Source organism: Rosa chinensis, chromosome 7 (genome assembly GCF_002994745.2).
Source record: "Rosa chinensis cultivar Old Blush chromosome 7, RchiOBHm-V2, whole genome shotgun sequence".
Taxonomy (NCBI): Eukaryota; Viridiplantae; Streptophyta; class Magnoliopsida; order Rosales; family Rosaceae; genus Rosa; species Rosa chinensis.
The window spans coordinates 28,071,158-28,142,589 of record NC_037094.1 but is presented as its reverse complement, the minus strand read 5'-3'; the positions used below and the strand labels follow the sequence as shown (position 1 = coordinate 28,142,589).

General features: G+C 37.9%; 6 protein-coding genes and 2 long non-coding RNA genes across 18 annotated transcripts; 2 read left to right on the top strand and 6 right to left on the bottom strand.

The window, feature by feature from the left end:
* The first annotated feature begins 7,991 nt into the window (after window positions 1-7,991).
* LOC112179737 (auxin-induced protein 15A) lies at window positions 7,992-8,685 on the top strand. Its single transcript, XM_024318214.2, has one exon. It carries the CDS (start codon window positions 8,370-8,372, stop codon window positions 8,649-8,651), a length of 282 nt encoding a protein of 93 aa, XP_024173982.1. The 5' UTR covers window positions 7,992-8,369; the 3' UTR covers window positions 8,652-8,685.
* A 9,341-nt stretch (window positions 8,686-18,026) lies between these two features.
* LOC112177731 (probable LRR receptor-like serine/threonine-protein kinase At3g47570) lies at window positions 18,027-23,440 on the bottom strand. The gene is given in 4 exon segments (XM_040510400.1): window positions 18,027-18,640; window positions 18,752-19,117; window positions 19,120-21,371; window positions 21,585-23,440. Coding segments are annotated over 3 exon segments (2,994 nt in total). The 5' UTR covers window positions 21,368-21,371; window positions 21,585-23,440; the 3' UTR covers window positions 18,027-18,260.
* Window positions 23,441-24,752: 1,312 nt separating this feature from the next.
* LOC112176856 lies at window positions 24,753-27,142 on the bottom strand. The gene is made up of 4 exons (XR_002927175.2): window positions 26,912-27,142; window positions 26,780-26,826; window positions 25,691-25,732; window positions 24,753-25,579 (listed from the first exon to the last, which is right to left on the bottom strand). It is a non-coding gene; the product is annotated as an uncharacterized LOC112176856 (long non-coding RNA).
* A 955-nt stretch (window positions 27,143-28,097) lies between these two features.
* Window positions 28,098-29,698, bottom strand: LOC121050445. Its single transcript, XM_040510404.1, has 2 exons — window positions 28,953-29,698; window positions 28,098-28,795 (listed from the first exon to the last, which is right to left on the bottom strand). Exons 1-2 carry the CDS (start codon window positions 29,167-29,169, stop codon window positions 28,605-28,607), a joined length of 408 nt encoding a protein of 135 aa, XP_040366338.1. The 5' UTR covers window positions 29,170-29,698; the 3' UTR covers window positions 28,098-28,604.
* Window positions 29,699-33,665: 3,967 nt separating this feature from the next.
* Window positions 33,666-35,613, bottom strand: LOC112176855 (RNA polymerase II C-terminal domain phosphatase-like 4). 4 transcript variants are annotated; one of them, XR_005802998.1, is made up of 3 exons: window positions 34,738-35,612; window positions 34,188-34,446; window positions 33,666-34,112 (listed from the first exon to the last, which is right to left on the bottom strand). XR_005802998.1 is itself a non-coding variant. In XM_040510403.1 (3 exons), the coding sequence occupies exons 1-3, from the start codon at window positions 35,498-35,500 to the stop codon at window positions 34,397-34,399; spliced, it is 330 nt and encodes a 109-aa protein (XP_040366337.1). In that variant the 5' UTR covers window positions 35,501-35,613; the 3' UTR covers window positions 33,666-34,396. The 4 variants fall into 4 exon arrangements, 3 of the variants coding, with proteins under 3 accessions (XP_040366337.1, XP_040366336.1, XP_024170726.1); XM_040510403.1 differs by having other exon boundaries at window positions 33,666-34,446; window positions 34,738-34,989; window positions 35,473-35,613; XM_040510402.1 differs by having other exon boundaries at window positions 33,666-34,446.
* Window positions 35,614-43,430: 7,817 nt separating this feature from the next.
* LOC112176854 (serine/threonine-protein kinase rio2) lies at window positions 43,431-50,842 on the bottom strand. Of its 8 annotated transcripts, none has more exons than XM_040510401.1 (15): window positions 50,332-50,842; window positions 47,795-48,079; window positions 47,301-47,445; window positions 47,157-47,203; window positions 46,992-47,062; window positions 46,795-46,908; window positions 46,538-46,713; window positions 46,347-46,435; window positions 46,057-46,174; window positions 45,734-45,807; window positions 45,531-45,578; window positions 45,016-45,184; window positions 44,630-44,755; window positions 44,208-44,306; window positions 43,431-43,982 (listed from the first exon to the last, which is right to left on the bottom strand). In XM_040510401.1, exons 3-15 carry the CDS (start codon window positions 47,382-47,384, stop codon window positions 43,791-43,793), a joined length of 1,407 nt encoding a protein of 468 aa, XP_040366335.1. In that variant the 5' UTR covers window positions 47,385-47,445; window positions 47,795-48,079; window positions 50,332-50,842; the 3' UTR covers window positions 43,431-43,790. The 8 variants fall into 8 exon arrangements, 7 of the variants coding, with proteins under 7 accessions (XP_040366335.1, XP_024170719.1, XP_024170723.1 ...); XM_024314951.2 differs by lacking the exon at window positions 50,332-50,842 and having other exon boundaries at window positions 47,795-47,874; window positions 47,931-48,123; XM_024314955.2 differs by lacking the exon at window positions 50,332-50,842 and having other exon boundaries at window positions 47,301-47,426; window positions 47,795-47,874; window positions 47,931-48,123.
* Window positions 50,843-54,177: 3,335 nt separating this feature from the next.
* LOC112176857 lies at window positions 54,178-59,997 on the bottom strand. The gene is made up of 4 exons (XR_002927176.2): window positions 58,371-59,997; window positions 57,600-58,235; window positions 56,768-56,864; window positions 54,178-56,480 (listed from the first exon to the last, which is right to left on the bottom strand). It is a non-coding gene; the product is annotated as an uncharacterized LOC112176857 (long non-coding RNA).
* Window positions 59,998-60,557: 560 nt separating this feature from the next.
* LOC121050446 (auxin-induced protein 15A-like) lies at window positions 60,558-61,320 on the top strand. Its single transcript, XM_040510405.1, has one exon. The coding sequence runs from the start codon at window positions 60,624-60,626 to the stop codon at window positions 60,921-60,923; it is 300 nt and encodes a 99-aa protein (XP_040366339.1). The 5' UTR covers window positions 60,558-60,623; the 3' UTR covers window positions 60,924-61,320.
* The last annotated feature ends 10,112 nt before the right edge of the window (window positions 61,321-71,432 follow it).

Here is a 71,432-nt window from a genome sequence, read left to right as displayed (position 1 = left end):
ATTGATGAAACACTAACACAAAGGAATCTGGAATCTATAACCTCCCAATTTTTCCACCTTCACATGAAAAACCTTTAGTGACGCTAATGGCTCCCTGCTTCGGAAGTCGCCTCCCTTTCTCTTGCAGGTTATAGATAGGAGGAACAGAAGACTTTTGGATGTCTCTACAAAAGGATAGAGTTTCTTCAGTAGCATATTTGAAATCTCCTGGGGGGATAATTAGTTACGTGAATGGCAAGACAAAAACAAACCCATGTGATTTCATGATTTCCCACAAGCCGCCCAGTGTCCCTCATTGCTATCCATTTGACCACTCATTGCATGTACTATATGATAGTCCATTAGTCCTTCTTCAATCTTCACCACTACATGATTATTGCAGCCTCTATCTTTCAACATATATATGTAGTTTGTTACATATATTGAAACTTGTGGTAGCTAGTCTTCTTCTTGTTGGCTATATATCCAACGGCGGTAGGGAACGTATGTTTCTATCCAAGTATACAGTTTGGTGACATTTGCATGTGAAATCTAAGTGGGGCTTAAGTTCCCCATGTGATCTCTCACAAGCTACTGTTCCTAACTGGAGCCCAACTCGGTTCTTCTTCACCAAGCATTTTATCTACCAGATGATTTACCACATACCATCTCACCTATATATACACACATGATCAACTTCATAAGCTACTCAACTCCTCTCATTGCAAGCATCAAATAAAGCCTTGCTGTTTCCCAATTCCTTTCAATTCTTTCTTCCTCTTTTGATCACTTCAGTAATATAGAAATCATGGGTTTCCGATTGCCTCGAATTGCCAACACAAAGAAAGCAGATATCCCAAAAGGCCACTTTGTGGTATATGTTGGAGAGAGCCAGAAGAAACGATTTGTGGTTCCAATATCATATTTGAACCAACCTTTGTTTCAGAGTTTGCTGAGTCAAGCTGAAGAAGAATTCGGATACCATCATCCAATGGGTGGTATCACAATTCCTTGCAGTCAAGACACCTTCCTTGATGTCACTTTCCGCCTTAGTGTGTGAGTCAAGAACACTACTGAAGTGGAGTTGGCCGGATCCAAAACATCCTCATTTGGAAACTCGCAGCTGATCAGTCAAGATTGAAGAGGCTAACTCATCATCTCCTGAATCAAAACCCTCTTGGACCGAGGAGAAATCTGCTGTACTTCCTCAAGCTGCTTCTGACCTGAGAAGAAAGATGTCCAAAAGTTTGAAGAAGAATCAAATCATGATTTCTACATGACATCAACTCTTCAAAGCAATTTGTCTAAAGTTCTTGACTCCAATAATTTTGAACCCAAAGGCAGTCAAATTCTGTACAACTACGAGAATATAGTTTTGAACCCCATGTAAAACTGTCTTGTTCTCCTGAACTATGAGAATATATAATATATATTTCAAATCCTGCTAAACATTTTTTCCTTTTTTTACTTTATCATATGTAGAGTGAGCTCTAATCTTTATACTCTGATAGTTTCCAGCTCTAATAGAATAGAAACTGTCATTAAATTAACCAACATTTAAACACAGCGGCATAATTCTGAAGTAATAACTCTTAGATTTTGACCTAATTATTTTCTGTTTACATTATTTGCAGACTCACAGACGTCCATAAAATAAAATTCAATTGAAATGAAAGAAAAACGAAAAACAAAAAAGAACTGTTTTAGTTGCTGACACCAAATCTATGTCCGTCTGCATATTCCATACTTGCTCTTCTTAAAATTTGAAAATTGTTGGCCTATGCTAGTACCACGCATTCGATGCATATGCAGGCAGTGTGACAGTTTCCTAAGATCTAAATCAAACTCCATAGTTTCCACAAAGGGATTCTCATTGATACAGTGATAACAGTACCTACATACGATACTTCTTCTTTGTAGACAAGTCGCCAAGCAGCTTCACACACTCATGTGCTTGTCTAGTCAAGTTATTCACCTGGTCCCCATCATGCTCTTGTATCTGATGAATGATCCGTGGTACCGACAATTCCAGATCTCTCATCAAGTTGTAGTAGTCGAATTTGCATCTGGCATTTTTATGTTTCGCTGCTCGATCTAATATTATCATACAGTACTTCAAATGCTGATATTAGAGCAGCAGCAGCATTAGCCTCCCCTCTGAGTTTGGCAATGGCTCTCTGATCTTCTGTTCTAATAGTAGTGTGTCAGCACAAGCACTTATCAGTTGAGTATAAGAAGGCATGTGCTACGACACCTTCTAAGGCATAGATATTCTTCGAGCCATTTATTGGAATGTCCCACTTTTCTTCATTTGACTGCCTAGATTTTCTCAAACATTTTAAACTCGAATAACAGTACTACTACTGGTTACGCCAGCACAAAATCCACTAAAAAAATCAAAACCTATTATCCTTCCTTCTCGGTAAGGACTAACGACCAAAGCCACCCAAGAATCACATCCTAAACAAACCTAGCTTAATGAATTACAATGTCTTGGGAGCATAAGAAATACAATGTCAATATGTTGATCTTAATCTCATCACACAAGCAAAGCGAAAACCACTAATGCGGCATTAGACCCCACAAGCAAAGAAGAACAACCTAACTGTAACCCTATTTTAAGCCCACAAGAGATTGCAAAGAATCTAATTAACATAAATAACAAAGTAGACATTGAGTTCAATCTAATCAATAATGTACCAGGGTTCCTCATCTGGTACTTGAAACTGATGTCAAGTATATAAATTATAAATGAACTCCTGTACGGTTTTCTTGTCAAGCTTGACCAACAAGTGAATGTTATAGATTTGACCCAATACAATGATAGACCTCCAGCTTAGTGAGACTATAGATGAATGGATCATAAATGACACAGGAAGCAAATGCTCAGCCCTTTATTTCCCGGACCCATCATGAAACTATTATAGCAGCACCAGCAATTTCTGTCTGTGAAGCAACACTAGCTAATGAGCTTGTTGTTATGTAAAGGAGGTAGGGATAGATTTTCTACAAAACCATAGATTTCAGAACACTAGCATATGAAAAACCATTTATTCCTTGATTTCTCTCACGCTAGTGTCCCCAACTACTGCCATCTTCACCACTCGTTTCATCATTTTCATGTATCAAATAACTGGTGGAGGTTCTTAACTCATTTAATGTAGGGAATCCAAATCGCGGTAGGGAATCATGTATCCAAGAATACAGTTTGCTATCATTTGCATGTGATATGTCCATGAGGGATGAAGAACTTGAGTAGGAAGACAAATCCATGTGGTTTCTCACAAGCTAGTATCCCTACCTCAGCGCCTCTTCACCAATCATTCATGTACAAGATGAGTTTCCATACACCCTAACAGCTATATATCCACAGGCATAATCAGGTTCATGAGCAACTCAAGTCTTCTCCTTGCCAGGCATCACCAGCTTTCTCAAGTCCTTAAAATTCTTCCTCCTTCACTTGGGAATATAGAAATCATGGGTTTGCGGTTTCCTGGAATTGCTAAGACAGCTTCAATCCCGAAAGGCTTTTTTGCAGTATATGTGGGAGAGAGTCAGAAGAAACGATTCATGATTCCAATCTCTTTTCTGAACCAGCCTTTATTCCAGGATTTGTTGAGTCAAGCTGAAGAAGAATTTGGATACAATCACCCAATGGGCGGTATCACTATACCTTGCAGTGAAGACAGCTTCCTTGACCTCACCTCCCGCTTGAGTGTGTGAGTGAATGCATGTGATCTGAACCTGGCATCACAATGCATCCTTATGTCAGAACTTGCTGCTGAGTCAAGATGAAGAAGAGCGGCAAGTGTTGGTCATCAATGGAATAGACCACATCTTCTGTTGAGGGGAAACTTCTGCAATTCTGAAGCTGTCTGCAAGATGGGCAGAAAGATACAAAGTTTATGAAGCAGAGAGTGAAATGACGACATCATGACCTCTCACGTAAACCACATTCACCCCAACACCATGACTCCAGTTTATTAGAATTCAAAAACAGCCAAATTTTGTCTTACTTGACGTTTCTAACCCCATGTAAAATTCATTGTTGCCTCTCCAAAAAAATATGGTAATAAATATCATATTTAATTCCTCCTTAAGTGTTATATTATGTTCTTATTATGCAATCCCCTACAGAGTTATATTTAGTTATTTACTTTACCTAATTCACATTTGTGTCTTTGGTCATCAAGACACCTGGCACATTCATGTCCATTTCAACTCATATGTTCTAAAAAGTAAAAACAGTCACAATGCTAGTAGTTCCGGCATTTCAAACTAGTAATTAGGTCGGCACTCCATATAAACATCACAATTAATGTTTTTCTATGAAGATATATACCGTAAAGATAAAACTTATCATGCATAGATTACGGGGGGGGTGTATTGTATTTGGATTTGTGTAGACTTTTTTTAAATGACAGACTTTTTGAAAAGTCTACAGACTCTTTAAAAAGTTAATAGACTGTTATGGATTTCTTAAAACCATTGATTTTAGCAACAGACTTTTATTGATTCATGAAAATCTATATACTTTATAATGAATGACTTCTACAGATTTCCTAAGATGTACAACATATTTAAAAAAAAACAAAAACAAAAAACAAAAAAAAATAAAACAAATGCAGCCCAAACACAAAACAAAATTATAACTTGTTGTCTCTTCAATGCTCCAGTATCTTCTAATAGAAATTGACTCAAATAAATGATTGTTAGTCTGTCTAGCGAGTTTGTTCTCATTCCTAATCTCCCAACAACATAAATATACAATATAGATCACTTGATGTTTATGGTTAATTATTCTCATCATATTTGTTTTCGCCAATTAACATATATTGTAGCAATATTGGTCAATGTTTTGATCTATAATCAATCAATTGAAATTCAATTGTTCAACCTTTTTTTGAACCATAATATAAATTCAAATTAATGAGAATAATTAATTAATAAGATAAAATTTAGTATGGTTCAAGGTCTTAGGGTTAGACCACAATATTTGAGTTTTAGGGTTTCATAAATCATTTTTATTGCTATTAGGGTTCGAAGTATCACAATTGAAAAAAAAAAAAAAAAAAACAAAAATCACATTCAATAACTACAATGAACATGTTGGGTATCAAAAAAGGTTGATATTATAAAAGATTAGAGAAAAGACAAAAAATTAAGACAGAGAGATGATGAAGGACAAACTTCTTCGTGAGTAGAGAGAAGAACTTTGATAGACCTTTTTTTTTTTGTTTTTGAAGAGGAAACTTTGATAGACTTTTTGAAATCTTTGGTCTGGAGGCTGGAAAATTATTGGAGTTTGGTATGTATAGTTAACACTACAAAATCCATGATTATCCATGATTTTCTAATTCCATAAGTATGAATGATATTTTGAATACCTCTGTACTTTTATTCATTTTTAAAAGTCCTAATTGAATACCCCTAGATTTTGGTGGAATTCATGAAGTCTTTAAAAATCCTAATTGAATACCTCAAGACTTTCATGGACTGTTAAAAGTCTATATTGAATACACCCAGACTTTTAAATTCCATAGATTTCTCTTATATTAGCTACAATAATTATGATATTTTTGCACAAAACTATTGATATTTGAAAACTAACCGAGAGATAAAAATAAGGGCAAATTACTGTTTAGTTCCTGAAGTATGGCTTCATTCTCGTTTCAGTCCCTGCCTTTCTGATTTAATCCCAAAAGTCCCTGAACTCACAATTTTCAGTCCAACCAGTCCATCTCCTCCATTTCCTCCGGTTGCTCGATGACGTGTCAGTCATTCCTTGCCAGCTCAGCGTCACGTACGACACGGATTGTGTAAAGTGACGAGAATGCCCCTGCTTCAGTTTTTTTCCAAAATTTCCTCCAAAATCACGCATTTGGTTGTGTAGAGAGGGGAGAGAGCTCTGTGGTAGTGTGAAGCTTTGGAGATGATCATGGAGGTTTTTGAGGTGAGAAATGGGGGTCGGAGTGGGTGTTGGTACGAAGTGGGTGTAGAAATTTTCTCTGGGCACCCACAACCTCCTCCTTCACCGGCCGTCACTACAAGACCCCTCATCTGGCGACGACATGGCGGCGTACCGGTCACGTTCGACGAGTCTCCTTGTCGTGGTTCCTCCTGTGGTCACCGATCGTCCATGCATGGAGCGAGGAGAGAGATTCAAAGCCTGAAAGGTTTTGGGTTTCTAGCGGATTTTCGCCTTTTCCGGCGACTCGATTCGGCCATTACCGGTGACGATTGAGGTGAGGAAACCCTTCTCCTCTTCATTCTCTACAAGCTAGTATAACTTGTTCTTGGATTTGATTGAGTTTTGACAATTTGTGGTTTTGGGTTATTTCGGGTATTGTTGGAACCACAGTCCATGGCGGCAGTTCTCCGGTTTCTGGGTTCAATTCAACGTTTAAAGGCACGAATTGATGTCTGCTAGAGCTTAATTTCTTGAGAAAATTGAAATGGTGAGTTGGGTATATTTGACCACCGCTGCACCATAGCTGGTGGTGGCTGCTTTGGTTATTCCTCTTCTTAATTTGCATCATGAATTATAAGTGGATGTTGATTATGGTTAAATTTCCAAAAGCCGTGAATAGGGTGATATTGGATTTCGTCAAGTTCTTGGTGGAATGGTCGAGAATTGGAATTGGATTAGAGTGTTATGGTGAGCAGTATAGCTCCGGCTCCCCCATGTCGGGTCTGCTCTACCGAAAGAAGCAGCACAGCCACTACCAGCTAGTCGCGCAGCTTGGAGTCATGGGAGCTCTGCTCGGCCCCCCTCCACATCAGCATCTCTGACCCTCTGCCTCACCTCAGCATCAAGGACGCTCCCATTGTAAGCTTTCACAGCTCCTCTGGTTTTTTCTTCTTCTTTTTTTGTTCAAATTTTGATCGTCTTTTTTTTTTTTTTTTTTGGTTTTTTTTGTGTGGGTTGGGTTTGATTTGGCTGGTCTCGTTTGAATTGAGGAAATCCCTCTCATGTTTGATTTGCTTTGAGGGTTTGTAGTCAAATTTTGGAAAAAACTGAAGCGGGGGCAATCTAGTCACTTTACACAATCCGCGTCTTACGTGGCGCTGAGCTGGCAAGGAATGACTGACACGTCATCGAGCAACCGGAGGAAATGGAGGAGATGGACTGGTTGGACTGAAAATTGTGAGTTCAGGGAAAGGCAGGGACTGAAACGAGGATGAAACCATACTTTAGGGACTAAACAGTAATTTGCCCTAAAAATAAACAAACCGTCTCATGTGGTATTAACCTTTACATTTTGACAATCCACAGAAAAAAGTGTGTCCTGATGAGTAAAAGAAGAATGATCAGGTTTACAAATATCATTGCTATGTGATTGACAAGACATATTACACATATGGGACACAAGCTAGCTGGTCCCTATTTCTTAAGAGGGAGACTTAACTAATGCCATTTGTTTTTCCCGATCCGAAGACAGAGCCATGTGATTCTCAAATGCTCATGTCTCCCTTGTTTATATTGATACTCACAATAACTATTATTTTCAATACATATTGGAAGATTTCCTTGCAATTTCTTTCTTTCTTTCTTTCTCTTTTTATGTTTTTCTTTTGGTCATTTTCATTTCTACTATTTCCTGCCGGGAAGACTTATGCAGGTTTACAATTTCCAATCTTCTTAGGCAGTACAGGTTTCTCAATGGAAAACATAAATATTGAGATCGATCAATCAAATCATGAATATGCTCCTTGTCCTCCAATATTTAAATAAAAATGCTTCAAATATTTAAAATCTGTACCTGTTGGGTTTTCTGGTCATGGTTGGCAGTCTATTGAAATTTCTAGATTGCTCAGACAATTGAAACACCTCCTCAGCTTGTTGACACTCGAGACACAGATGAAACAACAAAGCCACATGCTAGCCTAGCTTTCTTCCTCCCAGTATATAACATCATTTATATCTGACCGCATATAGAACTGTTAATATAGTACCACAAATTTTTGTCTGTAGAGCAACGCCAATTATCAGTGCTGGGTAGAAATGAACATCTGAAGTCTTTTTATTAGATAGAAATTTCACTTATATATATGGTGGTCCACTTTGTGTCTCTCATGCAATGAGGTAGGGAAGTATGTTTCTACAATAGACTTCATCAATGGAAAGACATGCCCATGTGATCTCTTGATTTTTCACAATCTACTGTCCCTCACAGGTGCGCATCTTCGCCACTCATTTCATGTAGCAAACAGATAGTGTGTCTTCACCACTCATTTAAAGATTGTCCACAGATCCTTCTTTCTTCTATATATAAACCGATTATTTGAGATCAGGAAGTTAAGTTTTCTCCTTGCCTTGAATTCAAAACCTTCTCTGTTTCCCAAGTCCTTCGAACTCTTTTCCGCTTTCTTCAACTCATATAGAAACCATGGGATTCCGGTTGCCTGGAATTGTTAATGCCAAAAGTCTTATTCAATCTCTATCTGCTGCTAAGACCTTAGATGTCCCAAAAGGTTATCTTGCAGTCTATGTTGGGAAGAAACAGATGAAGAGATTTGTGATTCCAGTATCATATTTGAACCAACCTCTGTTCCTGGATTTGCTGAGTCAGTCTGAAGAAGAATTTGGATACGATCATCCAATGGGTGGTCTCACAATTCCTTGCAGTGAAGACACCTTCCTTTATCTCACTTCCCGCCTAAGTGTGTGAAGGAACACTAATGAAGTGGATCTTGGATCCAAAACCTCCTCATTTCGAAACTCACTGCTGACTCAAGATGAAGACGAGTCTATGCTTGATCATCCAACTGAATGGACTCACACCTGTTCAAGGAAAACTTCGGGAACACTGAAGCTGCAATAGAGCTGAGCAGGAAGACACAAAATTTTTGAAGCAGACAAATGATGACATTGGTCCAAAATCAGGACTCCAATTTTGAACGCACAGTATTCTGTGTTTCAATCCCTTGTAAACTTCTTTATTGCTATCAAGAAAAGTATGGGAATATATTTTAAGTCCTCTTCAGCTTTCTTATTTTTCATTATTTTCTAGCTCCTTGGCCTGATTGCCACTGCAGCACCCAAAAACCAAACTTGAGAATCTAATGGTTAAATGAAAACTCAATTATATGACATGGCTATACTACTGGCAAATAGAACTGATGATTTCATTGAAGTTATTTCTCAAAAGTTGTTCCAGAATCCAGACCTGCATTTTGAAAGTTCAATCCTCCTGTCATTCACATGAGTGACAGGACAAGTTGTTCCTCAATGCATAGCACACAGGTATCATTTGATTTCCATTACTGTTTCTGACATGTAACATATAATTTAACCACCGTATCTGTTAGTGAAAAACCAGGGTGTTCACGTTGGAGCCAGTGACAACTTATGTTAAGTCCATGACATACATCATACAACTTTAGTTATCTCAGCTAAGACCAGCCACCAGGCCTATCATTGTTTGAGAACAACTGCAAAATCCAAGTAAAGAGAACTTTCTTAAAAAAATATTTCATGCTAAGTGGAGATGCAAGAATAACAACAAAGTACGTAAATTTTGAAAAGTACATGACCAAAGTTGGAGGTGCAGCCGTCATTAGATTCATAGTTTGCAAAACCAAGTACAATCATCACTTAAGTAATTTTATTTTCAAAGGAACATCCCATTTATAATCATGATCAATTGGCAACTTGAAAGCTAGAGGCAGTGAATAAGGCATTAAAGAACAGCAACATCACAAAGAAAATAGAAATAAACGAAAAAGCAAAGGACTAAATGGTGATCTTTGAACTCAACTTTAACACAATAAGACAGAGACAAAACTGTTGCATATATTTCTCGCTTGTGTGAGTAAAAGGGTTTCAAAAACCATTTTAAATAACAGCTTAACATATAAAAAATTCAGAAAATACTCAATGCCTCTTTTAGGAATAAAACACCAAGAGAATACTAACAATAGACACGGGCATCTTGTTTCTCATGTGTAAACAATGGCAGGTCAACTTAAACTGTAAACAATTACCTCAAATATGCAGAGGGGAAAAGGAAGTTAACAAACAGTGTAGAAATGCAAAAGAAAATTTCTTGCAGTAAAAAAGGATAGAAAATCGAAAACTGGAGTGCATGAAAAGAGTTATTATCTTTCCCTAAGAATTAAGTTCCAGCAGGGAAATGGTACCACGAATTCCAGGATCAACAGCATGCTCTAACAAACATCGGAAATTGACTTTGGAGTTTTAGAATTGAATACACTGCTGGGAAATCCTGGGAGACAAGAAACCTTTTCTTAATTTCAGTAAAGATTCTCAACATCAATGCAAGTTTATGATACCTTATACTAGTTAGCATTTGGTCAAGACTGCTATTTTTCCTACAAAACAACACACGTGTGAGTAGGCTTATATGGGCATATCTAATGCATGCAAATAAAGAGGTACGATTGTAAGAGGGTTCCTTTGAGGCATACGACTAAGGTTTTGATGCATGAGGAAATATCTATGTTCTGTGGAAAGATAGAGAGACGGGGCATGCATACATCAAAAATGTCAACCATTTAATAGAGTTTGCAATCTTCTTATGTGGTTGGAACTAGTAGGTTAAGTTTAAATTATTAACTTCAGAGCTTTGTGCAAGTTTCTAACTGGCTCAACCTAATCATGAATACAATAATTTCTTATCACTGGGATCTCAATAGGTAGCTGGAACTGATATTCAAATATATAATCAATACCTGTGTTGTTAGCTTGTCATGCCTGATCATCAATTGACTTTCCTTGATTGACTAGACAAATGAAATACTTGGTCAGTTTGTTGGCATTGGAGATCATGGATATCATACATGAAGCAGCAAGACCACATGGTAGGCTGGCTTGGTGATCCACCAATTTATTAGACAGATAACTCACTTCTGATCCCTGTGACCCTCTATTGTCTGTCATCTCAAGGAAGTAGGGCAAGACGTTTGAAAAGAAGGACAGCAGCATATGCTTCTGTTGGGGGATGAGTTACGTGAATGGCAAGACAAACCCATGTGATTTCTTGATTTGAAACAAGCTAGTGTCCCTCATTGCTGCCAAGGTTAACCACTCATTTCATGTAGCCGATGATCTTCCACACACCCTTTCATCATCTATATCTACATACACAAATCAATAATCAGAAACTCAACTCCTCTCATTCATCAAACATCAAAGCTTTCTCTCTTTCCCAGATCCTTTCGAGTCTTTTTATTGTTTATCCACTTGGAAATATATAAGCCATGGGTTTCAAGCTGCCTGGAATTGTTAGCCCCAAAAGAAGTCTTACCCGATCTTCATCTAATGCAAACAAGACGGCTTCAAAGACCTTAGATATCCCAAAAGGCTATTTTGCAGTGTATGTCGGAGAGAGCCAGAAGAAGCGATTTGTGATTCCAATATCATACTTGAACCAACCTTCATTTATGGATTTGCTGAGTCAAGCTGAAGAAGAATTTGGATACGATCATCCAATGGGCGGTATCACAATCCCTTGCAGTGAAGACACCTTCCTTGATCTCACTTCCAGCTTGAGTGTGTGACTGAAAGATGAGAAGAAAATATGATCCAACTTCATATTCAAAAAGCAACCAAATTTCAGACATGCTGCTGAGTTAAGATGAAGAAGAGGCGAGGCCATGATTCATCATCAACTGAATCGGCATGTCTCTTTAGCTGAGGCGGAGCTTCTATGACTTTAAAGCTGCAATGGAGCTGAACTGAAAGATACAAAAGTAATGAATTAGCAGACAAATGGCGATATTGTATGAATCTTGTACAACAATTTCTGCAAAAATCTCGGTTCCAATTTTGAACTGAAAGAAAGTAAAATTCTGTACGCAGCCCATGTAAACTTAGGTCTCCCAGGATAACACTGGGAACAAACAATGAAGTCCAATTCTCATCAACTAACTTGTCTTGTTTTTTGCCACACAATTTCCATTAGTTACTATCTTGCAGCAAATAATGTATACAGCCTCCTACAGCTAGCCTATAGTATCAAATTATGGCTTAACATATATATCTGCATAAAGGGATGTCCAAACCATCCAAAATTAACAATGCGGAATACTTCGTTCTTAACATATATCTGCAGAAAGGGATTGCCTGCGCAGCATTCAGGTTATGAATGCAACAAGTTGAGCTAACCTTTTAAACCCCGGAATATATACACAAAATGTGAAAGGAATATTGAGAGTTCAAGTAAGCATAAGAAAGAGAAGAGGTTGCCAGACGCATTTCATAAAACAGGTGGGGAGCAACAGTTTCAGTTTGTCATTCGCATTCATTATAGAGTAAAGGACCGATATATTGTATAGGACCGGGTCACTGATAGTTCAACAACTCACAAAAAGCATACAGCAAGGAAGAAAAACGAGTCACTGGAATCAGAAGAGAAGGAGATGCATTAAGAGAAGGACCGAATCACTGATAGTGTTGAGAATATATACATCCCACATGGGAAAAATGGGACCTTGCCTATGGGTTTATAAGGGTTTGGGCCACTCTATCCATTGCCAATTGGTTTTAGATGTGAACCCCAGATTACTTTATCATGGTATTAGAGCAGGTTACCCACGTGTGCATGCCTAACGGCCACACGGGCTCCACGTCACCCATAAGTTGTTCACGTGTATGGCTTGAAAATTCGCCACACGTGCGGGGGCGTGTTGAGAATATATACATCCCACATGAGAAAAATGGGAAAAAAAAAACTAAAACCATATCTCGATTACCTTGAGGAGGGTCCAGTTCAAAACGAACAAATTTTGGCTGCTTATGGCATCTATCCATGTTAATATTTTGTGAATAATCTTTATACGAACTTGACCTGATATCAGATGTATTGAAAGCATACTTTTATGAATTCAAATTGTGCTTGAAGTGAGGCCGTTAAAGGGGATTTCCATATATGATAATATCATTTTAGAACAAACTGAAAAAACCAATAGCCAATTTTAGAGCTCCTATACTTTGATCTGATCTTTGGAGTGGCGCCTCTCATGTCTTGCACGTGCTTCTTATATACACTAGTATCCCAACATACTAGTTTTCGGTAAAGTTTTTCAATCAAAAAGCAATGTATGTGTTTTCTTATATCATCACTTTCTTTTAATATCATTGTGAATAACTAATTTTTCTAGTCTCCAATTGTGGTCAATTAATCGAAATTTCTAAATTGACTGTATGCATTGTTCTTTTAGCTTGTTGAGCCTAGAGACCATACATGAAACACACCAAAGCTGCACATTTCTCAAGCACCACCAAGTTTTGTTTGTAAACTGTAGAATAATCAATGATGAGATACTTCCATAGCACATTAATTAGTACTAGAAAACATTGAGCAATTTTCCTAGAAAACTTTTTTCAGGATTTGCTGAGTCAATGCAAGCTGAAGAAGAATTCAGATACCATCATCCCATGGGTGCATGGTATCACAATTCCTTGCAGTGAGGACACCTTCATTGATCTCACTTCTCACTTAAGTGTGTAAGTGAACACTAATGAAGCGGATCTTGGATACAAAACGTACTCATTTCAAAACTCGCTACTGAGTCAAGATGAAGAAGAGGCTTCAGTTGATAGTTTGATCATCCACTGAATCAAATCACTTGTGTGGAGGGGAAACTGGCCGGCTGTATTCCTGAAGCTGATTCTGAGGTGAAGAAAGATTTCCAAATTTTGCAGAAGTCAGATCAGGCAAATATGAACATTGTATAAGCAATTAGTCTAAAGGTTCATGAGACTCCAAATTTGTGAATTCAAGGCAGTCAAGTTGTGTCTTTTAATCCTATGTAAAACTTTCTTATTCTCCAAAAAATATGGGAATGCAAAACAATTACTTCATATCCTGAATTCCTGTTCAACTTTCATGTCTTTTCACTATATCATATTCTTCTTGTAGTTTTGTGATATATTATTATAATTACAAAATCACAGCATATTAAAGTACTTGATGATATAATGGCTTATCTAATTTTTGCATAGTAGAACACGTCAATCTGCAGAAAGAGTCATAAATTAACAGCGTATTTTGTCCCATAAACTGTCAAAATTACGATATCATGACAGATGAAAAAAAAAAAAAAAAAAAGGAATACAATGGAAAACTTTCTTGCTGATAAAGAAAGAAAAAAGTACCTGTGGTGCGCTTTCCGTTGATTAAGTTGGACTTTTCTTCTGTGGTGGCATTTTCAAGCATAGATCAGTAGCATTACAATCTTTGAGAATTAAATAGCTAGTAGCAAGGTGATCGATGGTACCACAATTTACAATAATGATGTAAATTATAGAAAATAAATGCATATCTTCATTGATATATTACAATGTAATATATATATATACAGATCCGATCTAGAGCGGAGCTCCGCTTTGGAATTAACGTGTGAAGTTCGAATTTTGGGTCACTTTTCGGTCGCATATCCACATTTCGACCGTTCAGTTTTTAGGTACTAGTGTATAGATCATCTCTGCAAATTTTCAACCAAATTGATGATCGTTAAGGTATCTAACTCGCTTAAACCAATGGACGGACTGAATCTGTCAACCTGAACCGTACTAGCTTTAAGGCAGTTATCAATGCCTTAACGATCATCATTTTGGCTGAAAATTTGCAGAGACGATCTATACACTAGTACCTAAAAACTGAACGGTCGAGATGTGGATATGCGACCGAAAAGTGACCCAAAACTCGAACTTCACACGTTAATTTTCAAAGCGGAGCTCCGCTCTGGATAGGATCTGTATATATATATATATATATATATATATATATATATATATATATATATATATATATATATTTGCTCACCTAAGGGACAGTTTTAAGGGACTATGAGGGACAAATGCATTTTAACCACATGTATTAAATATAAAAACAGAAATTATAATAACTTAAAACTGTGCATTTATTTTCAGCTGTCAGATTCACTTGTCTCTCACAATCCCTTAAAAACTATCCCTTTAGTGAGCAGGCCTTATGGTAAAGATACATATATAAAATGACAAAAGTAATACAAAATGCAGTAGTGTAATTAGATCTAAGTCCAAAATTCACACCCCTTATTAGATATAGTCCGGTTGATTTTTTTTGTTAATCGCGGTCCTATGACTCAACTGCCACATTGGATTTCTTTCCATTTATATTTTGCTGACTTAACACTACCAATTTTCATTTTCGTGCATTCCGAATATACCCTTATTAAATATCTTAAAAGCTGAAAATACTAATTTTAAATAGGGCTGCACACGGATTGGGTTTGATCGGTTTTGACTCCAAACCGTCTCTATGCCAAAATGAGCGGTTTAGGCATTTTGGAAAACCTGTCATAAAAAAATAAAAAATAAAAAAAGCTCAATCCGACCCAATCCAATCCAATTAAAGATGGTTTGGTTTGGTCGGTTAGGCGGTTTTCACCTATATAATATTAACATTCTATTTATGAAAAAATTCATTGTAAAAATTCAATCTCAATTCTTATGTTAAATGATCTAAATTTAAAATTCAATAATTAAGATCCAAAACATATAGTCCAAAACTAAAACCTAAACACTTATTTAACGACTTAGACATCAATACTAGCTTAATAATCAGAGATGTGATATGAATGGATCAAAAAAATTGTAGCGATTATATACTAAGGTTTTAGGCCTTTGGGCCTTGAATTCAATATGATAGTATATCACTTGAGAATAAAGTTATAACTGGAGATTTAGAACTTACTTAGAACAAACCGGACAAATGAATATATATTTATTATGTGTATATATAAAAAAAAAACTCTTTCTCTTATATTTCAAACATACCGGTCAGTTCGGGTTCCGCGGTTTAAGTACAAAAGAAACCAAACCAACCCAATTCATAAATGGTTTGGTTCGGTATTGAACCGATTTTCAATTTTTAAAGTTAAAAAACCTTAACCAAACCATATTTATCGGTCGGTTTTGACCGGTTTGGCCGGTTTGTATAATGTTTTGCACACCCCTAATTTTAAAGGCATTTATTGTATTCTTGATTAATTGCGATGTAATCATTATTTTGAAATTTATGGAAAAACGTAACATTAGCAATATTTTATTGTCCAATTGATTTCTTGTTTGAAATTGATAACTAAAGTATATTACCTTCAGTCCAAAATAGTAAACTTTATAATTGTTCCATAATTAGTGATCTGCAATTATGATATTATCTAATCACAACCATTGACAAAAACACATTCATGATTCATGATGACGATATCCACTATTCAGATGTTAGAAGATTGCTGGATTGCAGAATGGATTACTGTGAAGAAGAAAGGGAAGACATGGAGTTGCCGCTATTTGACTTCACCACTATTGCTGATGCCACTGATAACTTTTCAAGCAACAACAAACTGGGACAAGGCGGTTTTGGACCTGTGTACAAGGTAATGCAATTGTATGCAAATTGAAATGAGCTACCCTTATGATAAATTTCATGACTTTTATGAACAACGATCAATAGGGTACATTGATAGGAGGGAAAGAAATAGCTGTAAAGAGGCGATCCAAGGAATCTGGTCAAGGAATGAGGGAGTTCAAAAATGAAGTTATACTGATAGCCAAACTTCAGCACCGTAATCTTGTGCAGCTTTTGGGCTGCTGCATTCAAAATGATGAAAAAATGTTAATATATGAATACACGTCCAACCGGAGCTTGGACTTCTTTATATTTGGTATGATCCTTTCCAAGCTCAACTACATGGATTTACAGTCATATCATCCTCCATTGGTTTTACTTAATCCACTAGGATTTATTCATAGTGCCTTATATTTGTCATAGAATTTGATTAGACATTTTTATTTCACATTTATATGCCTTATTTATAGGTAAGATTTCACAAGTTTAAAAAAAAATCAAGTTTCTCTCTATATCTCTATATCTAAGGTTCTCTCATTATCTCACATTTTCTCTTTCATACATTTTATCTTGTAATTAGGTATAAGTACGATATATACATATTTGTACCTTTTGATTAGATTGAGAATATATTCTATGTTTTGTTTTCCTGCTTCGTATGTCTAGGTAGATTAAATCTCTACGATACAACTTCAAATACCTACTACATAGATACAAATGAGGCAATAATGTTTGAATTTTTGTTCTAATGTTTTTCATCCTATAATGTAGGTATATAAGTATTAGACCTACATCTTAGGTACATTAAGTTATATGAATGCATTCAGTCTTCTTTATCTGAAAATTATTATTGATGAATTGTAAATTTTGGAATTTGAATTTAAAATTTAAAATTGAGCTAAAATTGTTATCTAATTAGTGAATTTGAAATTATTTACCTTATTTAATTCCATGGGCAAAATGGACTATTAAAAAAAGCAAATGGACCGCAATTAATAAGAAAATATGCGCGGACTAGATCTAATTTTTATATAACAAAAAGGACTTGAATCGAATTAACTCTTTTCAAATTCTTAGGCAAATGAATATATACTACAATGGATGAACATAAAGGTACGAGCATCAGAGTTGGCCAAGGCTTTAAATGATCAATGGGAAGACCAAGGTTCAATCCTTGGTGCCTTAATTGGGTTTTTGATTGAATTTTCAATCAACCAATGGTCCACCACGTGGTGGGCTGTGGACCTTGCATGTGAGAGAGTTGGACTTGGAAAGTTTGACTTGCGTGTTGAGGAATTGAGGATGGATTTGGAATGTTCTGCAAATTTCGGCGATATCTCGTGATGATATCGATATATTTCCTGAAATATCGGGAAATTTCCAAAATTTCGGTTGAAAGATATGTGGTATGCAAAAGATATATCGCCCCTTAAAAAAAACAAAAATTTCGGCGAAATTTTGACAAAATTTTCGAATTTTTAGTCATTGATAGTAATAATCATATTCATTACATTAGACTAATATTACTGTTTGTTTTTAATGATTTCCTCAGCAACTGTAGCAGAAACACAAAAATCACACACAACACAAAAATACATACTCAATATCAATTTCATGCTCACTTGATAAAATTCAGGATCACAACATCACCCAATGAACGTCGGGTTGATGTAGTACAACTGATCAAGCTGATGACACCTCTAACTTGATTCATTGATTCAATTTAGGATTACAGATTTACACATTAAGTATTAGTACTATTTTTTATTCTTTTTAGTACATTAACATGCAAATTTCAAGAACCACCATAAATGGTAGCAACAAGACTTAGAGAGACAATTCAAAAACAAAACGGATCAGAATACAAGATCCATACAACAATTTATTAGCCATCATAAAACATTAATAATTTGAAAGGTTCTAGCCGAGAAGATTGCGCTTAATGGATTGCAATTCAGATGCAACATCATTGATATCCTTTCTGTTTGTGGGGGATTCAACAGAACATGCAATTCCTATACCAAGTATCAAAGTCAAGCACTCTTCAATTTTTTGTGCTCTCACACTCAATCGGCTATGCCTGTGAGCTTCAGCGACATTGGTGGTGCCTTCTTGAAGAACTAGTGATATTGAAATCTCGGAGACAAGTTCAGGGAGAGCTGTCTTCACATAATTATGAAGATTCAAGCCGTCATTGAACATGTGATCAGTGGGTCTCTTTCCTGTAAACATTTCTAACAAGAGAATGCCAAAGCTGTAGACATCCCCATGTGTTGATACCTCACTTCCCATACCATACTCTACAATTCAAACAATATCACAAATATTTGTCACTACATCTGTGCATAAATCAAATACATCTGATTATTTTTGAAATATTTTACAGCAAAACAGGGTAAGAGAAACATTACCTGGTGCAGCATGACCAATTGATCCTCTAAGTCCAATAGAGCTCGATTGATTTCCAGAAACACTCATGGTTGGTTCTGAGAGAAACTTTGACAGCCCAAAGTCAGAAACACGTCCAGTCAGGTCACCATCCAAGAGAACATTACTTGGCTTGACATCACAATGAATGATCGGTGTTTCACAATGGTTGTGAAGATAATCCAATGCACTAGCAACATCAATTGCAATGTCGATCCTCTGAATAAGACTTAAAATTTTGGGTGCTTCTGTTACCTCTCCAGATCCAGTTGATGGATGCAACCACTCCTCCAAGCTCCCGTTGTCCATGAACTCGTAAACAAGAGCCATGAAATCATTGCCTCCGAATCAATACTTGAACATGCAGTTAAGATCTTGATCAGATTTCGATGTCTAATATTTCTCAACGCCTCACATTCCGCCATGAAACTCTTAGATGCTCCCCGGTGTAACATGTTAAGCACCTTCACAGCGACAACAACTCTATCATCAGCAAGAATTCCTTTGTACACAGACCCAAAAGCACCCACACCAATCAAATTAGCTGAAGAGAACCCGTCAGTAGCTTTGAGGAGTGTAGCATATGAAACTTGCAAAACAGGGTTCCCCAAAGTGCTTAATTTAGTTTCTTTCCTTTTCTTACGAAGAAAGAAAAAAGACAGCACTATAGTCAATCCGAAAAGAGTGAATCCGGAGACTAAAGAGATCATTACTTTCATTCTACGAGACAATCCTCCTCCATTAGACTTGCATACAGGAAGTCGAAGATTAGCAATACCGCCGCAAAGTCTAGCGTTTCCAACAACTGAAGTGGCACTTGCAGTCTTAAAAACACCACCAGTTGGTACTGCTCCCGAAAATTGATTGAAGGATAGGTTCAGATTTACCAAACTTCCAAAGCCCTCGAAGAACTGTGGAACATCTCCTGACAAGTTGTTGAGGGAAAGGTCTAAATCTCGAATCCCTCTCAATTCCTTCATAGATGAAGGAATGAGCCCTTCTAAGAAGTTGCCTTGCAAGTGTAGGACGTCCAAACTCTCACAACTACCGAGGCTACTAGGAAGTTGTCCTGATAACATGTTGTCAGAAACGTCGAGTGCAGCTAGATTCTTCAACTTTCCAATCTCAACGGGAAGGGAACCAGTAAAGTGGTTTGTTGACAAGTTTAAAGAAATTGATAAAAAGAGAAGACCAATAAGTAATTGCTGAGGTATTCTTTGCTCTAAGTTATTTTGGGAAAGATCCAACTCTATCAACTCGTGACATTCTCCTAGGATTGAAGGGATGCTGCCATTGAGATTATTTCCTTGCAAGTAGAGAATGTTTAACTTTGTTAAATTTCCAAGAGAAGATGGAATGCTCCCTGATAATTTGTTGCCATGAAGATAAATTTCCACAAGCCTTGAAGCTTTCCCAATATCTGTGGGGATGCTACCTGTGAAGTTGTTTGCCTCCATACTCAGTGCTAACAAGTTCACAAGATTCCCTAACCCAGGTGGGATGCTTCCCTGTAGGTGGTTTCCTCCAAGTGAAAGGCCTAAGAGATTGGCTGAGAGATTGAATACTGATGTGGGCAACGTTCCTCCAAAATTATTGTTATCGAAGGACAACCGAGAAAGTTGTGTGGCATTGATCAGTTCTGAGACAAAACTCAAGTCACCATTTTTACCGCTTCCAAGATTATTATCATAGAAACCGACCACCATAAGGTTATGAAGATTTCGAAAATTTGGCACTTGTCCAGTGAGTTTGTTTGATGAACATAGAAACGACACAAGATTTGTTGCATTGGATATTGACCAAGGAATGGCCCCGGTAAATTGATTTTGGAAAATAGAAAAGATTTGAAGGTTAGGAAAACCATTGCTCAAGTTTGGTGGAAGACTTCCTTGAATTTGGTTTACTGATACCTCGAATTGAATTATACCAGAGAGATTATACATGCAGGAAGGGATGATACCAGACAACCTATTTTTGGCAATTGAAAAAATTGTTAATTTTCTCAACTGGCATAGAGAACTAGGAATGCTTCCTTCTAAGTTATTAGAAAGTGTAGAAAATGCCTCGAGAGAAGAAAGGTTCCCCAAAGAAGGAGGGATCTCCCCTGTTAGATTGTTGAATTGCACAGTAAAATTCTGAAGCTTTGACAAGGAACTCAATTTGGGAGGAATTTTACCCACTAGATTGTTTCTACTAAGAAAGAGAGATAAGAGTTTGAAGCAATTGGATATATTGGCGGGAATGGTGCCAGTAAATGAGTTATTGTGTAGATGCAATACCTGCAGTCTATGCAAATGCCCAATTTGAGGAGGGATTTGATGAGTGAAGCTATTGTTCTTGAGATTTAGCTCCCTTAAGAAGCTTAGATTTCCTATGTGTGGAGATATGGATCCCACCAACGCTAGAGGCCCCAGCTCCAGCTTTGTCACCCTTTGGCGATGTCGTCGACTGCAGGTGACGCCGTGCCACAGGCAAAAGTGAAGGGTTTCATTCCATGAGCTTGTGACCCGGTTCGGATCGTGTTGTATTTGAGCTTTGATTGCTAGCAATGCCAGCCTATCCGTCTCATTCCCTTCGAGTCTCGGATGGTTCAATTGCATGGATCTACAACAGAAAATGGACACGGAATTTAAAACTAATGAGTATATCAAAACCAATTTCATAACCGAAACTCCCCCCATTTTTAATTTCTTCTTTGGACTAAAGAGACCGAGATAAATATGGGTGGTGTTGGGTTGTGAAATAGGTAGTTTTATGTTAGGCATGACAATCTAATTTATACGATAGGAAGATTTAGAATATGTGATCAAGAAGTACTCGAAGGGATGGAGAACCACTGTTGATTGATTCGTTGCATTCTTCCAAAAGAAGACCGACTTAACTCGCTTGCTTCCAACTAGAGACGACTCTCGTTTTCCAAAGAACTGTTCTTAGTGTGTATTGTATGGTTACAATAAGTTTGTTGAACGTAAAGGATGTGAAAGTCATAAATGTCAGCTATCATATGACTTGAAGCAGGGAACTATTGAAACAGTTTGTGAGCAAGTTCAAACATATTGACAAGCTGGGTATTTCCCAAGTCTAAAGAGAGGTTATAGACGGAGGGAGGGAGAGTGCCAAAGAACAAAGTAAAGCCTAATGGTTGATCTTTCAACTGGCCTAGAGAACTAGGAGCCTAGGAATACTCCCTACAACTCTACAAGCTGTTCCTATATGCATCAAACATTTCAGACTAAAGAGGCTCGATCCCCAGGAAGGAATTATCTTGTAAAACAAGTATTCAAAGCTCAGGTAGGGAGCCGGTTTCCAAATGACATATTCCGTACCAGCATATTGTTTCCGAGGTTGAGAATGATGACTGAAGATTACCAGAGTGGGTTATTGTCTAGACGTAATACCTCCAATACGCGCAGCATGAAAATGTTGAATTTCAGAAGGAACTTAATGACTGAAGCTACTATTTTTGATGTGTGGTTCCTCCGAAAAGCTTAGATTTCCCATCTGTGGAGGCATGAAACCTGCCAACTTTTGGGCCTGGGTTCGAACATAGCAATTCTCTGACAATGTCACCAACTGCAGGTGCCACAAACGAAAATGGATGGAGTCGTTCCGCGAGCTCTAAGCAATCATGCACAATTTGAGCTTAGATGGCTAGCAGTGCAGGCCTATCCGTTTCATTTCAACATAATACAGAACCCAAACAGTTAAAATGACAGAGAAAATGGAGAGATGGTCTGTGGTATGTATGTGGAAGTCTGTGAGACGAAAGTGGAAGTGGTATCTTCTGGACAGGCAACTCGAAACCGCTGTAGAGCTTATTGTTTGCAGGTCCTTATTTTTCAATGAACTTAGAACAGATACAACTAGATACACACTCTGGAATATTATTTGCGGAAGAAATCTTGTTTGGGTGAACAAATTTTACTCAAGGCCAAAATCCAACTCCCTCTTCCAAGGGCTAAAGGTAATACCAATATAGATTTCATCCTCACTTGGTAAAATACAAAATATCTAAATCATGCTCACTTCGTCGAAACATATGTCATCAATCCTTGAAAAGACCAATGAACACGCACGAACTCCAAATTTCAATCCTAACCAAAACTTGAACTTGGGTATAACAAAGATCATGTAATGTTTAGAGGGTCGTATTAAGGTCGGAAATTGACCGACGAAGACTAAAACCACCGCTGCAAACCGTGAACCCGAAGCAGCCTCAACACCTCAAAATTCTAATTCTTGCAAACCCAATTAAAATTGAAAAATCAAATACACAATCATGTAGAGCTCATCAAGTCGACCAACTTTTATACCTGAGCTGAAACCCAACGTCGCCGGAAAACACAGTAAATGGCCGGAAAACTCACAAACTTCAAATCCTTAATTCTCTCTCCCAGGTTGACGAATGGAAAATAAAATACTACAGGCTTCTTCACCTCGCCAAGACAAAGTTACCGCCACCAGTCTCGCTTGCAGCCGTAGCCGGAGAATCTTTCGGGCTTTGTCCTGCCCCCGTCGCTGCTAGTTCGGAGAAGGAAGGACCAGGCACTGCTTCGAGCCACGGAGAGGAAGCTAAAGGCGCTAGTGCGACGTCGGGCGATGGCCGGAAAGTGAAGAAATTGTCGGATCGTCCGTCGCTGCAAAACAGGTCGGTTTGGGCTGTGATGTGAGGCTTCTCGAGCTGTTCCAACTTGTATATAGTCTAATCCGACAGTCCTAATCAAATGGTGATTAAAATGAACGGTCCAGATGTTGCCGCCTCTAATTTCTATTTTTAATTAAATTTCTGGATAGTTCGGTGTCTGAAAATTCCCACCAACTCATAACGACCTCTAGTTTAATCCTATCGCTCGAAAGATAAAATTTGAAAAATCAAAAATTTAAATAATTTTTGAAAGCTATATGTAAAGAGTTTTAAAAATAATAGAGATTCAAATAAAAATAGCTCGAAATTATTTTTCTTTTCAAAAATAGAAAACCGAAATTCCGAGATCTCACAATCCAACCTCCTTAAAAGAATTTCATCCCGAACTTCAAATAAGAGTACTTGGTAGTAGAATTCTTCAATATCTGTCTCACAATGTTGTTTCTGTGCTATTTCTCCAGTCATAAATCTTACAGTAGAAAGTAGTACTCATAATTTGCATTCATTAATCAATTAGCATTCAACTTCAGAACATCTAGGGGGATCCGACGATCAGTCGAGGGGAGTTCAGTGTTGTAACTATATAAACACAGATAGCTAAGTCCGTTTATACTTTTTTCACATTACTTTCTGTATAACGAACCACAATTACTTCCTTTACGTAGTTCATGTCACTTCGACTATTTGCCATTTCCCACTCGATGCATTCTAACTTCACCACAAATAACCATATGCCAAAGTACTAGTCTGATAGCATCCAAATCAATTCCAATTTCCAATGTCCATTCTTCCAATACAATTCCTTGAACCATATATAAGAACCTTACTTCTTATATCAAACAAATGTCAACAAGGAAATATCCTTCAGTATTCTAGTTCTGATTTCACCTTTGTCAATCTCCGTCAAATTCTGCCTTCTGAGTCCAATACTGCTTCATAATTCAAACTTCACAAATTCCAGAGTTTGACTATTGAACCAAATGATGCATATGTCCATTAAAACGCAATTCACCAGTAGTTGTACAACGACACTGCTCAATAGCTGAATAAACTAATTTCACCCACTTCTGCATTTTCAATTACTTAAGCATACTAGACGATGAATCTTTCTCATAGGCTTGTCATGTGATCTGAAACTGACCATAGATTACACACAAAGTAGAAAACTCATCTACAGATATAACCAATTGAAACCATGTGTTTTCTCACTATCACTACTTGTTTTGGGATCACTACTCGTTGAAAAACAACTCAGAGGTGTTGAAACAAAAAAAAAAAAGGAATAAAAAATAAAAGAAGCAACTAGAAAAAAAGAAAAAAAAAAAAAAGAAGACAGAAAGTCTATGAAAGCCAAAGGCCCACGTCATATTTGCTCACAAGCTTATCAAATACTAGAGTTTGAGTGCAACCCGTACGGGGGAGCTTCCATGATAAAGATTACAGCTATCTTTTGGTGTTTCAATGCATATCAAATACAAGAGTCTCTCTAAAACTCAATCATACCATCAGTGCATTATATAAAAAGCCAAGAGGGCTGTGCCGAAAAGAAAAAGAAAAACAGAAGCAGAAAGAGAAGGAAAGCAAAGGAGAGTAGGAGACAGAGGAGAAGCCGCAGCGTGTTCCACAGGAATCAAAGGTGGGGAGTACGTCTGCAACTCTTTATGGTTTTACCATTTTCAAAGCTCCGGTGGCGGTGCCTTTCGGTGCCAATACTGTGTCAGAGCTTCGTTCGGCGTGCCTTAGGGTGCTGAAATTACTTTCAAATGTCTGGTGGCGGTGCCTTACGGTGCCAATACTGTTTTCAGAACTTTGAAACTACGAGCCTTAGGGTGCCGATATCATCCTCAAGTTTCGGCAGTTTAATAAGCCGGAACTGACAGAGGACCCTTTGTGGATCACCATCCAGACCTTGCTTCCATATAGGGTCGTGATTCAACATAAAAATGATAACAGGAACTCTGTCAACTTCACTTAAACACCACATATAATTACCCCCTGCATCCTTTCAAAGCACCATAGCCAAAAAGAGCCAGTCCCGATCTTCATTCTAAAACGCCTATTCTCAAAATAGCCAATGGGTAAATAAAAGAAGGCCTCACCCTTGAGTTTAAATCCTAGAGTTCTGATACTTGGCTACAGTATAGTCGTTGTTCCTGTCTCCGGCCACCTGCAAAAACATGGAAATAGGCTATCAAAATAAATACAATTCTGCAGCAGACTTTAAACTTAATGTCTGCAAATAAGTTGGAACAGCTAATACTCTAAAGAAGAAACTCACCTTTAGAATGCTGTGACTACTATCACCTGGTCCGACTTGAGCCTGCACAGGAAACAAACTTGTTAAAGTTAAATACAAGCTTTGAAGCATTTAATTCCAAGAACAAAGCCAAAATAGCCAAAGAGACAGCCTGAGGCTTTTAACATTGAAAGATGACAAACAAGAAAGAAAGCTGGGCAGTGGGATTGCAAGGCAGGTCTCAAGTTGTCAAAATTAATCACACTCTTTGTGGCAGCCAATTCCAAGACAGGTCTGATGGACAGGTTCTTATATTTGCAAATGGTCAAGACAATTAAATGAGACAGACCAGGACTTGATCTCAAGGGGTGACAAGTATGTGTTCGTGGGTGCAATGTGTCAAGAGAAGAAAGAAAAATAAGAATTTGCAAACTTCAGAGCCCAATTATGTGCACAAGTTTGGTAGCATTCGTCATCCAAAAAGCTTCGAAGCGATGCCAATATAAAAGCCAAATGAGAAAAGTCTTGGCGGTGGCACTTTTATCTGGGCATGAAGCTTTAATCTAAGTGTGGTCAATGTCATCCAAACCATTTCAGAACTTGACAAAGCATAAAGCAATAAATATATGTATAAAGAAAAAACAAAGAATGAGTGCTATGGTGATGTGCAGGCCACGAGATAGATTAATTAAGCTATGCATAAGACAAAAGGGCTTAATTAACAAAATGTCCAACACAATTGCAGAAGATGACAAAGTGGCATTGCAGACCATCAATTCATGCACAAGACAAAAGTTTAATCAACAGATTCGAAGGAAAAGCTTGGCTTTGGTCTTCTAGTCAAGTTTGAAAGTTCAATGAATGTTTAGCGGTGGCATCACATTTAAATATGAAACTCTAATCCAAGTGTAGGTCAATATCCTCAAAACCATTCCAGAATTTCACAAAGGCACAAAGCAACAAAGAAAAAGGAAGAGTGATTGACGTTCTGGTGGCATTGCAGATAAGAGAGCTTAATTAAGCTATACATGAGACAAAAAGCTTAATTAAATAAGGCAACAAAGCTTTGTACTGGGTTTGTGAATACAAAGGCGAAGAAGCAAAAAGGGAAAACTATAATTGAATACTTACCCGGTACAAATCACCGTGAACCTAGGCCAATTCTCTCATCAAAATCACTGCAAAATATCAAAGGAAGGATGTCAAGACCTGCGTTCTCGGATTACGAAGCCAGAAGCAAAAATAAAGTGGGAATTTTCTTACCCAATTTCTCTTCACGGAATAGGAAGATGAAGCTGATTGCAAGCTTTATGTTGGGGAACTCTTTTGTGTCGAAAACCCAGTTGCAATTCCATCTCCAAGTTGGCTTCCAACCTCAAGTCCATCTTGAAATCCAATTTGCAGAAGTTTGTGTCCTACTGTGTTTCGAATCGGGCGGACCGAAGGTAGTGGAGAGTGAAGCCAAGCAGTCGTGAGAAAGGGAAAATAAAAGAGTGATAAAATAAAAATTATATAACAGTTGGGCCGCTGGGAAGCTTTGGGTTTCTGAGAAGTTTATGGGTGTCCATTGTAAAATTTGATGCCGAAAATAGAAGTTTGGTGCACTTCCCCGAATTCTTTTCAAGAAAAATTGAGACTCGGAGTTCACTCGTTACATTGGGGGTCCATGTATTAAATTTGGGGCTGAGAAAGCTTCATGGATCGAGGAACATGACTCGTGAGGATACAAAAAGAATCCCATGTCCAAATTTGGGCCCATTTGAAGAATTCGACAAAGCATGACGCTACGAGTTTCCATTTCAAAATATCCAAGCTTTGGTTTCGTTAAAAATACCTCGGAACCTAAAAAATATCCTTTTGGTACAAAACCAAGAAAGCTCAAAGCCACAAAGTATGAACTACAATGGTTTGATCCCTTCACAAGGTATGTAGGCAATCTAGCGACCCACTAGATGCAACCACAAATTCAAATCAAATCCCTGACGCCACTAGTCAAATTCACCCAAACACCAGAAAAATCAAATCATTCCCAAATTAACCAAAAGCAAATTCAAGGGCTCTAAACCCTGACAAATAACCCAAACACAAATCTAAAAATAAATGGGTCATCTACCCATTTAATTCTCAAATGCCCGGAACTACATGTGGTTTGATCCCGCAAGGGTATGTAGGCAATCTGGAATCAAATAATCTAGATGCAACCGCATCCCAAACACTATTCCTATTCCAAAAACCCAAGCCTTCCAATGGGTCATCCATTCATTAGAACTCTTGAACTACGAGTAGTTTGATTCCTTCCCGGGTACGTAGGCAACTCATTCCAAAATTCGGATGCAGCCGCAAAAACAAACAACCACACATTGGTTTCTTTATAAATGGAATCAAATGGTGTTTCCCTTGTAACAAGGAATTGTAATTAAGAGACACATTCTGTCTTTAATGGGTCGAACCCGAAATAATTAATACTCTATTCTGTTAATGAATACGAGTGAAATTACGTTGGGTGACATTTTCACTTTGTGCAATTTTTGCGCTAACAAGAGGAACAGACGCGATTGCAAATGTAGGCCATAGATCCTTTGATGGTTTCTGTTGGACCAATACAGTTTGAGAAATGCATCAAATGCCCTTTTATTTAATGTTGTTGTACACCTGGTTCCCCTCTAGGCTTTCATTTTTTAATCATAGTCTTTTTGCATAAAAAAACAAAGGACTAAATTCAGTTTGCCTCTCTCTCCCTTAAAACTCTTTTCCTCGTCTCTCTCCCTAAAAACCCGAGAGCTCCTCTCTCTCTCTCTCTCAACCCTTTCTCTCTCTTCACCTCCACCATGTTGACTTCCCCCTCAGATCACGACCACAATAACTCCGACCCGATCCGAGCCGCTTCTATAGCTTGTTGCAGGATCTCTAGGATTCAATTCAAAACCTTTACCAGCTCCCCACCTCGCTGGAGTTCCTATGTCGAGGAGTCCCACCGCCAGCGCCGCTCCTGGGACGAGAAGCTCACCTTCAACACTGGACCTACCTTGCCGACGCTATTGGCTGGGAATCTGTCAGCGTCATCTCTGGCATCCAGTGGTTCGAGGTTGGCAACACCACGAAGCTCAGGGTCGATCGGATTTCGTTGGGTACTGGGTATCTGGGATTCTGGGTTTCATTGAAAATTAGAAATTTGAATTGGATTTCGGAGGACAAAAAGTGTGTGAAGATGAGCATAGAGGTGGCAATTACAAGGGGGATCAAGTCTTGTTTGCATAGCCGGTGAAGTCTGCATCTTTGGATCGGATCGTAACTAATTGCTCACCTGGTGTTTGTGAGCTTCTGGGCTGAGGTTGGTGGTGGTCCATCGCAGGTAGCCTCCACTGCTTAGTCGCCCACATCGAATTCGAATCGTACGGCTGGTCTCCTCTGATCTCGCCCAATCGGACGCTGGGCCTCCGCTGCCACTTCGCCCCCACCGTCTCTGACAAACCCATTATGAATTGCCCGTCCTTGATCTCCGGTGGCTGTATCTCATCCATCACTTCTATCGAATCCTAATAAAGACTCGAGCTTTATCTCTGTGTTTGTTTTGAAAAATGCTCAGTGGAGGAGGAAATGGAGGTGAAATTGGGAAACTCAGGATGGAAATGGTGAAGATATAAGTGGAGGAGGTGCTCAAGTATTTAGGGCCAGAGAGTTGGGAAACAAGAGATGTAGAGGCCAACACCATTTCTGAGAGGGGGGTTGGGTGTGGGGGTTTATTGTCCTGCGTTTTTTTTTTTTAAGTCTTTTTATTTTAAAATTTTTATTTTACCCGGGCCATGCTATCGATGACAACTCACCGTATGATGTCATGTTCGGAGTTAAATTTGAAATTTAGACTCGGGTGATGGAAATTGAAAGTGTATAGACCATCATGATTAAAAAAAAACAGATCATGGACCAAACTGATGTTTGCTCCAAAGTTTAAGGAGGCAAACTGAATTTAATCCAAAAACAAAATTAAAACAGCTCAGAGGAACATTAGTAGAGACCCGTAGGCTAACTAAAGAAAGGAACAAGGCCAAGGCCCAGTAAGTGATAGCCCAACAAGGCAAAACTCGGGGACGCTGCATGATACGAGATTACGAGAGGCTGCATTTGTGCTTGAGCTGCGTTTCGTATAGTGTATTTCCAATAGTGTTTCTCCCTCTCCCTCAGAAACCGTAGCCGTATGTGATGGTGGCTGGTGTATTTCCAAAAGATGACTCGACTTAATTATTCGCTAGCTTAACTCCAACCCGTGATTGACGACGTGATGGAGGACGACTGTTGTCTGTGTGGTTACAGTAGTTACAAACATACAAGACCAAGTTCAGTCCATAACATGGGATTATTGATTTTTCTAGTCCTCATTTCTTAAATGCCGGGTAAAGAGGGAAAGGAAAATGTCTATAATTCTATATATGTGGATGCTATCTGTTCCTGGCTAGTCCAATCCAATGTCAAGGAGGGGAGGCCAATAGCTTTGTTGAGGTATACCAGCAGCATGTGGCATTGCCTTAGGCTTCAAGGCAAAGAGACAATGACACTAGACTAATTGCATTGAATTTGGATGGAATGGACCGTTCTCGATCGGCTATGTTAAAAGGTTTGAATGCTAGGAAAGGGTTTTCCATGCCATTATTTTTCAATTTGGTTTTGTTCAATGTAAAGGGTATCTGAGCCTGATGACAAAATTCTTAATTTTTTTATAGTTGACCTAGGTAACTAGGAGCAAGTTATTGCTATGTATAAAAAATCTCAATACTGGCTAGACAGGTTCCCCAAGGAAGGAGAGACCTCTCCAGCTAAATTATTATCTGGCATGGGGAAGATAGAATTGGGTTCCTATTCCATTTTTCCTCCACCTAAATGAAACATTATCTCATGAAATCCACTTAACTATAATATTAAGAAAAGAAAATGCAGTAAAAGTTGACTTCCTTCAAACTATTAATACTACTGTATTAGTAATGCATCTCTTTTTTCCAACACGACTGTTTTTGGTGTGTAGTTGCAATTATTGGGTCCAAGGCCTGTAAGCAGCACCAGTTAATGTTGATTTTGTTCTAACTTCTAAGCAAGTCTTTGGTAGTCTCTGTTTTCCTCTGTTTTGTTCATTCATAATTTCATATATATTGATTTTCTTCTATGATTGTATTTTCTAATTTGCATTTCAGTAATTACACGCCAATACAAATTTCATAAACTATATGTTGATTTTTCTAAGCATCTCGTATAACAATAACAAGGTGTGTTTTAATTTCCAGGAAATTAAGATATGACAAGCAAATCAATTTTATGTATATTAATGCCTTCAAGTGAATCAATTATGATAAATCTGATAAAATGTGAAAACCGAAAGTACTGGTGAGGAGGCCTCCGAAGTCTTCGGAGAGACCTCGTAGAGCAAGTTGGCGTCGACGAGGCTCCAAAAGAATGGCGGACCGCGACCCCTTATCGGCTCCGATCGGTAAAGGTCCCAACTTGGATCAACGGTGTAGTAGCCATGTTGGTGTCGGGGCTCGATTTGGACCTACCCTGGAATCAAAGGAAAAGCATGCCAATCATACTAGAGTAGTTCTGGCAGGATCCCCCTGATTGTTGTTGTACCAAACCCAAGAATAAGGTATGCTTTTATGAACTTTCCATTCTATAACATCAATTTACACTGCAATGTTTTGCAGTAATTAGAAGTGATAATCTTCCTGATTGGAAGCTATCGGATATGCTCATCTGATTGTGTAGTGCATATCTTTTGGGTAGCTTGCACATGAGGTCATTTTGTGTGTGTGTGTGTATATATATAGGGCTTCCACTAAGGGATCCCTTTTTTGGGTCTTTTATAGGGATAGGCATTAGACCAACTTTTTGATCATATTTTCACATCTTAACCGTTCAATTTTTAGGTCCTAATGTATAGATCACTTCTGCAAATTTTCAGCCAAATTGGTGATCATTAAGACATCCAAAACTGTTTACACGAACGGACCGAATCTGTCGAACCGGAACCGTTCGTGTTTATAATGATAAATTGTCCTAAAGTTGCTGCAACCTGAAATGTTATCGATGTTCCTATATCTATGCAAAGAACCTTTACTCTGGACTGGGAAGCCTGGATTGCTGCAAATATCCTTCAGAAAGGAAGTAAGTTTATGCATACTAATTGGTCTCATGCCTTCATCTTTACTTGTTGGTTTATATGGAAGTGGCGTAATAAGAACATTTTTGATAATAATTTCCATGGTCCTTATAATGCCAGAGAATCTATTTTGCAATATTTTCTTGAATGGCACAAGAACTCTACTACCATTACCAGTCCTTCTAATTCTAGGATTGAGTTGTTGAGTTGGATTAAACCTACTGCTGGGTATTATAAATTGAATGTGGATGGCTCAAGGTCTAGGGAGGGTGTTCTTGGCTCTGGTAGAGTAATTAGAGATAGCAATGGTTAATGGCGTTATGGTTTTATGTTCAATATTGGTCATGGCGAGGTTTTACAGGCAGAAGCGTGGGGTCTTATAACTGGTCTTCGTATTGCTATCAAGCTTCATATAGATAATCTTGAGGTTGAATCGGATTCAGCTATCCTTATCAACCTTCTTAAGAGTCCTGACACAGGGTTACATCCTCTTGGTACTTTACTCGCAAATTGCAGGAAGCTTATGGAATTTTTCTCCAGCTGTTTATTCACTCACATCTACCGTGACAGAAATATGGTTGCAGATGGGTTGGCAAAGAAAAGCATTGTTCAGGATTGGGGGTTATGCAGGTTGCCTCTAATGCCTAACTTCATTGTCCAAGACGTCCTTGATGATGCTAATGGCCTTGTAAGGCCTAGAGCTGTTGCCACAACTATTTCTTAGTTCTTTTTGTTTTTTTGCTTTCTTTTCTGGATCTTTGACCCCCATTGTACCCAAAAAAAAAATTAGACAATGTCAATGTATCACAAAAGAGTTTTGAGAAGTATTTATACATCAGGGGGATCCAGGAGTTAGCAATCAACTACCGTGGATGGTACATTGTACATTCTTATTGAATTTTACTGAGTAATAAGGAGATTGGAAAACCTTTGTTTTAGAAGAAGGGTGGAAACTTCATCACTTGATTGATATAGCATTAAAAAAGATAAGCAGAGAAGACCATAATAATATGTAGGAAAATTCAACTAATCACCCATAATTCACTGAGGGTATTGCACTAATAATCATCGTTCTTCAGATTGTTTGCGTACCGTCGGATTAGAACTGAATACTACACTCTTGAGACCTTCAAAAAGGAGATCCACAAGCCACAAATGACCGTCGGATTAGAACTGAAAGCACGTCATATTACATGATCTAGGGATATTAGTGCAAGAAAAGTTTAGAAATGCTCGTTTCTTCTTTCACTTCTTTAATTATATAGCAATCCGTTATTAGTTAATAGGATTCTGAATTGCCTCATACAAGTTTTGGCCAGCTGATGTTCATGAGACTTGGAAAACACTGCAAGCTATGATTGATTGATTTTCACACATTTTTATGTTTTAATTCTCAAATATTGCATCTAAGTCCAGATTAATCATGCGAGAAAGACTAAATAGGCATCAAGTATCAACTGGAGACTGCACATCACGTCAGATCGATATAAGTTATAAACTGAATCAACCGTACCAAATCTAGGAGATGTACTTTTGCAGAACCGTGCCTAAAATCAAATTAACGATAGTGATTACTAAGGAGATGACCATGATCAGCCCTGAGCATTTACAGATAACCAATACTTGATCAAACAATAACAGATTTTTAAGATCCTACTCCCATTTCATTCTCAAATTAAATTATGTTTGATGAAATACTAGCTGTATCTCCAAAATACCCCCCTCTCTATCGTCTTCACCCAAAAACACATTTTTTCTACTTTGGCATCCGAGGATACTTGAGAGGCATTGCTTCCATGTCTTTCCCATCACTACTATGCTAAGGAACTTCAAGTCGAATTGAATGCATAAACGAAGATATCAACAAACCACTAATAGTAAAAGCTAATTCATTCACAAGTGAAAGGACTACAAACATTGAACCCACAAATATTAGTATTCCCACACGACAAAAGCATTACAACTAAAAACATATCGAGCAAACTAATGTACCCATATTACATCAGGGGATGTAAGTGCACTAAAAAAAATTTGTCTTTACAGTATGTTAACATGGAAATAAACTATTGGAGTCTAACTAAAGGATAACTATATATCTCCAAAGGGAAGCTGTTGAACAAAAGAATTTGAATCATCACCCAGTGGCTTGGTCTTGCTTCTGCTTTCTCCAGAAAGATTTGATTACTGAAATCAAAGGACTTTGCACAATCGAACCAACTAACAGTCTCACCTTCAGACCAGCTGGGGTGGGGTTATCTTATTTTCCTTGAAATTGTTGAGGCTTTTGGTAAGCATCAGAGCAGTAGCATAACACTCGTCCTGAGGAATTTCGAAGCTTCAAGTCAGTAGCAGTATGAGTAGTTGATGACATCAATTTGTTTCTGAAGGCAAAACCTTTTCACCAACGATGAGTCTCACTATTGGATTCAGCTTTTGTTGGCTACTTTTCTTTGTCCTGTAATCGTTAAGCAATTTGACAAGAATGGCCATTTGTGAAGGAGGTAAGAGCCTTGTGAGCACGGTCAACAGCAGAGGAACATCAACTATTTGAGTAGCTGTCATTCTCTAAAAGCAGCAATAGCATTAGTACTAGCAGTTCTCCTCTAAATAAACACACTAGTTAAGGCGCTCCCTGTGTAGATGTTGGATAATCCTTCATGAAAGGAAAGGCCTTGAAGCTTACAACATAAGTAGGAAAAAGTGGGAGTTCATGAAAGCAACATATAATACCTTAGCTATATGGTAAAAATGCTAGTTGTATCAAAAGCTAAATTTTCAACCAAGAGGTAGTTGTCAAACAAGTAAATCTTAGTAGTAAACCTATTACCAATTATTTCCAAAATGAACTTTACAGAACATACCAAATGAACATTACGAAATGATATGCACGAAACATAGTTTGTGACTAGATAGCAACAGAACAAAACCATACATGGTCACTAACCTCTTGACGAATTGTTTCCAAACAGTTGTAACACATCCCTCACATCTACACCAGAAGGATTTATGGCTAGTTCATCACAGAAGATACGGTTGATTACCTTAAGCACTTCAAGAAGTGCTGCAAGATATCCACACTCATCAGTCTTTAACTCAGCATAAGACTTGCATTTAGGTACGCCCATTTTGTGCCTAAAGAAACAATACTTCTCGACAACGATTAGATTGTCCCGGCTTTCCTTTGTCCATGCCGCTTCTGTATCATCAAGAATCAAAACATTAGAATAATTGCAGCCAACCACAGCATCCAGACTCTTATATCGCCCCACGATTCCGTGATCCTCGCAGGATATGACTCTAGAACTGGAAGGGAAATATTCCTTCCTAGGATCAAGCAGGGCAGCCATTAGACCCGCATAGTACCGGTTACCCTTTGTGTATATATACAGCTCAAACATCTTGCTGGCTTCATCCAAGAATCTCCAGACAAAGGGCCTGAGCTTGGTGATCACAGTTTCAAGCACGAACACATCTCGATGAGGATGGGTTCCGATCTTGAGATAGTCTTCTTCAGGTGTCAGATTACAGAGTTGAGTGGTGTGGAGGAGTGTGTGATCCAGATCAAGAACCAAGTGGAGCTTTCTGGAGTTGGAATTGAAACTCAGTGCTCTGGCAAAATTAGGGTTAGAACAACATTTTGAAACTTGAAAAGAAGAAGCTTTTGGAAATGAAACATTACCATTGACATCCGGCGAAAGAGTTGCCATCTCCGGCGAGTCGAGAATGAAATTGATTTAGGAAAGAGAGACAGAGAGACAGAGCTATTTTTTTTTTTTTTTTGAGATGAACAGAGAGAGAGAGCTAGAAAGAGAGAAAGAAAGACAGAGAGAGAGAGAGCTATAAAGGAGTATAATATACGCGGTTGAATACGCGTGGAGTAGAATATACGCGGTTGAATACGCGTTTTGATTATTGTATAAAGCGTGTTTTATACAAAAAGCAGTAAAAATAAAAAATAAAAAATAAAAAAAAGTTTTTTTTTTTTTCAAAAAATATTGAACTTTAAGAAAATGAGGTTAAATTGCTATTAGACGTGGTTTTTTTTTATTTTTTTTAGGGTCCTTGACCAAAAGCCCCTGGAATACAGTTGTGATGCTTTAGATATATTGTAAATGGAAGACTAATCAACCAGAGATATATACTTGGTAATTATACATATTTATTTGTTCCAGTACAGGTAGTTGCCTAATTGTTTGACAACCATTGTAATTCAAAAGTGATTTTCTCAACTTCTTTAAGATTTGCCAATAAGCTGGATAGCTCCCTACTGTCAGAATTCTGTCCATCTATAGTAGAGCTTTGAATCTGAATCGACTTCAAGTAATGCCGCCAACATTTGACATGGTTTTCTGTATAGCAGAGAGAATTTTCTTCCCTACAGATTTACTTCTCATAAATGAACTGAAATGAACAATACTCGGAGTTAATAAATCAGCTTAACCGTCCAAGTTTAATAAAAAATCGCTATACAGTACTAAGGCATGTTCACCTAAGGGACTGTTTTTGAGGGACAAGTGAATCTGACGATTGATAATAAATGCACAGTTTTAAGTTGTTATAATTTCTACTTTTATATTTAATACACGGTCGTAGGAAACGAAGACAACAGTGAGATCGTGCAGAAGTCCCAGTAGAAGTTCGAAACGGATCTTCAAATTTAACCGACGAAGAAGGTGAGGATGTGAGTGATGGTCGAGATCGACCTCACCGGAGAAGAAGGTTTCCATCCCCTTGCGTCCTTGCCCTCCGGTCTCTCTCTCTCTGCCATGAAAGCTCTGTCGCTCTCTCCTCGTCGAACTCAGTCCTGGTGCCATTTGGTTTCTCCCTCTCTCTCTCTCCAATCTCTAGTTCTGGCAGAGGAGCACTCTGCCTTCTTCCTCTTGCTACTCCAGCAATGAGCTCGACGACGTCTCTGGCTGAAGACGCTGCTTCTGGTCAGCTCGTCAGCTCGCCGCTTCTGGATCTGGACCAAGACACTAAACGACATCTCCCGCTGAAGACGACTTCTGGTCTTGAGTCTCACGGTTGAACTCCGATAGGGTGCCCAAATCAAATTTTTTTTTTTTTTTTTTTAGTTATGGGACAGAAGGAAAGAAAAAAGAAGTTTTGAATGTCTATTTGGGGGGGGGGGAGGGGGGGAATAGATGTCGATTGGAGGGCAATAGACGTCTATTGGAGAGCAACAGACCTATTGAATTGATATAATCTCTTCGTTTTTTTTTCTTTAATCAAAGTTTTATTTGTCTAATTTTAAGGAGATTAGTTCTCATTCCAGCAACTGAAAGTTCTATTAGGGGGCAATAGAGGTATATTGCCCCTCTATTGGGGGGTAATAGATGTCTATTGGGGGCAATAAACTTTCCGGTGAGGTTTTCAGAAAAGTCCGATGGGCGGCGGCCGGTGATTAGAATCCGGCCAAAGTTGCCCGAAATCCTGCCGCCGGTGAACGGATTCCGCCCCTGTGAGGTTTTCAGAAAAGTCCGATGGGCGGCGGCCGGCGATCGGAATCCACCTTCTTATATTCTATTTGGGTTTTTTCTCACACTTTCATTTGGTTCTTTTTTTGTGCCTTCTTCCATGATCTTCTTTCTATGAGAAACTCAATCTGAAATAATCACAAAAGAAATTTTTTTATAGAAATATATCAGAACTTTACTGACCTTGAGAGTTATAAGTTGATATTTGAATGGACTTGATGAAGGCTATGTTAATCTGCAATCAAACAGTGAAAGGACTAAGATTTTTTTGCACTCATGCAAGTTGCCAAAGAAAAGGCAGCCTGCATTTTCCCTTCATTGTAGTTTATGGCACTACTTTTTCCTCGAGCAGACATTAAAATCAAGCAATGAATTTACCTTAGAGAATCAGTTTACAACTAACTTCCTTACCTGCATAAGATGAAGAAAGAAGGAAGAAGAAAGAGGAAATAACTACTTCTGTCAAAGAGTTTTGAGATTCAATGAATTGTTCTTTGCTTCATTTCAACAATTATCCTATTAAAATTGAAAATTTTGTGAACAAAAATGAGTAAAGATCGATTAGACCATGATGGTACAAAGAACTTGGAAAACAATTAATCAATATAGAAAAAGGTACTAACAAAAGAATGAGATACGTTAATTAGATCTAAGTCCAAAATTCACACCCCTTATTAGATATAGTCCGGTTGATTTTTTTTGTTAATTGCGGTCCTATGACTCAACTGCCACATTGGATTTCTTTCCATTTATATTTTGCTGACTTAACACTACCAATTTTCATTTTCGTGCATTCCGAATATACCCTTATTAAATATCTTAAAAGCTGAAAATACTAATTTTAAAGGCATTTATTGTATTCTTGATTAATTGCGATGTAATCATTATTTTGAAATTTATGGAAAAACGTAACATTAGCAATATTTTATTGTCCAATTGATTTCTTGTTTGAAATTGATAACTAAAGTATATTACCTTCAGTCCAAAATCGTAAACTTTATAATTGTTCCATAATTAGTGATCTGCAATTATGATATTATCTAATCACAACCATTGACAAAAACACATTCATGATTCATGATGACGATATCCACTATTCAGATGTTAGAAGATTGCTGGATTGCAGAATGGATTACTGTGAAGAAGAAAGGGAAGACATGGAGTTGCCGCTATTTGACTTCACCACTATTGCTGATGCCACTGATAACTTTTCAAGCAACAACAAACTGGGACAAGGCGGTTTTGGACCTGTGTACAAGGTAATGCAATTGTATGCAAATTGAAATGAGCTACCCTTATGATAAATTTCATGACTTTTATGAACAACGATCAATAGGGTACATTGATAGGAGGGAAAGAAATAGCTGTAAAGAGGCGATCCAAGGAATCTGGTCAAGGAATGAGGGAGTTCAAAAATGAAGTTATACTGATAGCTAAACTTCAGCACCGTAATCTTGTGCAGCTTTTGGGCTGCTGCATTCAAAATGATGAAAAAATGTTAATATATGAATACACGTCCAACCGGAGCTTGGACTTCTTTATATTTGGTATGATCCTTTCCAAGCTCAACTACATGGATTTACAGTCATATCATCCTCCATTGGTTTTACTTAATCCACTAGGATTTATTCATAGTGCCTTATATTTGTCATAGAATTTGATTAGACATTTTTATTTCACATTTATATGCCTTATTTATTGGTAAGATTTCACAAGTTTAAAAAAAAATCAAGTTTCTCTATATCTCTATATCTAAGGTTCTCTCATTATCTCACATTTTCTCTTTCATACATTTTATCTTGTAATTAGGTATAAGTTCTATATATACATATTTGTACCTTTTGATTAGATTGAGAATATATTCTATGTTTTGTTTTCCTGCTTCGTATGTCTAGGTAGATTAAATCTCTACGATACAACTTCAAATACCTACTACATAGATACAAATGAGGCAATAATGTTTGAATTTTTGTTCTAATGTTTTTCATCCTATAATGTAGGTATATAAGTATTAGACCTACATCTTAGGTACATTAAGTTATATGAATGCATTCAGTCTTCTTTGTCTGAAAATTATTATTGATGAATTGCAAATTTTGGAATTTGAATTTAAAATTTAAAATTGAGCTAAAATTGTGATCTAATTAGTGAATTTGAAATTATTTACCTTATTTAGTTCCAAGGGCAAAATGGACTATTAAAAAAAGCAAATGGACCGCAATTAATAAGAAAATATGCGCGGACTAGATCTAATTTTTATATAACAAAAAGGACTTGAATCGAATTAACTCTAAAAATAAACCTAATATATATATATATATATATATATATATATAGACACACACACACTATTAGATGTAATATCACATCTAATTAATGAAGCATCGGATATAATGTGAGATACTGAAAAAGGTAGTGATAGTATAATTGACCCATATATAGTCGAACAGAAGAAAATCTTCCATGAATGTAACCGGAAGGAATTGCAGGTAGCATTGATCTTTTTTTTTTTTTTGGTGGCATGAATCTATACACTTTTATTAAGAGAAAAGGCTTTGTTAGCCAAAACTAAAAATTTTGATAGATTTAACTCTGATAGATTAAAAAACTTTGAGAATAAATTAAATCACGAGGATAAATAGAACAATTATAAAATTCTAAAAAAAAAATAGAACAATTATAAAATAGATTTTTATTAACAAAATTAAAAACAAATAATTTCAGAACCCCCAACTTTCTCTCCTACTATTTTCTCTTTGCAATAACTATCAGGGAATCTATTTCTTCTGCAATAACTACCCACTTTTTTTTTTAAACGAAAATTTTTCGTACACGTGCAGAGCATGTAATTGCAGACTAGTATTGATCTAAGAGGATCGTTCCGATCCCAAAGCCTTGGCGTACGCTAGGTTTATGTATATCTTTTGCATTTTACTTGGTGCAATAACTTCTTCATTTTTTTTTTCCATTCATATATTGAAAAACTTACGATTAAGAAGTATAACTTCTTCAATTTTGTTTTTTTTTTTTTTCTTTCATAGAAAAATATTAATCATACTTCTTTCATTCTATGGCCAAGTACGAACAAAAACAAGTCAAAACTCAACAGTACGAGAGGTATATCGCATGGCAATAGTAGACAGTCAGAAATTGTGTACCGCTTTACCCATTCCAACTCCCCCAAAAGTCCGACTTTTCCTTCATGGTGATAAGGGGCTACATTTACTGCTTTAACGCCAAAAAACAAATATAGGCCTTAGAAAAATAAACTGGAAAATTATTTTTTATAAATGACGGAGACCAAAACGGAAAAGAATTCTATTCATTAACTCGTTCCTACTTCAATCAATTCCAAGCATACGTGTACTCTCAAAATTGAAAATGCACAGTCATCAACTTACCTTTCCCCCTTTCAGGGGAACGGATTCTATGCACCAACAGTGCACTTGTACCGACGAATATTTTAATATTACGAAGCAATCTCAACCATTCATCTGTGGGGTCAGTCATCTATATAATCTAAGCTGTCCATACATACAAACTCTTCATTAACAGATGTTAAATTTGCAAAGACTGAATCAAAAAAAAAAAAAATTAAACAAGTGAAAGAAGGTAAAATTTTTTAAAGGGGTAACCAGGGTAAATTCTGAATTGAAATCGACCGAGGGAGGGATGAGAACAGTCGCGAATCGGATCGACGGCGATATCGTGTAAGTATTGACTTGGCGTGAGTCGCCGCGTGGGAAAGTTCAGAAGCCGGCGCATGGAGGACCTCGCCGGGATCGAGGTTTGGCCGCCCCGCGACTTGACTAGTTAATAAGCCTAAAGTTGGTGGCGGTTTGGTGGCGAGTACCAATCTGCAAAGCTTTTAACTTTTTCGGTGGAGCTTCAAGTTGAAGCAAGTCAAACACAAGGTAGCCATGGGACGATGCTCTTGATGGCCATCTTGAGGCCTATCAATTTCTCTGCTCATAGCTTCAATAAGCTGTTGAAAACTTGTGATCCGTCTTGCATTTACATGAGTCTGGAATAATTCTGAGGACCTCATAACATAGACAGGGAAGGTATTGAGGGTTTTCTCAATCAATTGGTCTTCTGTGATTATCTTTCCACATAGACGCATCATTGATCTTATGCGAAGAGTTTCCGAATAAAATTGCATGACCGTGTCAAATTCAGAGGAGTGAAGATCATTCTATTCTGCTTCTATATTCGGAAGGATGGAGTCACGTACGAACATTGCCATAACGTTCACGAAGCGCTTGCCAAAGCTTTATGGCGCTATCCTCATTTATGAACTCAAACTAGATGTCGCTATCCATGTGACGTTTCATGAAGGCAAGTGCCCTGGAATTATCTTTCTCAGTTTGAGGATCTGGAGCTGTTTCTATAGGAAAAAGCTCTTGGATTGTATATATGCAATAAATCTCGGGCAGTAAGATGGATCTCAATGTCAATGGCCCAGTCTAAATACCCTTTGCCTGCATAATCTAATGGAACAAAATCGAGTTTGTTCATGTTTGACATCCTGAAAAAGGGTGAAACAAAAACGAATTAGTTTCGGAGCTAAACTTCCACGAAAACTAAAATAATAAGATTTCAGAGCTATGCTACCAAGAAATCAATTTCCAAGAATATTTGGATTAGACCGAAACAATGATGTTTAATATGGTCAAAAATTGATGCTTGCGGACGCTCTTAGTCCGAAGATTATGAACACTCAAGCTTTCTATATAGGTTTTAGTCAGGTCTCCTGTGCTGTTGAAGTCATGTAATTGATCAGTATGAAAGTGATATTGGTTCGGTTTGTTGCACTTCCTAATCCTTGAGAGGCCTCTAGCCTGCAATCATCGATTAGTTACACACTTACAATGCCTATTGATGAATATGTTTTCAAGTCTTAATTTTGATCCATTACTTTGCATGAAAGGCCATTAAACATTTCACCAAGTCATACGAGAACAAAACGGCGCTTAGTTGAACAGACTGCAGAAAACAGATTCTTCAGCTGTAATAGCAAGAATTTGAGGGCAAAAAACAATGTAGAGACTGAATAGTGAGCCAACGTTCTTAGCTAATTCTATATTGAGGACCAGAGCAGCTAGTGAGCCGCTAATTTTAGCCTAATTAAGAGTCCTTAACATAGACAGCGATTAATGGACTATCCCAGCGTAAGACAGCTGTTTTCTCTGTCATCACTCTGGCTGCTGCTATAGAGAGTTAAGAGAGTTACCCCCCATGTCTCAGCCTCAACAAGTGCATGCCAGTATTAACAGTGAACCCTTCAATCGTAGCACCACTGTGATCTAAACATTTATGGCATAAATCTCTTGCCAAATGCTTGGAACTAGAGAGGGTAGTAGGGTAGTAACTAGTAATATGGTCAAAACTCCATGACTTGGGCTGGAAGTCACTGGCAGCAAAACCTTCAATTCACGCACACAACTCACAATATGCTGTTCAACTATCAAGTAAGCTGAAAAGAGGAATTGGCCAGGTTTCTAACTAAACATCTTGCAGTGGCGACTGGGCACAGTCGCTTTTACCACAATATGGCTAGAACCATTCTCCAACACAGTCAACAGACGATATATAATCCCCAAAATATCTGCCTCTATAGCATTACCAGCTACAATATTCATACCAAAGCCCTTCAGCCTCTGCACCAATTTTCCCAATGATGCTCACTAATGTTGAGCTAGCATTAATTTTCAACCGACCATAATAAGGTCTTAAGCTAATTGGGAAACATGCGAAGATTGCAGATGACATCCCAATGCCAAAGTGTGAGTTCTCAGCATCAAATGAAGAATGATAGCTGACATGACAAAAAAATGCAGCGAAAGATTAACCTTATCAAAGGACTGGAGTCTCTTATTAAGCATATTATTAGATGAACTGCTTTGAGTATATTACACTATCAAGAATAAGATCCATGAGATTCATTTAAGCCCACGGAGCACAAGTGATGAAGGAGGTTGGAAACTGAGTCAGGGTTAAGCTAGGTTTGGGGAGGCTACAGAAAACCATTAACATTGCCTTCTCGAAACTTTCTTTGTCGATCTTTGAAATCTTAACTACCTGAAAGATGAATATGGAGCTCGACCATCTGGCCAAGTTCACGACACAAGCGGATCATACAGGCACAGTGCTCGAGAAGTTAAAAATTCAACTGACAATTTATAAAATCAATTAAAAAATGAGTACAAATGTCTGCCACTGATTAAGAAAAACAAACGCCAAGGCTACTGATTACGAAGAACCATCCTCTATATTAGTTACTTTTATCCCTTTTTAAATACCTACTCTCCCCTGTTTGCCAAGGGCTACAAGAGTTACACTGATGGAAACTTATGCATCTCATGATCATCATTATAAGAAAAAAGATTGCCATACATATGGCGCAAGCAGAAGGTCCGTGCTCTGCGTGCAACCTCCATTTGGCATGCAACTCTAGTTGATATCTTCTATATTTTAGTTGTGTGGCCATCTTGGATTTTGTGGTGGCACTTTACATATTCTACCAGCTACTTAATTGTCTCTGGATTTTGGAACTGTTAGAGGATTTACCACCCTTGTCTTTGTAGGTATTTCTGGATGCAAAAGTTTTTCTTCCTCCACGGGCTGCTGTTACAGCACGTCGCCTCACCTTGTTCAAACGTTTTTCCAGCTCAGCATCATTGTCATTAGTAACTGTCTCATTATCTCCCTCCTGTGAAAATAAAAAAGACTGTAAGGGAAGGAAGTTGAACAAAGGATATCTTTACACACTATCCCACATTTGGGACCTACTCAAACTTGTTTGCTTATCTTGGGGTTACAATTAATACGACAAAAGCCCGGAATGTAACATGCCACAATTGACAGCACACTCCAAGTCCTACATAAATGCTAAGTTCCAAGTCTTCGTAGGAAGAAAAATAAATTCAAGATCTACCTCGTTACTCCCATCTTCATTTTCGGGTTCACTGCTGGGACCTGCTTCACATGTTCTTACATTGCCCTCTGATTCAACCTGCTCATCATGCTGTAACGTCTGATCCAATTACAAAAGAAGAATAAGTGCAAACATATATTGGATGATGCAACTAGCACCCAAAAAAGAGCCCTCTTTCCTGAATTAGTTACCTGACAGTTTAACATTATACATTTTGTTAAAATATTATATAAGCAATAAGTACAAAAAATTTCTAGTCCACTCTGCAAATACAATCAGTTATGATTTCACTAATCTTCATTCTATACATAAGGTAGTCACTTGAGACCTCAACTTGTGACTCGGATTTAATTTTCTTCAGCACATCAACAGAATGTAAAAGAGTTTACTAAATAAAAATAAACAGAAAGAGAAAGATGAACCTGATCTGCCACATGCAGTGAATCAACACCCATTGTGTTTGCTTCATTTAACATAGAGATGTGCTCGTCATCTTCAGTATCTTCATCATCAGAACTAGCATCCTTCTTGATCCCTCCTTCAATAAACTGCATGTAATGATGTGATATTGAACATCATTAGTCACAGATGTCTATAATTTGGCCAAACAAGAAAACCCACATAACAGTAAATATCCCATCAGATGTTTTCCCAAGAGATTGGAACAACATGCGAAAGTAAATAAATATTGGTTTCCTTTTGAGCCGCATGAGAGTATGAAAGAATATCCAACAGCCTATGGCATTCTATGTGCGATGAAGCTCAATTCACATAAAGAATCTGTACAATGCTTCATTCAACACAATACCTTAGCAATTTCTTCCTGATCCTTCCTAGTAAACCCACTAGCAGAAAGTTCCTTGTCTAGAAAACCAGTATCTTTCGCTATTGAAGTAAAAGAAGGCCTGCCACTATCATCTGTGTCCACCGCTGTTCCATCAATATCAGCTGTGCATTCATGGAAAGACATGTTGAATCTGAAAACAAGACAAATAAATTAAGAATCATAATAAACTAGGCTGATCCAGTAACCCAAACATTATTTTTCTTCCCTATAACCATCAAAATTGAAACTCAACATTATCTATCAATAAGTAAGCCACAACCACCTATACCCATGATCTTGAAAGCCAGGAAGAAGAAAAAACTAACAACCAGAAAGGTCAATTTAAGTCTTTAACACGAATTGTTACCCCATCACAAATTCACAACTATTACTCCCATTTAGCTAACAATGATTTTTGGTTCTTATTATCCATCACTATGATTTAAACATTCAGAATGCTAAAGGCAACTGCATCTTGCTACAAAAAGATTACTGACCTCTTGCTGAAAAACTTAAAGACACATTCCACATCACGGTCAAAGTACCTGAAATATGAAACTTCATTGAATGAGATATGATATATGATGAGCACAAATGTTTTGGCCAGGAATACAAATCATATTGCTAACAGTCAACAATCATAAATTACAATAAGAAGTGGAAGAACATGACTGGCATTTATTAAGAAACAGCTTCTTACATTTGTGCATTACGATGTGATACAGAGACCATTTGGGGAAAATCAATCATAGTGATCTTCTCGTCATCATCAATCTAACAGGAGAAATTCAAAAATTATTACAAGTTTGCCAATGTGCTGAAAAATGGGAAGTCAAGCAGGCCTTTTGATCCATGTATATTAATTCATTATCACGTATATCTCGCTGCCAAGTGAGAGCCAAAAGGCAGGACCCATGTTTTAACAATCAGAAGATTATGTAATTCTCATTTTTTAAGATACAAGAACATAGAGGTCAACCTAAAGGGTGCAAACAAAAAAAGCCACTGCCTCAAAATGCATACCATAATGTTAAATTCATTGAAGTCACAGTGAATCAAACCATGTTCTGTCAGACGAACAACGAGCCCAATGATAGTATTGAAAACTATCTCAGGATTTTCCAATTGCTTCACCTGCACACTATATTGAACAGAAGGTAAGCTCCATAGATCCATGAAGGAGCATGACCAATATTTCTTTGTTTCCTTTTTCTTGAGCAAGCTAGCTCCAAAGGAAACGTACTAGGAAAACATTAGATCTGCGAAGCACAATCAGTAATATGCCATTCCAAATTTATAAAGAAGCAGCTTACAGTGGGTAGCCTGGTACTAGTGACATAATCACACAATGCCTGTTACAATCCACTGCATTTGGAACAGGAAAACCATGCTCTTGTAAAGCCTGCTCAAGCAGAGAAACAGCGTAAAGTCAAAATCAACATAATAGACACAGAATTGGACCAACAAACAAAACTAAAAATGACGAAAGATAGAGATAAAGAACCTTCATAAAAGAAAATTCTCTGAGTGCAGCAAGACGGGACAAGTACAGCCAATTGAAACTGCTACGATGTTTTAAGTAATCACGCTTAGACTTGACAGCCCTGAAAGAAGTTCTCCCAAGCCTGTGCAATTTCATTGCCATCACTGTACCATCTTCGGTGGCCACCTCAAAAATATCTTGAAGAAAAGAAATGCTATGAGTACGGGAACCTCAAAACCCGCTTCTGTTACATATAATAAGAAGGAAAGAAAAAGTACCAGACTCTTTTCCAACACCAAGTTGGCGACCAACGGCTGAAAAGACTCCACGGTTGACCAAAGTCTTAATTGCAAGGAAATCATAACCGAGGTACGTTAGCCGAAACCCATCATCTGGAGGCACACAATAACCAAGGAAAATGAGAAAATATCAAAACAATAATACTTTATACTTAGAATGAGAATATTAAATTTACATTTAGAGGCGTCGTGGTGCAAGAGCTTATGCTTGAGCAGATTTTTCATAACTTTGTAAGTGCCACCATGCCTACATATAAAACAATTTGCTAAGAGTTAGAGAAAAGGTGGACACTTTGAAATTCAAGAAGTGAAAAGAAGAAATCTGAAATCAAGAAACACACTTGAGCGCAGCTATACGCTCCACCAGTTCAGCGGGTACGATTTCATGCTGAAAGAAAAGGAAGGGTTTAAAGATTCAATGCAGGGCTAAGAACACTTAAAAAAAAAAAAAAGATTTAAATAAGTAAGATAAGAGGGACATTTACATTTCTCATTCCCATTTCGACAGCGGTTAAAACCCTGAAATCCTCTTTAGTGAGGTATCTCAACACATCCACATCCAGCTTCATCTCTGCTGCTTTTTATCTACTTAGCCTTTGGGAAGCTGATTTCTGGAATCAGTGATTCAGGCTACACACAACAAGGAAAAATTTCTCAGAAACATAGAGCAGCAAGTGAATATAGCCGCATAATGTTGGCGTTTACAACTCAAAATAGAAGCAAATGCGAAAAGCAGCATTCTGATCATCAACAAATAGCCTGGACTGTACTTATTCCAAACTAACGCTCAAAAAGATGTAAAAAAAAAAAAAATCAAAACGACTTCGTTTCCCACGTGACAATCCTCACCAATGTATCCAAGCAGAATAACATTCAAGGCAGACACTTCCATTATAGTCTTATCTAATTCATATTCATTCAAAAACCGAAACACATATAAACGAACGAACGAACAAATGACACAGAGAGAGCTGCACACCTTGACACATAAGTTCCTGTCAGTCTGGGGCCTCTTGAACTGCTTGAGGCGCTTCTTCACAGTCTGGGGCCTCTGAGGAACTTCGAATGAGGAAAAACAACGAAGACGTGGAGAGTGGTTCTGATGAGGAGCTTACCAAGTACGAGAGGAGGTTGAAGAAGCTGGGGTCCGGGAATGCTTTGGGTTTGGAGCGTGTGGCGGAGGAGCGACGGAATCACGTTTTGAAGACACAGGAGAGATCTCTCGATGGTCCAGATGGGTTTTGAGTTTTGACGGCAGAGGAGGCTGGGAAGAGAGAAATCGTTTTACTCAGCAACGGGTCAAGGTAAAGCGTTAGAAAAGATGAGGACATAATAGGAAAAAAGAGTAAATCCCTTTCGGGCATGTTTACTTACTTGGAATGGGAGAGAATGATTACCGGGTAAATTTATTCCTGCGTTTACCAACACATAAAGGAATTGGAATGATTCCGGGTAAAAGTATTCATGCGTTTACTAACACATGAAGGAATCAGAATGGGTGTAGGTTCCACTTCTTTATAAGGAATTGATTTCTGAATACTCATGAATTTGATTTCGAAGGGGGATATGGGTTTAGGAATCAACTCCTCCGGAATCAATATCGATTCCTTTCTTCTCTCATTCCAGTTGTCTCCGATTCATGATTATTTTCATTCCAAGTAAGTAAACGTGTCATTCATTTAATCAATCCATGTTCACTCCGTGTTTCTACAGAAGCAGCTTCCCAAAGTTGGTCCTCGGTTGCTTCTCAATTTCAGCTTCTAGGAGAAGCAATTTGGACCAAAAGCCACTTTTAAAGAATTTACCAAACACCATACCATAACCTCAAAAGCAGAAGCAGATCCAAAAGCACCTCCAAAATCAATCCCAAACTGGGCCGATAAAACAAAACCAAACCCAAAAATACAGTTTCAAAATGTAAATGTAAATTTTATCTTCCTTGAAGACTCCTTGAAATTAACATGTCCATTTTTCACATTTTCCATATTCTTATGGATGAGTACACCTAGTATCTTATTTTGGATGAACTGATTTCTTTTTTGACCAATCACAATGACCATTAATTTTTCCTCCTCTTCACTATTTAAATCAGCAACTAGCAGTATCAAAACAGAAGCAAGGATACAGAAACAGTTTCAAATCATATATATTCTCATTTGTGTGAGTAAAACAGTTTCAAAACCATTTGAATAAAAGCATAACATCTAAAAAAATAAAAACTGAAGAAAATACTACTTTCATGAATAAAACAGCAAGAGAAAACAAACAATAGACCCAATGGTATCTTGCTTCTCAGCTGTAAAGAGTGGCAGGGCAACTGAAACTGTAGATCCAACTACCGCAATGAAGCAGAGGGGGAAAAGGAATAAGAAAAAGTGAAGAATAATATCTGAATGCTTACAGTATTCTTTGGCATCCAATCATCCAAATTCAACCTGATTGCATTAATATTTTAACCTGATTGCCTATGCAGCATGGGCACTGAATACAAATCATGACTACTTGTAAAAGGAATATTGAGAGTTCAAGTAAGCATAAGAAAGAGAAGAGGTTCTCTCTCAGACGCATTTCATCGGAGCAACATTTCAATTATTCATAATCACAGTATCACTGAGACACTAATGGCTCAATGTCACAAAAAGCAAACAGAAAGGAAGGAAAACGAAGACCCAGAACGCCAAAAGTTACGCGTGTCACCCTTGCGCAGGGATGGTAAGCTATGCCTATATGAACAGGATTTTCTAGCCGCTGTTTCTCGATGTGGGACTTGTAAACAGATATTTCAAAAGCACACGTGTCCTCTCTCAGCCAGTTTTAACCAAGGTTTAAATGTAACAAAATTTGACTGCTCATGGCACCTATCTAAGTTAATATTTTTTGAATAATCTTTATGCGAACTTGAAGATCATGTTACAAAGGCTTTAGTTCCCGGTATCGGATGTAACGAAAGCATACATTTATGAATTCAAACCGTGCTTGAATTACGGCAGTTAAAGGGGATTTACATAGATGATAATATCATTTTTTAACAAACTAAAAACACCAATAGCCAATTTTAGAGCTCCTACACTTTGATTTGATCTTTGGAGTGGCGCCTCTCATGTCTTGCAGTTGCTTCTTATATACACTAGTATCCTGACATACTAGTTTTCGGTAAAGTTTTTCAATCAAAAATCACAAGAGTTGTGCGTTTTCTTATTTCATCATTTTCTTCTAATTACTAATTTTTCTAGTCTCCGATCGTAATCAATTAATTGAAATTTCTATATTCACCAAACCAATTGTATGCACTGTTCTTTTAGCTTGTTGAGCCTAGCTAGAGACCATATATGAAACACACTGAAGCTGCACATTTCTCAAGCTTAAAGTATGCAATCTTCATATGAACACTACACCTAGTAGCTTAAATTTAATTCATCAACATTTTGCTCAAGCTTCGTATACGCGCAAAGGATTTTGAAATTTTGAATAAGTACCTTTTCTATTGATTGAACACTAACACAAAGGAATCTATACCTTTTCTAGTGACGCTAATGGCTCCCTGCTTCGTAAATCACCTCCCTTTCTCTTGTAAGTTATATATAGCAGGAACAGAAGACTTGATGTTTCTACAAAAGAAGAGAGTTTCTTCAGTAGCATATTTGAAATCTCCTGGGGTTATAATGAGCTACGTGAATGGCAAGACAAAAACAAATCCATGTGATGTCATGATTTCTCACAAGCCGCACAGTGTCCCTCATTGCTATCCATTTGACCACTCGTTTCATGTACTATATGATAGTCCTTCTTCAGTCTTCACCACTAGATGAGGCTGCATCATAGCCTAGCTTATCTTTCAACATATATATGTAGCTAGTTTGTTAGATATATTGAAACTTGTGGCACCTAGTCTTCTTCTTGTCTGCTATAGATAAAGGAGGTAGGGAACATATGTTTCTATCCAAGCATATACAGTTTGGTATATATCACTTGCATGTGAAATCTAAGTGGGGCTGAAGCTGCCCATGTGATTTCTCACAAGCTGGTGTTCCTAACTGGAGCCCAAATCGGTTCTTCTTCACCAACCATTTCATCTACCAGATGATTTTCCACATACCATCGCACCTATATATACACACAAGATCAACTTCATGAGCAACTCAACTCCTCTCATTGCAAGCATCAAATAAAGCTTTTCTACTTCCCAAGTCCTTTCAATTCTTTCTTCCTCTTTTGATCACTTCAGTAATATAGATATCATGGGTTTCAGATTGCCTCGAATTGCCAACAGAAAGACATCAGATATCCCTAAAGGCCACTTTGTGGTATATGTTGGAGAGAGCCAGAAGAAACGATTTGTGGTTCCAATATCATATTTGAACCAACCTTTGTTTCAGAGTTTGCTGAGTCAAGCTGAAGAAGAATTCGGATACCATCATCCAATGGGTGGTATCACAATTCCTTGCAGTCAAGACACCTTCCTTGATGTCACTTTCCGCCTTGGTGTGTGAGTCAAGAACACTACTGAAGTGGAGTTGGATCCAAAACATCCTCATTTGGAAACTCGCAGCATGATCAGCAGTCAAGATTGAAGAGGCTAACTCATCATGTACTGAATCAATTCGCCTCTTGCGCCGAGGGGAAACGAAATCTGCTGTATTCCAAGCTGATTCTGAGCTTATAAGAAAAAGAAAGAATCAAATCACATCTCATGAAGCAGGCAAATTACATTGCATGAACTCTCCAAGACAACTACTGTCTGAAGTTCTTAACACCAAATTTTGAACCCTATGTAAAATTTTCTTGTCCTCCAGAAAAATTATGGGAATATACAATATATTTCAAATTATCCTGATCAAATTTCTAATTAGTTGTCAGTAATTTTCATTATATCATTTTTTTTTCCTTGTATCTCTATGCTACAAGTCTACAACTACCAAATCCCAGCAAATTTTGATGAGGAATTAATACTGATGAATTAATGGATTCTCTATTTTTTAACCAAGGAATGCCAAATACAAAACGGGGTCTTCAATTAAACCACATCTGATCCTAACATTGCGATCTCTCAAATTTAATGAGGTGCTTTCCCATCAAAATATGCAGATAGCTTTATCCATAGGCTTTAATTAATCTTTGATACCCTGTGGTAATAAAAGAATAATTAGAGCTGGAATTTTCATCATGGGAAGCACTACCTCAAACCTATGAGAATCATTTAAGGTAGAATGCTGTTGATGGCTCAAGAGGCAACAAGGGATGCATGGAAAGGCAGCATCACTGTCTATATTTAAGAGAAACCGAGAAGCTTGCAATGCTACCCATTTTGTACTTCAAAAACGATATATATTGTACAGTACAAGAAGAAAGAAGCCCCTCTAATCCGGAATAGTATACAAAATGACAGTGTCACAGAGCATGAACTTTAATTTCTGTAATCTACTGTTAACTTGATATTGTTGCCCCTCTGCAATTCATTCTCCATGATACATAGCTTATACCCTCAATTCAATTTTGAAGGCCAAAATTGAATCATTCACTGATTATGTAAAATTTTGAGTCGGAAAATTTTAAGATAACATATATAATGTAAAAACTATTTATCTCTCTTCTTCAATTCATAATCTGGTTGATTTTCTTGGATAGCAAGCTAATACATAGATACTCCTGATCAATAGTATGCAGATATGATATAGCTGAATAACCCAAAAACCAGAAAACTATTGTATTATTACCTCTTTTTCTTTGACTGATACCTCAAGCACCTCACCCACCAGATTGAAAAAGAAAATAAACAAGAACATTACAGCTGTATAGATTCCGCAGCATTCATACAGAGAAGTGTCAGCAGGTTTCAGAATTTGCAATCTTCTCATGTGCTTGGACAGGTTGTCAGCAGCATACATACAGGGTAGTGTAAGCAGGTTTTAGAAGTTGCAATCTTCTTTTAGAATTTGCAATTTCCAACTCATGCCGAGTTCAGTCTATTCAAGAATGCATGCATCAATGTCCCTCAACTCTGGTGTTTGAATAGTCAGTTTGAAACTGTTGGTAATAAGCAAATCAGTACCCGTACGTATGGCTTTCTTGTCGTGCATAACCACCAGAGGAATTTCCTAGGTTGAACAAACGAAACAAAATACTCCCTCAGCCAGTTGAAACTAGGGATCATAGACTATAGATGAAACAAAAAAACGAATGCTAGGCTGGCTAGGTGCTCCCAATCAAGATATACCATCCCTTTATATCTGGCCGCCAGTAAAATTGTGTAATTAGCACCACAAATTCTTGTCTGTAAGCAACATCAATTATCAGAGTTGGGCAAGATCAGAGGTCGTCTCCCCCATGTCTGCTACCATCTTTGATCATCACACATTTGCATGTGAAATCTCATGTGTGATAAAGTACTCGAGTAGGAAGACAAAGCCATGTGATTTCTCACAAGCTAGTGTCTCAAACTGGAGCCCATGAGTCCCTTCTCAGTTTCTCTTCACCAATCATTTCATCTAGCAGATGATTTTCCACATACCCTTTCATCTATATATACATATACATGATTAGGTTCCTCAACAACTCAACTCAACTCAACTCTTTTCCTTGCAAGCATCAAAGCTTTCTCTGTTACCAACTCCTTCGAATTCTTATCTTCCACTTCAAGCCTTCAATCACATAAACGATGGGTTTCCGATTGCCTGGAATCTCTAACACAAAGAGAAGTCTTACTCCATTCCAAACCGTTTCAAAGACATCAGATATCCCAAAAGGCTACTTTGTGGTCTATGTTGGGGAGAACCAGAAGAAACGATTTGTGGTTCCAATATTATATTTGAACCAACCTTTGTTTCAGGATTTGCTGAGTCAAGCTAAAGAAGAATTCGGATACCATCATCCAATGGGTGGTATCACAATTCCTTGCAGTGAGGACACCTTCCTGGATCTCACTTCCCACCTAAGTGTGTGAGTCATGCCCTAATGAAGTGGATACCTTGGATCCAAAACATCCTCATTTGGAAAATCACGGCTGATTCAAGTTGAAGAAGAGGCTCGCAGTTGACAACTTCTTCATGTACTGAATCAAATCGCCTCTTGCACCAAGGAGAAATCTGCTGTATTTCCTCAAGCTGCTTCTGACCTGAGAAGAAAGATGTCCAAAAGTTTGAAGAAGAATCAAATCATGATTTCTATGTTACATGAACTCTTCAAAGCAATTCATCTGGTTCTTGACTCCAATTTTGAACACAAATGCGGGTCAAATTCTGTGTTTTGAACCATGAGAATATATAGTATATATTTCAAATCCTGCTAAACATTCTTGCCTTTTTTTTTAAACCATAGATAGAGTGAGCTGTAATCTTTATACTCCGATAGTTCCCAGCTCTAATATAATAGAAACTGTCATTATATTAACCAAAATTAAACAAATTCTGAAGTAATAACTCCAAAATTTTGACCAGTTCATCTTCTGTTTACATTATCTGCAGACTCACAGACATCCATAAACAAAATTCAATTGAAAAGAATGAAAAACAGAAAACAAAAACTGTTTCAGTTGCCGACACCAAATCTATTTCTGTCTGCCTATTCCATACTTGTTCTGCCTAAAATCTTAAATTTGTTGACCTATGCTAGTACCACACATTCGATGCATATGCAGGCAGTGAGACAGTTTCCTAAGCTCTAAATCAAACTCCATAATTTCCACTAAGGGAACTTCATTTATGCAGTGATAACAGTACCACATAAAATACTTTTCTTGGTAACCAAGTCGCCGAGCGGCATTAATCAAGTCATTCACCTGGTCCTCCATGAGATCCAGCTCCCCAACATGCTCTTGTATCTGATGAACGATCCCTGGTACTGACATTTCCATATCTCTGATCAAGTTGTAGTAGTTGAATTTGCATCTGCCATTTTTGTGTTTTGCTCTGATCAAGTTGTAGTACTTCAAATGCTGACTGGAGGAGCAGCAGCATTAGCCTCCCCTCCGATCAGCACCGCCATGATCGTCAGAAAACATGAGAGTTTGGCAAGGGCTTCCTGATCTTCTGTCCTTATAGTAGTGTGTCAGCACAAGCACTAATCAGTTAAAGAGTATAAGAAGGTAAGTGCTATAACACCTTCCAAGGCATAGATATTCTTGGAACCATTCTATTGGAACGTCCCACTTTCTTCATTTGACTACCTAGATTTTATCAACCTCGAACAACACCGGTTACAACAGCGGAATATCCACTGAAAAATCAAAACCCATTGTCTTTCCTTCTCGGTGAAACAAACCAACGACCAAACCACCCAAGAATGACACCCTAAACAAACTTGGCTATATGAATTACAATGTCAATATGATTGAGATCTACTTTAACCTCATCAGACAAGCAAAGCCGAAAACCACTATTCAAGCATTAGACTCCACAGTACAGAAGACAACCTGACTGTAACCCTATTTTATTACCGCAAGAGAGTTGCAAAGAATCTAACATAAATGACAAAGTAAACATTGAGTTCAATCTAATATCTTTATGCACCAGGGTTCCTCATTTGGTCCTTGAAACTGAATGCCTGTACGGTTTTCTTGTCAAGCTTGACCAAGTGAATGTTATAGATTTGACCAAGTAAAATGACAGACCTCCTTAGCTTGGTGATACTATAGATGAATGGATCATATATGACACAGGAAAGCAGATGCTCAGCCCTTTATGTTCCGGACCCATCGTAAAACTATTATAGCAGCACCAGAAATTTCTGTCTGTGAAGGAACACCAGTTAATGAGCCCGTTGTTATATATGTAAAGGAGGTAGGGATAGATGTTTCTACAAAACCATAGATTTTGGAACACTAGCATATGCAAAATCAACGTGAAGGACATGACAAACCATGTATTCCTTGATTTCTCGCCCACTTGTGTCCCCAACTACTGCCATCTTCACCACTCATTTCATCTATCAAATAACTGATGGAGATTCTTAATTCATTTAATGTAGGGAATCATGTATCAACATAGGGATACAGTTTGGTATCCTTTGCATGTGAAATGTCCTTGAGGGATGAAGAACTTGAGTAGGAAGACAAACCCACGTGGTTTCTCACAACCTAGTTTCCCTACCTCAGTGCCTCTTCACCAATCATTCATGTACAAGATGAGTTTCCACACACCCTAACAGCTATATACACACACAGGCATGGTCAGGTTCATGAGCAACTCAAACCTTCTCCTTGCTAAGCATCACAGCTTTCTCTTTTTTTCAAGTCCTTAAAATTCTTCCTCCTTCGCTTGGGAATATAGAAATCATGGGTTTCCGCTTTCCTGGAATTGCTAAAACAACTTCAACCCCAAAAGGCTTTTTTGCAGTATATGTGGGAGAGAGTCAGAAGAAGCGATTTGTGATTCCAATCTCTTTTCTGAACCACCCTTTATTTCTGGATTTGTTGAGTCAAGCTGAAGAAGAATCTGGATACAATCATCCAATGGGCGGTATCACCATTCCTTGCAGTGAAGACACCTTCCTTGACCTTACTTCCCGCTTAAGTGTGTGAATGAATGCTTCTGATTTGAACCTGAGATCACAAACCATCCTCATTTCAGCACTCGCTGCTGAGTCAAGATGAAGAAGAGGCAAGTGTTGAGCATCAATGGTATAGACTCACATCTTCTGTTGAGGGGATACTTCTGCAAGTCTGAAGTTGTCTGCAAGATGGGCAGAAAAATACAAAGTTTATGAAGCAGAGAGTGACATGACTATCATGAACTCACATAGACCACATTCACCCTACCCTAACATCATGACTCCAGTTTAGAATTCAAAAAGGGTCAAATTTTGTCTTACTTGACCGTTTTTAATCTCATGTAAAATTCATTGTTGGCTCTCCAAAAAAAACTGGTAATAATTATCATATTTAATTCCTCATCTAGTGTTATCTTATATTCTTAATTATTCAATTCCCTACAGAGTTATATTTAGTTATTTACTTTACCTTGTTCACGTTTGTGTCTTTGGTCATCAAGATACCTGGAAAGTTCATGTCCATTTCAACTCATATGTTCGAAAAACAGTCATATTGTTTGTAGTTCCTGCATTTCAAAAAAGTAATTTAGGTTGGCACTTCATATCCACATCACAATGTTTTTCTACTGAGATAGATACTGTAAAGATAAAACTATTTGTCATAGATTATATCTCTTCTTACATCAGCTATATGAGCTGCAATAAACTATGAGGCCATTGTACAAAACTGTTGAAAACTAACAGAGAGATAAAAATAAACAACAGAACTGTCTCATGTAATACCTTTTACATTTTAACAATCCAAAGAAAAAAGTACATCCTGATGAGGAAATATAGAATCATCAGGTTACAAATATCATTACTATGTGATTGACAAGACATATTTAGACATATGGGACACAAGCTAGCTGGTCCCTATTTCTTAAGAGGGAGACTCAACTAATGCCAATTTTTTTTTTTCCGATATGAAGACAGAATCATGTGATCCTCAAATGCTCATGTCTCCCCTGTTTATATTCATACTCACAACAACTATAATTTTCAATTCATATTGGAAGATGTCCTTGCAATTTCTTTCTTTCTTTCTTTCTTTCTTTCTCTATTTAAGTTTCTTTTGGTCATTTTTATTTCTATTATTTCATACGACTTGAGCAGGTTTTACAGTTTCCGATCTTCTTAGCTAGCACAAGTTTCTCAATGGAAAACAAAAATATTGATATCGATCAATCAAATCATCAATCATCAACGCTCCTCATCCTCCAATATTTGAGTAAAAAACTTTAAATATTTGAAATCTGTACCTGTTGGGTTTTCTGGTCATGGTTGGAAGTCTATTTAATTATCTAGACTGATCAAAAATTGAAACACTTCCTCAGCCTGTTGACACTGGAGACATAGATGAAACAACTAAGCCACATGCTAACCTAGCTTTCTTGCTCCCAGTACATAGCATCATTTATATCTGACCACATATATAACTGTTAATATAGTACCACATATTCTTGTCTGTAGAGCAACTCCAATTATCAGTGCTGGGTAGAAATCCACGTCTGAAGTCATTTTCTTAGATAGAAATTTCACATATGAAGGTCCACTGTGTGTTTCTCGTGCAATGAGGTAGGGAAGGATGTTTCTACAATAGACTTCATCAATGGCAAGACATACACATGTGATCTCTTGATTTTTCACAAGCTACTATCCCTCACTGGTGCGCATCTTCGCCACCCATTTTATGTAGCAAACAGATAGTGTGTCTTCGCCACTCATTCAAAGATTGTTCACAGACCCTTTCTTCCTCTATGTATAAACCGATTATTTGAGATCAGGAAGTTAAGTATTCTCCTTGCCTTGAATTAAAAACCTTCTCTGTTTCCCAAGTCCGTCAAACTCTTTTCCGCTTTCTTCAACTCAAATAAAAACCATGGGATTCCGGTTGCCTGGAATTGTTAACACCAAGAAAAGTCTTATTCAACCTCTATCTGCTGCTAATGTCCCGAAAGGTTATCTCGCAGTCTATGTTGGAAAGAAAAAGATGAAGAGATTACTGATTCCAGTATCATATTTGAACCAACCTCTGTTCCTGGATTTGCTGAGTCAAGCTGAAGAAGAATTTGGATACGATCATCCAATGGGTGGTCTCACAATTCCTTGCAGTGAAGACACCTTCCTTGATCTCACTTCCCGCCTAAGTGTGTGAAGGAACACTAGTGGAGTGGATCTTGGAGCCGAAACCTCCTCATTTTGAAACCACTACTGACTCCAGATGAAGACGAGTCTATGCTTGATCATCCAACTGAATGGACTCACACCTGTTCAAGAAAAACTTCGGGAACACTGAAGCTGGAATTGAGCTGAGCAATATACAAAAATTTTGAAGCAGACAAATGATGACACTGGTCCAAAATCAGGACTCCAATTTTGAACTCACAGTATTCTGTGTTTCAATCCCTCGTAAACTTCTTTGTTGCTATCAAGAAAAGTATGGGAATATATTTTAAGGGAAGACGCAAGAATAACAACAATAAGTATGTAAATTTTGAAAAGTACATGACCAAAGTGGAGTGCAGCCGTCCTTAGATTCAAAGTTTGCAAAGAACATGCAAAACCAAGTACAATCATCACTTAAGTAATTTTATTTTCAAAGGAACATCCCATTTATAATCATGATCAATCTGCAACATGAAAGCTAGAGGCAGTGAATAAGGTATTAAAGAACAGCAACATCACAAAGGAAATAGACATAAACAAAAAAGGAAAGGACTAAATAGTGATCTTTGGACTCAACCTTAACACAATAAGACAGAGACAAAACTGTTGCATATATTGCTCGCTTGTGTGAGTAAAAAGGTTTCAAAAACCATTTTAAATAACAGCACAACATATAAAAATTTCAGAAAATACTCAATGCCTCTTTTAGGGATAAAAGAGCAAGACAAAACTAACAATAGACAAAGGCATCTTGTTTCTCATGTGTGAACAATGGCAGGTCAATTTTTTTTTTTTTTCCATAGAAGTGAGATAAGGGAGTAATCTGTAGAAAAGGAAGAGGGGAAAAGAAAGTTAACAAACAGTGTAAAAATGCAGTTGAAAATTTCTTGCAGTAAAAAAGGATAGAAAATCAAAAACTGGAGTGCATGAAAAGAGTTATTATCTTTCCCTGAGAATTAAGTTCTTGCAGGGAAATGGTACCGTGAATTCCAGGATCGACTGCATGCTCTGACAAACATTGGAAGTCGACTTTGGAGTTTTAGAATTGAATACACTGCTAGGAAATCCTGGGAGAAGAGCAAGCTTTTCTAAATTTCAGTAAAGATTCTCAACATCCGTGGAAGTTTATGATACCCTAGACTTGTTAGCATTTGGTCAAGACTGCTATTTCTCCTACTGAACAACACACATGTGAGTAGGCTTATATGAGCATATCTAATGCATGCAAATAAAGAGGTACGATTGTAAGAAGGTTCCTTTGAGGCATACAACTAAGGTTTTGATGCATGTGGAAATATCTATGTTCTGTGGAAAGACAGAGATACGGGGCATACATAATCATGTATTAGAGTTTGCAATCTTCTTAAGTTTAAATTATTAACTTCAAAGCTTTGTGCAAGTTTCTAACTGGTTCAACCTAATCATGAGTACATTAATTTCTTTATCACTGGGATTTCAACAAATAGCTGGAACTGATATTCAAATATATAATCAATACCTGTGTTGTTTGCTTGTCATGCCTGATCATCAATTGACTTTCCTTGATTGACTAGACAAATGAAATACTTGCTCAGTTTTTTGGCATTGGGGATCATGGATATCATACACGAAGCAGCAAGACCACATGGTAGACTGGCTTGGTGATCCACCATTTCTTGTCTGTAAAGAAACATTATTCACTGGTGGTCCAGAGTTGGATAGAAGTGCAAGTCTGAATCAAGGCTATTATGAGTCCTTATCTGATAAGTTTTATTAGACAGACACCTCACTTCTGGTCCCTGTATTCTCTGTCATCTTAAGGAAGTAGGGCAAGATGTTTGGAAAAAAAAAGACAGCAGCATATGCATCTGCTGGGGGATGAGTTAAGTGAATGGGAAGACAAACCCATGTGATTTCTTGATTTGAAACAAGCTAGTGTCCCTCATTGCTGCCAAATGTTAACCACTCATTTCATGTAGCAGATGATCTTCCACACACCCTTTCATCATCTATATATACATACACAAATCAATCATCGGGAACTCAACTCTTCTCCATCATTAAACATCAAATCTTCCGATCTTTCCCAGATCCTTTCAAGTCTTTTTATTGTTTATCCACTTGGGAATATAGAAGCCATGGGTTTCCGGCTGCCTGGAATTGTTAGCCCCAAGAGAAGTCTTTCCCGATCTTCATCTAATGCAAAGAAGACTGCTTCAAAGACCTTAGATATCCCAAAAGGCTATTTTGCAGTCTATGTCGGAGAGAGCCAGAAGAAGCGATTTGTGATTCCAATATCATACTTGAACAAACCTTCATTCATGGATTTGCTGAGTCAAGCTAAAGAAGAATTTGGATACGATCATCCCATGGGCGGTATCACAATCCCTTGCAGTGAAGACACCTTCCTTGAGCTCACTTCCAGCTTGAGTGTGTGACTGAAACATGAGATGAAAATATGATCCAACTTAATATTCAAAAAGCAACCGAATTTCAGACATGCTGCTGAGTCAAGATGAAGAAGAGGTGAGGGCATGATTCATCATCAACTGAATCGGCATACCTCTTTTGCTGAGGGGGAGCTTCTGTGACTTTAAAGCTGCAATGGAGCTGAACTGAAAGATACAAAAGTAATGAAGCAGACAAATGGCAGTATTGTATGAATCTTGTACAACAATTTCTGCAAAAATCTCGGTTCCAATTTTGAACCGAAAGAAAGTAAAATTATGTATGCGACCCATGTAAACTTCGCTCTACCAGGATATCACTCTGGGAACAAATAATATAGTCCAATTCTGATCAACTAACTTACTTGTCCTGTGTTTCACCACACCATTACCACTAGCTACTAACTTTCACAGCAAATAATGTATACAGCCTATGGTATCAAATTATGGCTTAACGTATATATATCTGCATAAAGGGATTTACTGTTTAACATCCAAATCATCCAAAATTAACAATGGGGTATACTTCCTCCTTAACATATATCTGCAGAAAGGGATCTACTTTTTAGCCTGATTGCCTGCGCAGCATTCAAGACCGAACTTGTGTGCATTACATGGCTTCTCAGTTAAATGCATTAAAACAAAATAGTTGCACTCTTCAAACCAAAGAATAGACAAAATGTAAAAGGAATATTGAGAGTTCAAGTAAGCATAAGAAAGAGAAGAGGCTGTCAGACGCATTTCATCAAACAGGTGGGGAGCAACAGTTTCAGTTTGTCGTTTGCATTCATATATAGCAAAGGACCGAATCACTGATAGTTCAAAGTCACAAAAAGCAAATAGAATCGAAGAAAAACGAAGACCCAGAAAGCAAAGGTAGACTATCTGGAACAAAAAACAGATGAAAAAATCCAATTTTATTTGGACCATTTCTCGATTTATGAAGGGACGGGCAAGCTCTCCCTATATGACCAGTCTCACAGGAACTCTTTTCCCGATGTGGTACTCGTATCACAAGTATTTCAAAAGCACGCGTGCCTCACGTGTCCTCTCTCAAGTACAATTCTATAAATAGTTTTAAAACTAACAAAGTCCTCTCTCAAGCCAATTTTAGAGTGATTTAGGGTTTTCAACCGTAAGCAGAAACTGATGGAGAAAACAATGGTGGAGGAGAGCGATTCCGGCGTCCTCGAGCAGCCAAAAATCGATCACGTCGTTGCCGTCCCTATCCCGATAATGGAGAAGAGCGATTTCGGCGTCATTGATATGGTTGTTGGGGAGCCTGCTACCCGCGGGCCTATCCCGATGTCGAACAGCAGGTCTTTCCGTCCGATCTGCAATCAAAACCGAGCAAAGTTGGCAGAAGCTTGGCCGATGGTCAAATCGTCATTGGAAGAACTCGGGTATTCATGCACAATGAGTACGGTTGATTCCACAGTCGTAGTGGTGTCACCCTGGTCTACAGACCCAGATATGCGCAAGGCTGTTTATCTTTTCAAGCTTTTGTTCAAGACTCCTGTTCCAGCACCTCTGGCACTAGAGTTGGCACTCCATGGCAGGCAACATGATTTCATCAAGATTGGCACTCAAAAGGGTGGGCTATGCAAAAAATATGGGATCAAGAAGGAGAAATTTGATAAACTGCGGATACGTCTCAAACGCTCCTTAAAGGAACTTGGTGATATGACCCACTGTACTCTTTTTCTGAACAAGAGCACTCTTACTGCCGTGGGTCCATCTCCAAGATTACACTGGGTCAGGAAGGTTTTGAAATTCTGCGCTATTGAGAAGTTGAGTCCTGCACATGTTATTAGGGTTTTCAACCGGAAGCTGAAACGAAAAACAGCGATGATGAAGAACAGCGATACAGTGATGATGGAGAAAAGCGATTTCGGCATCCCTGAGCAGCCAAAAGTCAATCAGGAAGTTGGCGACCCTGTTCCGATGTTGAACAGCAGCGGGTCTTTCCGTCCGATTTCCAACACAAATCGAGCAAAGTTGACAGAAGCTTGGCCGATGGTCAATTTGTCCTTGGAAGAACTCGGGTATTCATGCGCAATGAGTACGGTTGATTCCACAGTCTTAGTGGTACCACCCTGTTCTACAGATCCAGATATCATGCGCAAGGCTGATTATCTTTTCAAACTTTTGTTGAAGACTCCTGTTCCGGCACCGCTGGCGATAGAGTTGGCGCTCCATGGCAGGCAACATGATCTCATCAAGCTTGGCACTCAAAAGGGTGGGATATGCAAAAAATATGGGATCAACAAGGGGAAAATTGATAAACTGCGGAGACGTCTCGAACACTCCTTAAAGGAACTTGGTGATCTGACCCATTGTACTCTTTTTCTGAACAAAAATACTCTTACTGCTGTGGGTCCATCTCCGAGATTACACTTGGTCAGGAAGGTTTTGGAAATCTGTATAAAAATAAAGATGAGTCCTGCAGATGTTATTAGCACGTTGATATGCCAGTATGATCAAAAAATTTCATTTGTTCGGGATCTTGATGTCTCTAATGTCAAGAAGACTGGCCATTTGGTGAACAAAGATGGTGCAGCTGAAGTGACATTGCCCTTTCTTGAAAGACGAGCAACAAGGATGGAAGGAGCTTTGTCAATGGTGGAGTCATCTTTTGAGAAATATGGCATTTCTTTCACACTGAATCTGATTAAGCGAACCGTGACTATCTCAACAATTGGAGCGACCAAAGAGTACCCGGATGCTTTTGAGAAAGCTAGGCATCTTTTGCAACTTTTGACAACAACTAATGTCCCGCCATCTCGGGCTGTAGAATTAGCGATGAATGGCATGAAGCATGAATTCATCGAGATCGGGTTTCAAGAAGGTGGGCTTTGCTCATTGTATGGAATCAAGAAGGAACAATATGTTAAACGGCGTAAATGGCTCATTCGTTCTGCGAAGCGGATTCGAGAATTCACGGAGTGTGATATCTACTGCACAGGAGACACTATTACTGGTGTGAGTCCCTCTATTGTGGGATTGAGTATGTTCAGGAGGATTGTGTTGACCTGCATTGTTGAAGATACGGATCCTGCACACCGTATAAGGAAATTTTTACGCTCAGAGTCGAAAAGGAAACTGAAGAAGATTATCAAGCGTTTGCTTGTCTGAACATGTCTGGGTGTTTTAGTTCTATTCTAGCAGTGTTATATATTAGCCCTAGGCAAGTTACTTTCACAGTTTTTTATCATGTTAGATGTGTGTAACTAAAGCTACGGAAAGAGACGTGCACTTGAGCCTCGTGGATTCACTATGTGGTTTTTGTTTAGCTTATGCTGTGATGTGTTGTGAAACCTTCAAGCTAGGAACATGGGTGTCTTCTCAAAAAAAAATAGCCAATTTTAGAGCTCCTATACTTTGACCCGATCTTTGGAGTGGCGTCTCTCTTGTCTCGTAGTTGCTTCTTATATATACCAGTATCCTAACATACTATTTTAATCAAAAAAGTTATGTGTTTTCTTATATCATCATTTTTTTCTAATATCATTGTGAATAACTAATTTTTCTAGTCTCCGATTGTGGTCAATTAATTGAAATTTCTAAATTGACCAAATCAATTGTATGCATTGTTGTTTTAGGTTGTTGAGCCCAGAGATCATACATGAAACACACCAAAGCTGCACATTTCTCAAGCACCACCAAGTTTTGTTTGTAAAATGTAGAATAATCAATGATGAGATATTTCCATAGCACATTAGTACTAGAAAACATTGAGCAATTTTCCAACGTTACTGTAAATACCATCTCATCACTTAATAACATGTTGATGAAGGTGCCTAAGGCACCGATTAATTAATAATTGTTTAGAAGCAGCTTTCTTCTTCTTCTTCTTAGCAGAATACATAAATTATCAATTTCGATAAATTGCACCCAATTTCTGCCATTTTATTCCTGAATGTCAATTTCCAGTAATTTTATCCAAATTTTCAGTTAAGAATACTTTACGTGAGAAAAATATGATATTTGTCGTATTTTCACATGTCCATTAGATATTTAGAAACATGTCCAATAAGTAACATAGTTGTGGTGGATAATACAAAGATAGTAGAACGTGCCTAGGGTGTGAGGTGAGTCTCAGACAGAAAATTTGGATGAAATTGTTAAAAATTAAAGCATAATCAACGACATGAGGTAAATTGACAAAAATTGAAAAGTTACTGTACAATTTATCAATAGAAAAGAGTGTGTGTGTGTGTGTAAAAATCGGGTGCGGGATATCACTGGTTGTGGCTAGCTTCCAGAACCTGCTCCGTGTTATTCGGAGAAGACGAGGAACAGTTCCTTTTGCCAAGACGAGAAGGTGTAGAATCTCCGTCCACCAGTGAAGATCCAAGGCAATGTCTAGGCCGAGGTGGGGAGGAATGATGGAAGAATTACGGTATTCTACGGGGCACTCTACAACTGTCGATTCAAGCTTTCGAAGACAAGACCCAACTTCGGTCTCAGTCGTGGAAGGCTGGTAGTGGGCGACGGCGTTCTGGGTTGCAATCCAGTTCCAGCTGGAAAATAGGGACAATGGAGATCCGGCCACTATAGCTTCCACAGTGGGATGCTTCGACGGGCTTGACTCAAAGTTAATGGGTTTCGACGGCGGAAGGGTTCAGTGATAGAGTGGTCCGGTCACTGGTGCCGGTCGTGGTTCGCCACCAGGATTGTTCGACGGTGGTGGTGCTTTGCAGCTTGCAGTGGAGGGTGGTGGGATGTTTGGGCTGTGGGCCTATGTTGTTTTGATAGGCCTTTGCTGGTGGGCTGGGTATATAGTTTATTTATTTTCAGTAGTGTATTTAACGTTTGTGTATTTTATGTACAATAAATCCGTACCACCTCTTGATAGGGACATGTGGGCTTTGTCCAGGTAGGCCTCACTATTAATAAAACAGGTCCCTTCACATGGATAGTGTTATCACAGAACTTCACATGGACGATTATCTGTGTATAAAGTGTTATAGTACACACGGAAATCTGTGTGTATATATTTTCCATACAGACTATCGCTGCCATATAGGGTTCAAACTGGGACCCAATATTTTTCAGAACAATTACACATGGAGTCCCGTGTGAAATAAAGTAAAATTCAGTGATTCTTATATATTGTCAGATGATAAATTAAAAACTCACACAGTTTTCCGTGTGAAACATTAGTTCACACGGATATCTGTGTAAAAATATAAATTATAAAATTCTAATCCTGCATCTCCGATCGAAAGAGTAAAGACTTTTTGATCAAAAAAAAGAGAAAGAGTAAAGACTTTATTCTCTCCATCTTCCTCTTTCTCAGATCTCTCATCTCCAATTTTCTCTCTCAAAAATGGATAGCTAGCTAGGATATTAAGTTAAATACCCAGACACCCAGTCCTCTCGCGACAAAAGCAGCATCTTATGGTAAGATTTCACAACTTTTTTTAATCCAACATTTGAGTTTTCCTTTAGGAATTTGAATTTCTTGTGGAGCTTCAAAATTCACTAATGATTTTTTTGTAAACGAAATCTGATGATCTTAAGCGGAGAGCTTTGCTGCTGTTGACAGAACTTGCAAGATCAGAGGAAAAGCTTGCTGGTGTTCGGATTGATGGGAAATGCAAATACAAGGACTCATATGTTGTTTTAATACTGGGATTGGGATCCATCAATTGTTGCCGGATGGTACCCAGCTAATTGTTCATGGATCTTAGATCAACAGTACAGGTAAAGGCCTCGATTAATACCCAGTCCTCTCTCTGTTATTGATTAGTGCTGAAAATTGGAAGCTAACGTATGAGTTATGGGTTTGATTAGTGCTTAAAGTTAGAAGCTGTGCAATGTAATGGAATTGACCGCGGCAAACAAATCGAGATTCATAAAGGTATATATATTTACTTTTGGTTTGTTGTTTATTTGGATTCAAACTTACTGATCTATATTGCGTCAGAGATGAGTAGCTGAAACTGGATCTCATTTCCAACAAGACTTGTGTATGATTTACTGCAATAAGATCCTAGATTTGCAAAATCACAATGAAGAGTGATGAAGGAAAGTTCCCAGATTTGCGAAATCTCAATGTAGGACAAAGAAGGAAAGATCCCAGATTTACAAAATCTCAATAAAGGACCTAAAACAACATGAAAATAAATGGAGGACCTAAAAATAAATATCTAAATAATTCAATAAATTGATGAATTATATTTAATCTGGAAATTATGAAAATTCAATGGTTTGTAAATTTGGAAATAAATATAATTGATTCCTATGGGACTCACTTAATATAGCTCACACAGACAAGCTTTCCGTGTGAAAGTGATTTAGCAACGCTTGCAACACGTACAAATTGTGAATCTGTGGCTGTACTGTGTGAAACTATCCATACACACAAATTTCCGTGTGTATTTCAATGTATTTACACAGAATCCATCTGTGTGAATGGACCTGTTTTTCTAGTAGTGCCTCATCATGGGTCGGGCTAAGGTCAGCCCTACCCTAAAATTTAGGGCTTAAGGTAGGGCCGGGCTGGGCTTTGACCAAGTCAACAGAGATTAGGGTCGAGCCTGGCCAAGGCCTCAAAATGCAAACCCTTACCCTCTCTTAAGGGCCCATTCCGCAAGGGCCAAAAGGGCCGAGCCGAGCCAGCCTTTCCGAATAGGGTTGGGCCAAGCTTTTGTCTAACTCACATAAAACCAAATTTTGCTAATTATTAAAAATAAAAACAAGTTCACTGAACTCTTTGATATTTCAGAACCTGAGTTAATTACAAATAATTACAAATCCCACATAAAAAGTCTCAAACTCACATTCTCACTGATTAATTGCACTGAGGCACTAAGCCACTAAGGCTACAAAAACTTATTTGATACAAGAATTGATCAAGTCCTCATCAATTCCCAAAAAGTTGTAATGTTTGATACAAAAAGTTGATTGTAATTCAACACTTGCAAAGCTTTGCACAATCAAGTCTTCACCAAACAAAGAACCTGCACAAAAACATATAAATAATTTAGAAACTAGCTAGTCATATATTTTAGTTCACACAAACAAAACATACCAACTGGACACACATATATACATATTCAGTGATTTAACATAGACTAAAAATAAAGCACACAGCAGTCACACACCTTTAAAAAAAAACATAATTTAAAGACAAACAAAACATACCAGATCCGAAAAACACAATCACACACCTTTCCTTAATCTAAAGCACAGCAATCACACACCTTTCCAAAAAACAGAATTTGAAGACAAACAAAAAAAACCAGATCCGAAAAATAGTCACACACCTTTCCTCAATCTCCAATTGACTCGAGCCCTTCCGTGTTTAAATTATCACGCTCAAGTGCAATCATCCATTCCGGTCTTGCTAGTTTTGCATTATGTTCCTCTTCAACTCAGAGCTCATCTTGCTCTTTGTCTTACTGCCTTGCTTCTGCTAGCTTCCGGTCTTTCAAGAAAATCAGTGCTTGAATTGTGTCAGGGCTCAGACTTGCCCTCTTCTCTGATACAACTCTTCCACCTGCACTAAAAGCTGCATCTGATGCTACTGTCAAAGCTGGAATAGATAGCAAGTCACGAGCTATCAAAGAAAGCACTGGATAGACTTCTTCATGAGATCTCCACTAACCTAAAAGGTTAAATTCAAATCCATCAGCAACTTCAAGTGTAGGCATATCAATATAATATTGTAAATTAGAACTTGAAGTGGTAGAAGTAGAAGTTGCTGTTTTAGCCTTTTTTAAGATCTCTTCAGCAAAGTCCTCATCTTCATCATTACATAAAACAATAGAATCAGAAGAAGATGCTTGTACACTTCGTGCTTATACTAGAGGTTGGAACCGCAGGCACTATATTATCCTTGTACACTTCGTGCAATTCAAACAATTGATGCTTTAAACTAGAGATAGCAGTTTCAATTTCCCAATCTTCAACACCCATACTTTTCATCCATTGGCTAATTGCAAAAAACTTATATCTAGGATCCATAGCAACAGCAAGACAAAATATGGGAGGAAATCGTTTCCAATACTTAGCAAATTTAGACGTCATGGCCACCAAAGCAGCAGCAATTACAGAATATTTAATATATTTATTAAAAGCTGCATTAATACTTACTAAGCAAGGAATAACACGACATGATGTCAGATAATACACACCACACAAGGTTTTTGTTAAAGAATCAAAAAAATTTAAAAAGCGACACACAATTGAAGCAACTAACCAATATTCATTAGTGGGAAGTGCTAAAGTGGAATAGCGATTAGATTGGTTTAGTTTTTGAACATATCGATTCAAAACAAATTTATATTTTTTAGCTACTTGCAGCAAATCATAGGTGGAATTCCACCTATGAGAAACATCATTATCGATATTCCTCTTTGAAATATTCAAATCTTGACAACAACTAACCCACAACTCATGCCTCTTAATTGAGCTATTCATGCTACGAACTATATTTGTGATTTTTTGAACTGATAGAGATAATAAATGCAGACCATCTTGAACAATCAAATTCAAAATGTGAGCACTACAACACACATGAAACAACTTTTTAAGGATAGAATTAAGCATGAGAAAATCAGGGAGTATTTCAACAACAACGTCATTATTTGTCTCAATATCTAAAGATATTGAGCATATTTTTTCCTATGAATGCGCCAAGAAATCAGCTCCTCATATATGTGACTAGCAAGTGACTCACCGGTGTGTGAGAACTCGATCATTTTAAAAGTAATGATTCTTTTATTCAGATTCCATTTTTTATCGATAAATGAGCAGTTAAAGACATATATCCCATCTTTTGATGAGATGACCAGCAATCAGAAGTCAAACAAATTTTCCCTTCAAAACTTTCAAAAGTTTTGAGCAGCTCATTTCTTCCTGCAACAAAGAGCTTCATCACATCTGTTTTGCAGGTAGAAGCTGAAAATCCCACAAACTGAGGTGCAAAACCTCTTTGAATCATTCCCTTAAAATCGTGTTTGTCTACAAATGTAAACGGTTGTTTAGCCTTAATGACATAGTCGACAACTTCCTTTTTAGTACAATCTTTATTATAAGACCAGTTTAATACATTCCCACTAGAATCTGAATCTAATTGCATTTGAGTCCTAATATCTAGTGATTGACTACTTATATGACCCTCCCAATGCCTAAATGGCTAGTTCCATTCTTTCCTCTACGTACCAATAACTGAGCGCAAACACTATTTAGCATATCTCACAACAACATTATCTTCAACAGTTTCAACATTTTCATAAAAGCTCCAAATATAATCTTTTTTATCTATTTTTTTTTTAGGTAAAGGAGGTCTTGAAGCTGTTTGTGGGGATGTTTCAGTCAACGGTGTTGGGTTTGGGTCTATGGAAGCAACAACCATGGGACTAGTTACTGACTCAGGAATTTCCTCCATCACACTCGGGAGAATTAAGCTAACAAAACACTAAGTGCACCAACAATACAACAAGTACATACACTACACTATTAGGGGAAAGTTCAGAGTTTACTTGAAGTCAGATATAACAAAATGCAATAGCCATTGTGCACTGAACAGAAAACACAATTCCTCCTCCTTGCAAGTCTGTTACTGCTTCCATCTCTTTCACTGTTATAAACTTAGAACACACAAAAATGCAAAGAGTAAGGATGCTGAATTGTAAATTTGTAATGTAACTAGATATAAGCAGAGTTTAGCCAATATTCATACTCTTACCACCACTTAGTTCAGAACAGAGTTTCAATATGAAGATGAAAATAAAGGGATGTTTAGGTTTATTTAAATGCTAGACACATCAAGTATTCTAAACGGATCTATTTTTAAGGTAATGGTAACAAAACTTTGGGATCTGTGAAAATTTTGCCAGTTGCTTTATATAAACTCTTTAAAGTGTCAATTACTCAAAGTCTCAAATACTCAATATATAACATCACTGACATCAACAACTGTATGACTAAACGGGAATGAGAGATTACCTCACCAAGTGGATAGGTGTTGACCACCGACGACGTCACCATTTTTATAGCTCTAAGGAGATCACTGATCTCTATTTTTGCTCTGAGAATTATTGATCAAGGAAGAACTGTGAGTTTGAGAGAGAGAGAGAGAGAGAGAGAGAGAGAGAGAGAGAGAGAGAGATTCAAACCCAAAACAAACAAAAATCAGGAACGAGGTCCTCACCTTATGCGTCGGCTGTGGATGCATACCGAAGACCAGGAACGAAGTCCACACCTTGTGCTTCGACGTTGCCTACTCCACTGCCTCAGCTCGCATTGGAATCTCGAGTCGTAATAATTCTCACAGCCTCACCCACTGATCTATTCTCACAGCCTTAGCTCACCCACCGATCTATTCTCACAGCCTTAGCTCACCCACCCACAGATCTATTCTCACAGCCTCAGCTCGCGTCGTAATCTCCCGTCGCCTACTCTGTCTACTCCTCCTCGATCTTCAATCCGACTCGTCGCAAACCTACCGAAACAATCTCTACAGCTCTACCCAGTCTACTAGTCTCT

Bases quoted from the DNA above. Each gene is read 5' to 3' on its own strand.
- LOC112176854 (XM_040510401.1), bottom strand. From the start codon at position 47,384: ATGAAGCTGGATGTGGATGTGTTGAGATACCTCACTAAAGAGGATTTC. The intron at 46,909-46,991 runs GTAAATTTAATA...GTGTGCCTCCAG, and splicing joins GCACCACGACGCCTCTAAAT to ATGATGGGTTTCGGCTAACG. The intron at 43,983-44,207 runs GTAGATCTTGAA...TTATTTTCACAG, and splicing joins ATGAAGATGGGAGTAACGAG to GAGGGAGATAATGAGACAGT.
- LOC121050446 (XM_040510405.1), top strand. From the start codon at position 60,624: ATGGGTTTCCGGCTGCCTGGAATTGTTAGCCCCAAGAGAAGTCTTTCC.
- LOC121050445 (XM_040510404.1), bottom strand. From the start codon at position 29,169: ATGGATGAGATACAGCCACCGGAGATCAAGGACGGGCAATTCATAATG. The intron at 28,796-28,952 runs GTGAGCAATTAG...AATGAAACCCAG, and splicing joins CAGAAGCTCACAAACACCAG to AATCCCAGATACCCAGTACC.
- LOC112179737 (XM_024318214.2), top strand. From the start codon at position 8,370: ATGGGATTCCGGTTGCCTGGAATTGTTAATGCCAAAAGTCTTATTCAA.
- LOC112176855 (XM_040510402.1), bottom strand. From the start codon at position 35,500: ATGGCAACTCTTTCGCCGGATGTCAATGGTAATGTTTCATTTCCAAAA. The intron at 34,447-34,737 runs GTTAGTGACCAT...CCTTTCATGAAG, and splicing joins TGGAAACAATTCGTCAAGAG to GATTATCCAACATCTACACA.